The sequence below is a fragment of the Setaria viridis genome, chromosome 5 (assembly GCF_005286985.2).
Source record: "Setaria viridis chromosome 5, Setaria_viridis_v4.0, whole genome shotgun sequence".
Lineage (NCBI taxonomy): Eukaryota > Viridiplantae > Streptophyta > Magnoliopsida > Poales > Poaceae > Setaria > Setaria viridis.
In genome coordinates, this window is record NC_048267.2 from 26,506,699 (window position 1) to 26,570,377 (window position 63,679).

Consider the following 63,679-nt stretch of genomic DNA (forward strand, 5'->3'; position numbering starts at 1 on the left):
GTGCAACTTTTCATATTCACCACCCCAATCAGATTGAAGAGTAATGATTTTTCGATCGAAGAGTCTCTCAACAAGGTTCTGAAACTCTTGGAATTTTTGAAATACTTCAGATTTAAATTTTAGGAAATAAACCCAAGTAAATTTGCTAAAATCATCAATAAAGCTCACGTAGTACTTGTATCTTCCCACAGAATCAGGTGCAGGCCCCCACACATCAAAAAACACCAATTCAAGAGAACGAGTAGATATGCTAGTAGATTTTGGATAGGGCAATTGATGACTCTTAGTTTGTTGACAAGCATCACACACTGAAGCTTTATTCAAACTTTAAATAAATGGAAGTTTATAATCTCTAAGAACTCGCACAACAATGGGAATAGCGGGATGACCTAAACGACTATGTCATTGATCAAGAGATGGCTTATTGACTCCAAAGACTTGCTTGGCGGCTGTGGATGATGGAAGAGGGTACAATCCACTCTGGTAGGGCCCTCTAAGTATAATGCTCTTTGTGTCCCGATCCTTTACACAAAAGAAATTAGGATGAAATTCTAGAAAAATATTGTTATCTGAGGTAAGACGATGAATAGAAACAAGGTTCTTTGTGGTGTCAGGTACATGTAAGACATTATTTAGATGAAGATTGCAAGATGGGGTATGAATAGTAGATTGACCAATGTGGTGCGGCCATGGCGGCAGCCCGTGGAGGCAAATCCGGTGTCAAGGTGACCGGATCCGGCGCTCTCAGAGTCGGATCTGCGCATCCCTTCGGTGGGCGACGTGTGACGGTCATGGAGCCGGCGTGGTAGAGGATGGCACGGCGGTCAACGGGCGTGATGAAGGCGGTGACGGGGCTCTCCTCTCCACCTGAGATGCTGCCCCATCCCATGGCAGCGGCGACGACCGGCGATGGCACCGTAGATCCGGCTCCGCCTCGGCCGCCTCAAGAATCCCCATGAGCGGATCTATCCACCCGTGGTCGTTGGCATTCTGGAGGGTGGCGGTGGGCTACTGACGTCGGGGGTGGTGGTGTCAGCCGGATTTGGGCGCCATGGCTGTTGGTTAGCTTCAACCTGCGGCAGTGGCTCTTCCTCGCCCTTCTCCGAGCATTTCTATGACCTATGGTGGACCTCATGCTTGGGCTCGTTGTCTCCCCCCTGGCGACTGGGTCCTCGCCGGAGGTCGGCGTTCCTCCTGCCCCGGCTTCCTATCGGCGAGTAGGGGGCAATGACGGCAGCCTTTGCGTCTTCGGTGTCTCTTGGTGGTGTTAGCTCCACTATGCGGGGCAGCCCAGTAGGTTTGGCCACAAGAATGCCGCAGATTTCTTGTTGGGGTGATGATGTGGCCGTGTAGGAGCTACGGGCGAAAGCTTTACCCGATTGGTGTCGGTGTCAGCAACGACGGCGTCGATTGGGCGTTGTTTCCCTCCGTTGAGAAGTTTGTTGTGATGCTCTCTGCAATGTCAATGTTCTTCTAGGTGAAAACCTTAATCCGGCTTGCTGGATGAGCGGCGACGGCGTCTTCGACGTCGTGTCCTTCTTAGAGGCATCGCCTTGGAAGTCCTTTGGCCTCACCTTCATTTCCTAAGATGGAGTCTGTTGTGCGAGCGATAGAAAATAAGTATTCCAAGTCCAGCATCAAGTTTCTAAGCAGATGAAAGATGTGATGGCTTGGCGACGCATGAAGGCAACGCAAGGACGAGCATGGACGAAGAAGAAGAATGAAGCTTAGTCTTCTAATTATTTTCTTTGTCTTAGAGTTTTCTTTCTTATTTTTAAGCTCCTCATTGTTGAGGACTAGAGTCTAAGAACTCTTTGTAACTTTTAATGGTATATGTCCACCATGTGGCTATAGTAGGCTGATAAAACAACTCCTCCAGCTGCACACAATCTATCTCTAAGCGCACACATACTCCCTCCGTCCCAATATAAAAGACTTTCTGGGAGTGCACACAGGAACCAAGGAGTGGGGTAAAAGACCACAGCACCCCTATAATGCAATCATTGCTCAAAGGGACAAGCTGAAAGACGTGCACCACTTTTGCATTAAATAATAGTACAACCAACACTTCGGCCAGCACTAGCATTATTTAAACTTTCAACAAAATGCGCCGCATGAGGCACCAAACACACTTAGCGCCAAAAATGCAGTTAGTGATTTTTTACATAGACATGCGAAAACAAAAATTCAAAGCACGCGCCATTTCTGTAAATCTTCCTCCATGCTGAAGCCAACTACCTTATCTTGCCTGTTTCATTTCAAACATTCACCCTGTTGTTCACATGGCCAAGCTCCTAGTGGATTTGAATGCACCACCAGAGGACGGAGGGGAGAAGTTGCCAGATCTCAACAGCAGTCCTGCTGAAGCTCAAGATGATGATGATCCCTTGCAGGATGTGGGTCAAACTGGTGAACAAGCATTTTATCAAGGTTAGCAAATCCATCTCTCTCTCTCTAGCTCTCTCCCCCTCTCTCTAGCTCTCCCCCCTCTCTCTATCTATCTCCCCCTCTTTGTAGCTCTCTCTCTCTCTCCCTCTCTAGCTCTCTCCCCCCCCTCTCTCTATGCCCCTCTCTCTATGCCCCTCTCTCTCTCTCTCCTCTCTCTCTAGCTCTCTCCCCCCTCCCCTCTCTCTCTCCCTCTCTCCCCCTGGTTTAATATCATTCTTCTAAGATCAGTCTGTACTTGTTTAGTTTCTCCTAGAATAAGTGTGTACTTTCTCCTAAATCTTTTTATTGTAGCAGGTCAGAATGTTGGGCATCCATTTAATCTGAGTGATCATCAACTTGAAAGAGAACAAGGAAACCTGCTGACAGATGAGTATTTCCATTAGTAGCACAAAAATTTGCAAAACAAAAATGTCATCATCTATGTACTGACAATACATACAACCATTAACAAATTTTGGTGCAGGAAATGCTAGAGCTTCACAAGATAAACAATATGCCATACAAGATCTCATGAATGACTTTAGTGGGGGAGCAAATGCCTTACCTGGCCTCTTTGATGATGCACCAGTTCATTGTCATCCCTTTGATTTGAATCTTCCTCAACAGGGCACTGAACAAGAACACCTGCTGACAGGTGATTATTTCCAATTAGTGACTTGAGCATAGACTTATGTTTGCTGAAAAAAATCAAATTTAATGCATTTATGCACATCCTAGGCAAAATTATTAATTATGTGCAAATCCGCAGCATGTGTGATCCAAAAAAAATTAATTGCCTGCATATCCTCAGCATGTGATCCAAATAAAAAGGTCCTACAACACATTTATTAGCTCCAAGTCCAAAATGATTTGTATTGATCATTTCTATTTTTATCCAGGTGAACAAGATGCCTTGGATGATCTCATAGAGGTGTTTGGCGTGTACACTGAAACTGTAGACATCTCCTTTGATGAAGAGGAGTTGTCAGACTCAGATGGTGAAGAGGATCAGCAAACCCATGATGACGAAGAGAATGCCCAAGCACATGATGCTGATGAGGATGAGCAAGCACATGATGGTGTAGATGATGACCAAGCAAATCATGATCAAGCCCCACATAGATTGAAGAATTTAACAGATAGACAAAGACATGACATATTTCAAGATTTGCTTCGGAGCAGTAACAATGGAAAATTAAAAAGAAATAGTACAACTATTATTGCTGCAAAGTACAATGTCCGTATACGTACCATACAACGTGTATGGAAGAGAGCAAAAAAAATGTTGGGCACAGGGCATACCAGTTGATGTCAAGGGTTTGAAACCTAAGAACTGCGATCGTAAAAAAGTTCAAGTGGACGTCTCTAGAGTTCCAGATATTCCCCTAAGCAAAAGGGGTACTATAAGGTCACTTGCAAATGCTCTAGGTGTCCATAAAAGCACTCTGCATAGGGCATTCAGGCAAGGATTGCTACGACGACACTCCAACTCATTGAGGCTCTATTTGAAGGAAGCAAATAAAAAGTGGAGGCTGCAATGGTGTCTCTCTATGCTAGAACCAAGTACGCTGCCAACTAACCCCAAGTTCAGACACATGAAAAATATAATCCACACAGATGAGAAGTGGTTCAATGGGATAAGAAAGAATAAGAAGATGTACATGGCTCCAGACGAAGAAGACCCCCACAGGACAGTGCAAAACAAGAATGCCATTGAGAAAGTCATGTTTTATTCTGGAGTTACGCAGCCCAGGTTTGATGCTGAAGGTAGATGTTATTTTGATGGCAAGTTAGGTTGTTGGCCTTTTGTCCGTGAGGTACCAATCTCGGTCATGTTAATTCTTGTTTCGAGACATAAGAATGAGTACAACTATATTCTCATAACAATCTTTGTACTTTCAGGAACCGGCACAAAGAAGAAGTGGCAATAGGCCCAGGGGCACTCCTATCACGAAGACAATGAAGGTTGATAGACAAACAATGCGATCTTATATGATCACAAAACTTCTAGAAGCTATACGCATTCGTTGGCCTCGAGAAGATGCCAATGAGATAATTTGGATACAGGAGGACAATGCTCCCTCACATATCCACGCCGATGATCCTGAATTTATAGCAGTAGTTGCCCATACCGGCCTTGATATATGCATAATGAATCAACCTGCTAATTCACCTGATATGAATTGCCTAGACCTTGGTTTCTTTGCATCTCTTCAGTCATTGACGGATAGAACGACATCCAGAAACATGGATGACCTCATCACAAATGTGATCAAGGAATATGAAAACTACAACCCTGTTATTCTAAATAGGGTATTCCTGACGCTACAAGGATGCATGGTTGAGGTTATGAAAGATAATGGAGGGAATAGGTACAAGATCCCCCACATGAATAAGCCGAGGTTGGAGGCAGCAGGCATGCTTCCCAAATCTCTTAGTTGCGACAGGGAGATAGTTCAGAAGGCCATTGAGTCGTTGAACAACTAATGGAATTGTTTGTTAAGCTTTTGAGGTGTGTAGCAACAATGGGATATGGATGTTTAGCTTTTGCTTAATGTACTGCTACTGTTATGTGTGTACTTGTACATACATTTAGTATCTTGTAATCCTAGTGGAGGCGAAGGAAAGCCTTTTGTGGTGCATGTATAAAAACTAGTTTGGTTTCTCTGAATTCCTACTTAATCGTGTTCATGCATTTCCTGCCGCTAAAAACACCATCTGTTCAGCTAAGCTAAGCTCCAGGTTTGTATTTCCAATAATAGAGCTTCACATATTTTTACTAGACTGCAAAAACAATAGTCGGTTGTGCTGTTCTGGTGACAACGAGCGAATTCTGTTCCTAATGTTGAGATAGCGGAGTTGTACCAGCCTCTAAATGCATTTGTGTACATGCACTCAGCCTTGGTCATAAAACTAGAGGCAAATAATTTTCCAATCTCGGTTAAAAGAAAGACATGAGGAGTTCTACATCATGCAAATTAATTTTACTCAGCCTAGTTCATACCCAAAAGCTAACTTCGATATATTAGCAAGATGGAATCACACTGCATAACATAGTCAGTCAAACACACAAAAGCAGCAATTCATCATCATAGATACTATGCACACATGACAACTAGTACTGGGTGTAGGTAGAAATGATGGCAACCTTGATCCAGGGGATAAAGACTTTCATGTTGGCCTCTTCGATGCCGGTAAGGCATTGCTCGATGTACTGAACCATCTCTTCGGTCATTTCACCGCCGGTAACCGCGGTAGCTTTGGTTGTGCCTGCCTCCAAGGCCATCTCGCCCATTGCAGCAGATCGACGGCCAAAGGCCCCTTGACCTCGGCGGAGCACTGGACGACAGCTCTCCTCCAGGGCACTATCTTCAGCTTCTGAGTCGACAACGTACAATTGTCCATCGGGGTCCACACGCAGGCGAGAACGTCTGGCGTGCTTCGGACTCCCATCGCAGTCACAGCTCCCAAAGTTGAGACGGCAGGTGCCTTCACAGCCGCCCTCCTCCGCCACAAGGTGCTTTCCTATCTCATTGCAGCAGCAGCACCCCAACATGGGAGAGTAGCTGACATCGTCGCCGTCGTCGCCGCCCGCCTCCATGATGTGCTTCGGGCTCCCATCGCAGCCGCAGGTGCCCGTGTTGGGACCGCAACTGTCGCCGCCGCTCCCTAACTTGGGGGAGCGTGTCCCATAGTCGTCGTCGCCGCCCCCCACCTTCAGGGCGAGCTTGGAGGCCGAATCGCCATCGCGGAGCACCGGCTTGACAACGGGATTAGGGCTCCCATCGCTTTCGCTGCTGGTGGTTCTCAGCTTTGCGCCGCGCTGCTTCGACCAGGTACGGCGGTAGATCCAGGCTAGGCGGTCGGGGAGACGGCGGCGCCGCACAACGCTAGCCATGCCCGATGCTGTAAGTGTTGGGTGGCTGGGGAGATCGAAGACTGGGAGATGTAGTGGTGGTGGAGATGGGGAGACGGAGGAGATGGGGACGGGGAGAGGAGACAGGGAGGGAAGGGGCGTCGGGCCGCAGTCGTCGGCTCGCCGCCGGTCCGCCAGGGCCAGCCGTCGCCGAGGAAGGAGGGGAGGCGGCGTCAGCGGCCGGCGGCACCATGCAGATCGGCGGAGGCGGAGCTGGCTGCAAGGAGCGTGGAGCTGGATGAGGAAGGAGGATTCGTGGAGAGGAGGAAGGAGGCGCAGAAGAGCGGAGAGAGAAGGGGGTGAGCGCGTCGGCCTGCCTTGCCTCGCGCAGCTCGCGGTCGCGAGTGGAGAGCCGGGAGCCCGACGGAGACGGAGAGGTAGGAGGCGGGGAGTGGATGGCTGTGCATGCCCGTGAGAGGATAAGGCCGGAGAGTTTTCCCATCGCCTGCTTTTTTTTATTCCATGTAGTGGACGGCAGGAAATTGATTGATTGACAGCTGCTGTACTCGCCTACTACTTCATCTAGGCCACCAGAGCTAAAACGTCAAATATTTTGAAACTTCTTGTGAAGCCTCAAACGTCTTTTATATTGAGACGGAGGAAGTATATTCTTGTTACAAAATCTCATTTGTCTAACGTTCCCAACCACCGGTCCTGACTCCTGTAAGGGCAGGACTCGCCGCACTCTCCTCCTTGACTCAAAGTTCGTATTCGTTCATAGGTTGTCAGGTTTGCAACTTTCTTTTTTGATCTGTCATCCAATGGCTCACACAGATCCTTTTTCTTGTCGGATCAATGAACCGTAATGTTGAATCGCTGACAGAGCGATGCCCATGCGGAAGGGCTGCGGTTGCCCCGGCGCCATCGGTCGATCTCTCACTGTGCGTGGGCCATCCCTGACAGCACCCTCTGCCGGGTGGGAGGAGGATTAAGACCAGGGTCCCTGCAGGCCCCCGGATCACACCACCGCCCACACACCTGTCCTCCTCCATATATCCCTCTCGATCGTCGCCAAACCAAACGCGAAAGAGATATTAAATAATGATAAGCACGGGCAGCAGGCCGGTGGACGGATAAACGGCCAACAAAAATATCAAAAGAAGGAGCATTATCGAACAATGGAGAATGTGACATGAAGCGATCGTTTGCATTCCCTTTTCTGCGCAGGGTGACTGAAACTCATGTGGATTAGGCAGGGATATGCATGCATTCATTGGGCCTTTGCTGCTGTGTTATTTCTCCTGCCCGGCTAGCTTTGCTTTTCTCGTGCCCGGCTAGTGTCCAAATCACAGCTTCTTCTTTTTTTTTTCCTTTTAGCGTCGCCTGCACTCTTATATTTAGGATTGGGACGGACCTGCAGTTGCATTGCATGCAGCCCTTCTTGGTCGACGGCACGTCCATCCGTGCGTGACTGAATGCTGGCCTGTTTTTATTTTCTTGCAGGATCAGCTCGTCCGCAGCAAATCAAACTACCACGCCATATAAATCACTGTTGAGCAATGTAGCACGGGTGAGGGCCAGCAAGCCTAGCAACCTCCCACAGCCTAGCCTCCTGGAAAGTGCACGCCGACCAGGCCAACCACCGCGAAACGGATGGTGGTGATCGATGAAGCACCCGAGCGGAATGTAGTTACCGCCGTACGATGCAAGGACGAGCACGCTATTTAACTTGTTTTGTATACCGGCACGTGGGCTGTGGACCCGGTGTCGTTGGAATCGACGGAGCTCCTTTGAATCGGAGAGCAGTGTCCATGTCAAGGGCTGCGGTTGCCGCGGCGCCATCGAACGCTCTCACCCTGCATGGACCATGCTCTGCGACTGCGATCACACCACCGCCCACACACCCCTGTCCTGCTCCTCCGTCTCCCGGTCTCTTCGCCATCAACGACCTGAAAACAATAATCCAAGCACATTAAAGAAGTCAGGCGTTAGAAAGATAATCCAAGCACGAAGAAAAACTAACTTCTCTATTAATTAATACAAGTTCGGCAATCTCTACCAGGATTTCAGTTTTAAAAAAAAGTACGGAGAGAAACATGGATGCAGAGGGGACACGTTAATTGGGAGAATGACCATGGACGGAATGGGCAGATGATAGGTTGACTGGGAGGATGGCAGGGACTGCACTCGTTTACAAGCAACACAGCACACATGAAGTTTGCCCTGTAATTTCCCTGTCTCACTCTCTCCCTTTCTGGGCTAGGTGATTAGGCAGGATCCCATCTCTCATTGTCATGGATTAGGCTTGATGAGTGGGTCTTATCTAATTACACATGATGTGTGTGAGGCAGTGCATGTGAGCTGGGATTCATGAGCCATACATACGCTTGGGCTTGGATGCTTTCCCCTCCTGTGGGATTCCGTTATACTCCTACGTGATTCCAAGGAAAGAAACACTATTCCCGCCGCACTGTGCTGCGCTTGTTCCTTTCTCCAATTCGTGAGCCCATCATTCCTGCGCGCTGGAATCAGGGTGGCATACCATGCCATGCGTGTAGGCTGGGGATACAGTGCCTCTTGTACGACTACGACCTAATTCCCAGGCATGTGCTTGGGGAAGCGACCATACCTTGCTTTCTGTCTGAAACAAGCCCGGCTAGTGTCCAAATCACAGCTTTTTTTCCCCTTCCTGCATTCGCCTGCCGTTGCTTCGTGTGGACTCCAGCTGCTGTTCAGGTCAGGTGCCTTTTGGATCTGGGATCCAACTCAAGCCTAATGGAACAGTACAGAGCTACAACTTGTGTGTTCCAGTTTTGATGCCAGATATCAAGTGTTGTAAGCTTCACAGTCATATACCATTCGCCTATATATATAAAAAAAGAAAAAAAAACTAATCACGGTCAATGACAACGGATTAATATTGTAGCACATCTGAAAGGGCGACGTGTAGAGTTTTCAGGAGAAGATACCTTTGTGCCCAAGCGTTTGAACGAGATGCTAATGCTACTGCCGATAACACGGGGGACGCCGGCCGGATATCAGGAAAGGGAAAGAAAAGGGTACGTGCTCAGTTGTTGGGTGAAGTAGTACGCACTCCTGTTCATCCATATATGTATGCGTGTTTGGTCATAGCGTGAACGATGAGGCAACAAGGGGACCCGTCCTCACTACTGTTCCTCGCGTCGCTCTGCTCGGCTGGAACCCAACGGAATCGGCTCGCCGATGGTAGCCCCGGAGACCAGAAAGGGCATGATGACTCCACGTTGGAGGAACCGAAAGACGCAATAGCCCAATCAAAACCATCTGGGCATCTGGCCCTGATTCCATGAGAGTTGGCACGTTGCAGTTAGGGAGGGGCTCTACGGTTTTCGGGCACGGATTTGGGATTTGCAGTTGCATCCGGCTGGATCAATCGGTCCAGTCCAAGGAGAGAATGAGCAATGGTTTTTGCGTTGCTGCGACTGAAAGGCAGGCCGCTCGATGGTGTCACGGGCAATGCATGCAATGCAAGGAACAAGGAAGTCATGTGCGTGGAGGAGCCAGCCGGATTCGGTTACGTTTTGCCGTTGCCGGCGCCCGGTTCGGTCGACACCAGCTCGACGCGTGACTGCCCGAATGCCGGCCGGTTTCGTTCAGGAGCTCGCTCCTCCGCCGCAGGAGATCACTCGGAATACGTTACCGCCAGCGCATCACAAGGGGCACGCATTGCTTGCCCGCGCACACCACAAACTCCACGGGGCGCTCGGCCTCGGTCACGGAATACACGCCGCCAGGTCATCGGAAGCACATGTGCCTCTGGAATTGTTACCACGCTAATCACCGCTCTCGGATGCGACGATCTGTTCGTTGCAGCCTCGCTCGTAGGCCTACCTGCCTGTCAGCTCGGCACGCAAAAAAATCAACACGGTGTGCTGATGACACGAGCTGCTGCGGCTACTTGGCAGCGAAGAAGCTTCGGTGCGCACAGGCGCGTGAGTGACTAACCGGTGGACCTGACCAGCATTGTTTAGTAAGAGGAGGAGATTAAGAAAGCGATTACTGTAGCAGTGGCTCGCCTAATCATTCCCGATCGTACCGTACGCGGCCTTTCCTCCAGCCAAATCATCGTTTCGTGCAACTATTAGCAAGCACCCAACCCAAACCTCACCTGCTGTGTCCGTATATATACATAACATCTCTTCAGAGCTCAGCTCAGAGACAGAAGAGAAGAAAGCAGCGCAGAACAGCGAGAGGGGGAGAAATCGATCAGCCAAAAAGCCAAAAAGCCAACAGCAACGTCACCGAGCAGAGAGACGGAGAGCGCTTTGCCCTTTTGCCGTCTCGATTCGCATCCACCTCTGCGCCGGGCGGCAACGACGGCGAGGCGCCGCGATGGACGCCCACGTGAGGAGTTCTTCAGCTGCGGATGCCGCGGCGGCGGCGCCCAGCACCAGCGGTAGCGGCGGGACGGCGTCGTACCCCTACACCGCCGCCGGCGGCGACGGGGACGACAATGCGGGCGCCGGCGGGGCCAAGGTCTGGGTTCTCGTGCTCCTCTTCGCGCTGCTCCTGCTGCCGTTCCTGCCCTCCGCGGTGCGGCGCGGCGGCCCGACGCCCTGGGCTGGAGGCGGCGGCGGAGGAGGAGGAGGAGGAGGGGGAGGCGGGGGCCAAGGGTACCGCCGCGGCGGGATCAGCTTCAAGAGCGGCTGGGACGTCGTCAACCTCTGCCTCGTGCTCTTCGCCATCCTCTGCGGCCTCCTCGGCCGCGGCGGCGGCGGCGACGGGGAGTCCTCCTCCGGCGCGGCTTCGGCGTCGGCGGCGGCCAAGGGCGACCGGCAGGATGCGTCTCTCGCGCCGCCCGCGGGGGACGTCACGGCGGCGAGGACGGACTCGGGGGACTGGGGGGAGGGCTACGACTCCTTCTCCAGCGTCTACGCCAGCCTGCCCCGCATCAACAACCACGCGCACACGGCGGGGATCCGACGGATGAAGAGCAGCAGCTCCTACCCGGAGCTGCGCCTCGGCAGCGACGGCGTCTGGAGCCTCGCGTCGCCGGAGGCCGCCTGGCGGTCCTACGACGACGCCGACCTGTACCGGAACCGCCGCCCGGAGCGGCGGGAGCGGAGCTGGGACGTCGACCCACAGGGGAGGGCGCCGGAGGTGAAGACGATCCCCGTCGACACGTTCGTCGAGCGCGGCCGGAGGTCGCCGCCGCCTCGAGAGCCGCGGAGTCGGAGGAGGAGTGTCGAGAGGCTCCCCAAGATGCCTGAGGTGGTGGAGGAGGAGAGGCCGCAGCCAAGGGACGCGGTGGTCACGCCGGCGAGGAGCATGAGGTGGAGCGCGGAGGCGGAGGACGTCATACCGGAGCAGGAGGTGCGGGTGGCGCCACCGAGAATCAGGAGGTGGAACTCGGAGTCGTTGGATTCGTTTCTGGAACAGGAGGCGGCGGCGGCGGCGGCCCCGGCGAGGAGCAGCAGGTGGAGCGCGGAGCCGGTGGACGTGATACCGGAGCAGGAGGAGCGGGTAGAGCCGGCGAGTATCAGGAGGTGGAACTCGGAGTCGTTGGATGCGTTTCTAGAGAGGGAGGCAGCGGCGGCTCCGACGAGGAGCAGCAGGTGGAACGCGGAGGCGGTGGGCGTGATACCGGAGCAGGAGGAACGGGTGGCGCCGGCGAGGATCAGGAGGTGGAACTCCGAGTCGTTGGATGCGTTTCTAGAGAGGGAGGCGGTGGTGGCTGCGGCGAGGAGCAGCAGGTGGAGCGCGGAGGCGGTGGATGTGATACCGGAGCAGGAGGCGCCGGTGGCGCCGGCGAGGCTCAGGAGGTGGAACTCGGAGTCGCTGGACGCGATACTGGCGCAGGAGGCGGCGGCGGCTCCGGCGAGGAGCAGCAGATGGAGCTCGGAGGCGGTGGGCGTGATACCGGAACAGGAGGCTCCGGTGGCGATGGCCCCTGCTGCTCCACCACCTCCGCCACCGCCGCCGGCGCCTACCCGACGGCGACGGCGCAGCGTCGAGAAGCTGCCGAGGCCAGAGGAACTGGAGCAAGAGATAGTAGTGGAAGAGGTCAGGAACCCGATGCCGCCGCCAACGCCGGCCATGTTCCCGCCTGGAACGCCGCCCCCGCCGCCACCTCCACCGCTTCCGTCGACGGGGTCGCGCAGCAAGAAGAAGCGGGGCGGCAGTGTCGGCGGCGCCAAGGAGCTGGCGTCCGCCATTGCTCTGTTCTACCAGAAGAAGCGCAAGAGCATTACCATGAAGGCCAAGAGGCGGCCCCACCACCACCACCATTCCGACGACCACTACTCGCCGCCGTCGTCCGACGCGTCGGCGAGCCCCGACTCCAGTGTCCGCACCACCAATGCCGCGCCGCCGCCGCCGCCCCCGCCGCCTCCCCCGCCCCCGCCGTCCTCCATCTTCTCCAACCTCTTCAAGAACAAGAAGGGCGGCAGCAAGAGCCGCCGCATCCACTCCGTCGCGCCGCCGCAGCCGCCACCCCCGCCTCCACCCACTCGCCGATCCAAGAAGCCACCCCCGCCTCCGTCTCGCCCCGCTCCTCCAGCACCATCGCCGCCACCGGTCAGTGCGCGCCCGCCGCGCGCCCGCGTGCACGCGCACACGCACACGCACGCGCAGCAGCCGCCATTGTACCCCACCCCCAGGCGCGTCTACTACACCTACTACCCGCTCCCGCCGCCGTCGCCGCCGCTACCTCCACCTCCCCCGCCGCCACCACCGCTGGTATCCGAGGGCGATGGTGATACTCCTTCGGTGCCGGCCTCGCCGGCGCCATCGTACTGCGCGAGCCCCGACGTGAACACGAAGGCGGACAGGTTCATCGAGAGCTTCCGCGAGGGGCTGAAGCTGGAGAAGCTCAACTCGTACCGGGAGAAGTGGCAGAGGCACATCCAAGAGGACGCCACCGTCGAGATTGAAGAGGAGGGAGAGTTCATGGTGATCGGGTCGCTCTTCGGCAGCGACGATGAGGATGACGACGGCATCTCGTTGCCGGAGACGCCGGCGACCGCTGCTGTCGCCGTCGGCTTCTAACGACACTGACATTGAAGGGAAAATTTGAAAAGAAAAAAAAAAGGGAAATTGGTCCAGAAAATGGAGGGGGAAAAAAGGATGCCACAAAAGACCATTTCTTCTGGCTGCTAATCCCGGTTTGCCTGCAGTACAGTATTCTTTGTGAATGATTTCCTTTTTCGCTAATATTCGGTAGTTAGCGGATTGACAGTGAGATTTGTGTGAGAGAGGGAGCCATTTTTGTGCTTATTTTAAAATGGCCAAAAAGCTCTCTTTGGGTGTTGCATTAGGTGAGCCGATGTGAATTTCATGTCGATTGCACTTTGGAAAGCTTTTGGAGTTTGTAAAATACAGTATGAGAAAGTTACACATCTTTACCCTTTCCTTTCTACTTTTCGTTCCTGTATGCATTCATGTACGTGTACATGTACTCGTACGTACGGTCTGTGGATAACGTGCTGTGGTTGCTGTTGCTGATACCTGCTCTGATCCTAGTTCTTGCATTGCATTGCACGAGAGGATTGGGCAGTGGCAGCAAGCTGTCAAGCATGATGATTCCAGTGTGTGTTTGGTGCGGTATTGCATAGCTATATGGTTCGTTTGAATAATGAATGTGGTCGGTTGTATTGTATGATTAGCTTGATGGATTGGGCCTCGTGTGGTTGGGCACCACCCATCACGACAACGAAATGCCACAATGCGCATCACCAACCTGACAACCAAAAACATCTGCTACCTTTTTTTAGGAACATCTACTGCTGCTAGCAGTACGGCTGCTAATCGGAATTAACAAACAATAATGGTTATACTACTTGACAGGGAGTGTGCCTTTCAGAGTTTCAGTGAAGGGAAAAAAAAGAAGGAAAAACAAATGTGCAGTAGCTCTCAAATATCATGCGCATTAATCTAATCCCATTGCGCTGGTGGATGTGGTTTCATGGAGTTTATAGTATCATGGAAATCATGATACATTATACTAGTGCTAATGGGTTCCTAGATGAACCCCTCAATCCATCCACCTTTCAAGCATACTCTACGTGTGCATGGGGCCTCCCAAGCTCCATGATTGTGAGTGCAAGCAAGCCGCTTTCATGTCCTAATCTTGCTGTTGAGGCACTGCACTTGGACTATTCTTCTGCGTTTGAATTCCTGTTTTTTTCTATTCTAGTCCCTCAAACTTTTCCCCGAGGATCAAGTCATCCCTCAACTTTTAAATTGTCCAATCTAATCCCTCTACTTTTGTTTTTGTCAAACTTGTCCTTTGTGATGATGTAGCCCTGCGTATTGGTATTTCACAAATGTGAAAAGTGGTTTTAACCCTTGACTACTTCCCTCGTTTCATGTGATCTTTTGTGCTGGACATAGCCTGCATGGGTCCGAATGAATTGGGTGTACGTCAATGCATGCTCCCAGTGCATGATGAACGAACTAATTTTTGTAGTCTTCGTTACCATCACTTGATGACAAATCAAACCATTTCGTGGTAATGAAACGGAGCACGTACACTTCTGCTTTAGAATTAGCCACGGATCAGGATTGGGAATTAATGTTTTTCCCAACTGTGGCATACAAGCTTAGCCCTAATTATTTTGCCCACACGCACATAAATCGCCACAATTATTATATAGCACATACATGGAGAATTGGTCCGTCTACAGGCAAATCCCAAAACTGTTTGTGCAACGGTGCCAACATGGTTGCTTAAACTTCTTGATTAGAGCTACCATTTTATCACTCGGGGAGTAGTATACATGAGGGTGGGAAGGACCCAAGGGTAAAAATGACTTTTTCACTAGTCTTATGCTAGCATGGAGTACCATATTAGTATAAGGACGAGTTTGATCAAGAAACAGAAGTTGAGGGACTAAATTGGTCGATCCAAAAGTTGAGGGACAAATTTGACCCATGGGGTAAAGTTGAGGGACCAAATCGTCTATTTTGCCTTTTTCAAACACGAGGAAATACTTTAATTACTATGTGTCCATCAGACATAGATGTGTTTGTGATGTTTTTTTATGCATTGTGAAAAGGGCTTGTGCATGAATTTGAACCGAGGAATAGCTTAAGGATATTTGTTTAAGGAGAAGCCATAGTGAGGTGTCAAGCTCCACCATACAACAACTTATCAGGTGGGTGCAGATTAGTCCAACAACTTGTAAAATGATCAATCTAGTACAATAACTTGTCATGTGTATGCAGATTAGTCCAACAACTTGTAAAATGCTCAATTTAGTATAATAACTTGACAGTTGAGTGCAGATTGGTCCAAAAACTTATAAAATGCTTAATTTCGTGCAAAAACTTATAAAATGCTTAATTTCGTGCAATAACATGGCAAATTAGTACACCTACAGTCCAAAAATTACAACAACAATGTAATAAGCAAAGTAGATGGGCATGTACGTGAATTTTCTTCCAATGAATAATTCTTATTTTTTGTCAATAAAATTCATGGATCGTGACATGTCTATTGCTTCTCAACTGTGTACATAACTTATTTATTTTAAAAGTGAATAAAATTTTATAATTACACTATTGGCATTAATGAAAGACTAAAGTCCACGAGAGAGACCCTATGACATGTGCTTCTGCTCATGTATTCAACAACCATAGAGAAGCATGTATGTTTCTGCTATTTTAGCTTATTTTTACTTTCTAAACAAGTACATGTGACTTTAAAAAATATTTATGGCAAACTTCTAAAAGGTACCATTAGTATGCATTACTATATTGGTTTTTTAGCTGAACAAAAAATGCAACAGTGAGTTGAACTTATCAGTACTGAATATGAAATTAAATATTCCTAATTTAAATTAAATTATTGTATAAAAATAATTAATATGAAGTTGTAACATTAATTTTATAGATATACGGAAAGGTTCTAGTCTTGGCCAAATATGCCCCTTTGACATGAGTATCAATGATCAAATATTGCTCAATAACTTGTTCCCATGCGAATATAGGCTGGCCCAGCATTAGCAAATACGTTACTTGCTACAATATTTGTACTACGAGTGCACCAATTTACCAATTTATTGCATTAATTTGAGCTTTTTACAAGTTTTCGACCAATCTGCACCAACATGTCAAGTTATTGTACTAGATTGAATATTTTACAAGTTGTTGGACTAATCTACATACACATGATAAGTTATTGTACTAGATTGAGCATTTTACAAGTTGTTGGACCAATCTGAGCATTTTACAAGTTGTTGGACCAATCTGCACCCACCTGACAAGTTGTCGTATGATGTCGTATGATGAGTGCAATTTACTCTTTTTTTTTTTTATAAATCCTTTTCGTGACATGTTTGTGCGCAAATCTTTTCTCCACTTCTACATCACAATCTTATCTTCTTCGACTTTCAATATTTTCTTTTTCATTGGTGTAAGTTGTTCCAAGTACAAGTTCGATGCACATATACCAATAATATTCTCTAGTGCTCCATGTTTAGTTTGCATGTAATATTTCGTACCTAGAGGCCTGTGTGGAGTCTCGGACTCGAATCCAGATATGTCGCCCAAAAGTAATGCGTACATCCAATTCTGTTCTAAACTAGCTAGGGATGGTGGTACGTGCACACAATTGCAACACTGTTTTGTTCCCATGCATTTTTTTTATATTTTTACAGCCGGAACGCTATTTGAGACAACGGTAGCTTAATCAGGAGCGCATTTGACTCCCGCAGGAACAAACTGGCTAATCCAACTGACTGGTCAATGCTGAAAACCACAGGCTTGCGAGTGAAGCAGCATTCCTGCGAACTCTAGCGTCATAGGCACATTCGTTGAACACATGAAAATTCGAAGCAAGGAGAGACATAGATATAGAACGAAAATGACCTATCACTGGTTTTGATCGGCCTGCCTACAAACTCTCTGATCCTACAATGATCGGCCTTGGACCTTACTATAAATCACAAACACGCAAAACATCGATCCAGCTGAAGAACAAGAAACAGTGCATGAACAAATATCCCCATGTCATACACAGACAAATTCACCACTTCAATCGACAAAATCAATCAAAGATGTGTCATCGTTTAAGCTGAACAGTTAGTAGCTAGGCCGCTGATCCACACTCCACAGCACAACAATTCTACACAAATCTAGCTAGTTCTTCAGTGATTGCACACCGCTTCTTCCGGGTACTGTTGATGTTGATCTTCTCATGATGTCTTTCGTTTTCAGCAGAACTCATCATCTGGCCTTCTAAACTTGGCCCCAAACTGAATCCATCACACTGGCGTAGGAGATTATTGTGTGCAGATGCTCATTAGTTCATTGGTTCCAGTTGCAGGTGGTGGTGGGCAGCTGCTTGCCACGCCAATTGCATTCGCAGCTTTGGTGCCAAAGCATTGACTAGAAGTTCTAGCTCCACTGCCACGCCATACAGATGACAGATTTGCTTTCATTTTTCCACCACAATTGGAGCACCACGCTTGACTACATATATTCTGATACTTTGCATTTGAATTCTTGGTTCGGTTGCCAGGAAATAGAGTTTAATAATATGTCATATGGGATTGAAAACGGCTTGTCCATGAATTTGAACCATGTATTAATTTATGGTTTAAAATGTGGAGTGATTGGTTAAAAGTGAAGCTTCATTGATTTGTCAAGCTCATGCTTATCATTGCGTGTTCTAAGTAAAACGAATTGCCCAGCCAAGTTTTCTCGTAAATCATTTCTCCACTACAACTTGGCAATCTTGTCTTGTTGGACCAATATTTCTATATTTAGTTGTGTAACTAAGAGTAGTACTAGTTCGTTAGTTCCTAACAAATCGTAGTAATAGTCATTTCGCATTGCTCTAGCAGATCCGCGAAAAATTTAGAGTTATAGGATAAAATATAAGTGGTTTAAACATGTAGGCTTAATCTAAAGTAGCACTCCCTCCGTTCCAAATTGTACGTCGTTTTAGCTTTTCTAGGTGCATAGATATTATTATGCATCTGGTGTATGTCTAGATGCATAATAATATCTATGGAGCTAGAAAAGTTAAAACGACCTACAATTTGAAATGAATGGAGTAATAAAATTGCTCAACCAAATACGAAACCTATAGCTCCGGCTCCGGCTCCAATCATTTCTGGAGCTAGGGAACTCCAACAAGAAAAAGCCCATGGTTGAGATCTGCAAGGCAAAATTTAGACATGTGTCTGCAATGCTTGTGCATATGGGCGAAACAAACTACTTGCCAGTTCCAGCTATTAGTATCTAGCCAGAAGCTTTCGGTTTATTTATTTTTTTTCTTTTCTTTTCCTTTCTTTTTTCTCTTGCATTTACTTACGTTATTTATAATATATATAGTAATAACTAGTAGAGGCAAAGCTTCTATTTATAATATATATAGTAATAACTATAATATATATAGTAAAACAAGCTGACCAATTCAACTGGTTGGTCAATGCTGAAAGCCACAAAGGCTTGCAAGTGAAGAAGCTTTACCAGGAAGTACAAACTCCCGGGTCATGCGGTGATCGCAAAAACCTGATGAGACATAATGAAAATGACCCATCACTGGCTGCCCATGATTGAAACACAAAGCAAAACACTCTGATCCTACATGCACAAAGATAGATCACGTTCCATCTGAAGACGTGTGTCACAATTTAAGCTCAACAGTAATGGAAAAACAGTAAAACAAAGAGAGAGAAGAGAGTAGATTGTTTCCAGCAGGTTCACCGGCCTCTGATTCACACACTGTAATTTCTAAACTGCATCAAACTGACTTATGAGATCATCAGCAGATGTTCAGTTCAAGCGGATTGGTTTCAGTTGGTTGTTGTGGTGGGCAACTGTTTGCTAGCCAACCTCATGCGTTTGATGATGGAGGAATCCTTCTAGAACTACCACGAGGAAATGAACCGTTTCATGTAAAATTCATTCGAGGAGAGAAGACGGCAGCCAGAGTTTGAGGATCGTATCTCACCTGCTTTGCACACTTGCTGCATGAGACATACATGGTCGGATCTCACACTGCTGTCTTACATGTGGCTATGATAGAGTGAAAGATGGTATCTTTGGTAGGGGCCTGCTGCAATTGCAAGGCAATCTGTGTAGGATTGCAATTTGCAACGACGCAACTGTACAAGGCAATTCCTTGTGTTGCAGATCAAGTGGTGTTAGTGTTAGATCAAAAGTAAATAAAAACCTCTTGTGCAAATAAACAGAATCAAATCGGTGCATCGCATGCTTTTTGTTATTCATTTTTGTGGAAGTCGCCTGAACAACGTGCTGCCAACATTGATAAGCAAAAGTTGTGCTATGGAGACACAGATGTTTTTGGTCTCTTGTCCTCTTTTTCTCAGACGACAGTGTTGCCGACAAAGATATGATTGAGCGGTCGTTGTTTTTAACCTGTATATTACACTGTTACGTCTTTGTCAGCAACCTTGTTCTAACCCTAAGAGGAGTGGCTATGGTTTAAACTCGTTGTCATGGCCACTTTCTTATCCATGAGCTGGCCATGGCCAGATCCAAATCACACAGCCAGGGGGGCAATCAGAGGCAATAAGGATAGACAACAAGTCACCAGTTCCAGTGACTGATGCTCACCAGTGTTTTTTGTTTTTATATTATTGAGAGAGAGTGACAGATGTTGTATGGTGATTCAAGTAGGCTCCGTAGGGGTGTGCTATTAGGACTTATAGTCTACTAGGACTTGAGTATTAAATCCTACTAGGTGTGGGACTCCTACTTGCATGTATAAGGGTCTTAGAGGGGACTATATAAAAAGGGGGTGGAGTCTCTAGGAATTAATCAAGCTAAAGGCAAACATCAAGGTCTCATCCAAGGCTTGTGAGAGGCAATTAGGAACGCTCAAGAGTGATAGGCTAGATAGTTCTATAGCACTGGATTCTTATACAGGGTAAGAATCAAAGGGTCTTAGAGGGTCAAGTATGGTTGTGAGGGAGCGACAATCACTTGTACTTTTTTGGAATTGTGCTTAAAGAATTTGCGGTTGGCTTCGCCAAAATCCTATTCTCTTGTCATGGTTACCTCAACGCTGTCATCTACGGTTTTTTACGAGATTTATATACGTTGTTCTTGATACGGTGCAAACTCGTGTCGTACTCGCAATATCTTTCAAGATCCGAGGGCTGCTACGCACAACGAGGGGTAGATGCTCAGCAGTTGAATGGCGGTTAGGCCACAAGTCATCAACCCCAGTGACAGGTGTCCCAACTAGAAAATGAGTAAGATTAAAGAAGTGTATACCAATTCAGCAGCCTAACACACATGGCAAAATACAGCAGGAAAGCTTCGCTTGCAAGCATCTATCACTCCTCTGAAAAATCAAGCACAAAGCCCTTCTTTGCTTCCATTGCTTACATTACATGCCAGCTCAGTTCTGTACAATCATGCACACGCAACCCAATCAGAAACTCACTCAGGGGGGAAGAGAAACGAAGACCAGTCGAAGAAGAAAAACCAAAACCGTATATGCAATCAGAACTCAAATCTCAAAACTGTGGTATGTCATATATCACACGCTATATACATCACCGCAACACGAAAAAAAGAAGAAGCGTATCACCGTTCAGCTCAGTGTCCCAATTTGGTGCCACTGTTCTCTTGAATTAGTGGCGGGAGGTCCATATCCGCTACATCCACGTGCACCATCAGCTTGGCAATGTCGTCAACAGAGAATGGTATGCTGCAATCAGAAATACAGTCTTGATGAGGATCAATGTATCATCAGGCAACTGAGATGGGGGGTCAAGATTCAAGAAGAGAGGAAACAATACCTAAAGTCATCATCTAACAAGAACGAGTTGATGTCGTCGTGAGCGGATGGACTGCTAGAGCCCTCGACCATCTTGGTCCGCATGCTCGAGATGACCTGAGGTTCAGAGAATTCAGTCCATGAAGTAAACAAGTGGAAGACTGGAAGTTCTTGACATGAATGTGCTGGAATTAACTCACTTCTGATGGAATGCCCAGGGTTCCATACTTGTCGTCGCAATACATCGTACTGATCCGGTACAGTTGCTGCATGCTCAGCGCCTGTCGGTACCATAGAACACTCCCAACTTTGTCACTAACTTGAGAATGGTGGTATCAAGAGCATGTAGTCGTTTGCAAGATTCAGAAACTTACTGGGCAAAAGTCGTCTGTGATCTCTGAGAGACTCCTGCTGTGCTTTTCTTCGAGTATCAAGAGTGTGACTGCTTGCCTAATATGCTTCAACTCATCCCAGGCAGAGCCTGCATACTGTTTAGATTTACAGGTGAAGAAGGTTAGAAAATGCTTTCTCAAAGGTTTTTTTTTAAGCTGTCTGAAGATGTCATCACCTCTTCAGTCAGCCAAAAGCACCAATGCTCTAGCTCATCCAGCCCAGCTTTGAGATACTCTCCGTTACTGAACGAACAGCATTCACGCCGTAGCAAAAGACTACAGTTGAAAAAATCTTGCATGAGTTCATGGAGCTAGGTTTGAAAGCTGAGTGAACAATAACTAAGTGCCTACCTGTTAAACAGTTGCACATTGATGAATGAGAAAACTTGAGTGAACAGCTTGCAGATCAGGAATGGAGGCACCTGCAGTGCAACTAGGCTTCAGTGATGCGTGTTTCAAAAGACAACAGTAGCTAATACTGAATTTTTGGAACATACATAATTGGATTTCATAACATTGAGAGAATTCGTGAGGATTTTGATGATGCTCTGCCAATGTGCCATGGAAGCTTGCTGTGCCAAATCTGTTCCTTGAGAACATGATCCTCTGGGGCTGACAACAAATGTTCTTGGTGCCTACAGAAGATTTTATGTCGATGCTTTAATTTCAGCAAAAGATGGCTGAGAAATATAACATGCAGAAGAATACTACCTGAATACACAGGCTGAGAAGTGGGGACAGTTCCTTCTTCAGGTTGTGCCTGATTATTCCATAAACCTTCTCCAACAATGCTGTCAGCTGCTGCTTGAATGCAATAGCTGGATACTTGGCCTCAACTTGATAAACTTCAGCTAGCCCACCGATCAACCGTCCATCAGAAAGTGGACGGTCATGATGACTAGGATCTTCGTCTTCCTGCAGTGAGATGAGACTTTAGAATGTACAAGCGCAGTGGCAAAATCATTTGAAGCTACTGAGCAGACAGAGAAAGTTTCTGCACAATACCTGTGGTACCTTCAAGGGTGATGCTCTTCGCCTCTGACGAGCCAAAGCAGCTACCCCGTTGATTTTCAGTGTCCTTCGGAGAAGAACCAGCAGTGTGCATGAATTGGACAGCCAATACGCTAATGTGTCATTGTTGTCTCGACCCTAGCAGCGAAGAATATAAAAACTATGTTTCATTTCTTATTAACCAAAAAATTCATATAATCTGCAAGATACCTCAAGGGCAGTAGTAATCTTCTGAATAATCCGGTCAAAGACTGGGGTCCTCTCCTCTTCAAATAATCGCCAATGGACCATACATCGGTAGATGAGGTATGCTGCAATTGGCCTACCGATCGAGAAACCCAGATCTTCAGATAGACACTTGATCAGAAGCTCCTGAATGTTTTGAGATGCAACAAAAATACTCAGAACGCATCATGTCAATGGAAAACCAACAAAGCCGAGAAGTGCAGGCCAGTGTCATACTTGCTGTTGCTTCTCAGCTTCATTACCATTTGAGCTAGGTTGTTCAGCACTCTTCTCCTAGTTAGGAATCCATAATGCCAAGTCAGCAAAGTATACACAGCCAACAAAAATATTTATTGATCTAAGTGGCTGTAGGCTCATACATACATGGATATTACCCTCCCTATCCACTATGATGGGCTTCACTGCACCATTTGGTGTTTTCTCATTATCAGTAGTCTCCTGTAAACATAGATATGCACAACTATTATTAGCAGCTGCAGGCTCATACATACATGGTTTGGTGATCCTGATAGCAGGTACCTGAATATTAGGCGCTTCATGGTTTTCGGTCGATGGTGACTTGATAGTAGGAATTGACGCAACAGCCTGTCGAAGCATTTTGTTTTCTTCATCTAGATTGGAAGCCTTCTCCTCCATCCTATGTAACAACCGTGCAAAACACCAGAATTTGCATCATGAATTCACAGAAAATGCACAGTGCGCTACAAGGTGAGCATTATCTAATTCTGAACTTTCGATAAACCTTTTCAGCGAATCTTGCAACCGTTTGTTCTTAACCTCCTCGACTCCAAGCAACCTAGCCAGTTTCTCATTCCTCAATTCAGCTTCAGCAAGCACCTTCTTCGCGGCAAACGTTTCCTTCATTTCAGCTCCCAGCAAATCCTGCAAGCCACAAAGCGAAAACCGGTTGATGTTGAATGTTCAGAGATCAGATTCCACTTGAAACCATTCCACATTGCACAATCTCTGAATCGAGCTGGCGTCAATGACAGACCTTCAGGCGGTCAACTTCGGCATTCAATGAGTTAACCTTCTCGGTGTCCTCAACCATCACCACGGTCTCCTTGATCAACGGGGCCGCCTCCAATTCGGCTATCGCCTTCTTCGCCGCCTCCCTCTCATTAACGGCCCTCGTCTCCGCGTCATTGACGGCCTGCTGGAGCACGTCCACCATCTCACGCAGCCTGCACATCTCATCCAGCATCTCCCTCTCAAGATCTTCCTGCACATTGCCCAAATATCAAGCAGAGAACACAAGAAAACCATTCCACATTGCAGCATGTATAGAAGATGAGGGTCCGACCAGTCTGAGCTTCCTGAGCTCCCTGCTTGCCATGCTCTGTCTCCAAGAACGCTGGCAGATCAGGGCGGCTCTCCTCGTCATCAGATAGCTCCACACTGCCCTGTGCGCACGCCATTGCGCCTTTTTTTTTTCCTCGAGATGACAAGGAATTAGAGTCCACTACAGGAGTGTGCAGCGACATACTGATGCTACAGTTGATCACGGGATGCTACCTGGATGCGCGTGGCTGCTCTGATCTGCTTCCGGAGCGAGAGCTCGCGGCGGGCCGCCATGGCCCTGACGGCCGCCTGCACGGTGACGGCGGCGGCCCGCAGCCGCAGCCGCGACGACTCCTTCCATGACAGGTACCGGCGGCGCAGGCTCCTCTGGAGCACGAACGCCGCGAGGACGACGAGCACGGGGCGCCCCGCGGCGTCCCAGCTCGCGAGCTTGCTGTACCTCTGAACGAACGCCCCTGCACAATTCCGAAGCGGCGGCGCCTTGGATCACGATCGACCTCGCCTGATCCTTCTAGGATGGATGGGAAGGACGAGAGGAACGGGGTTGGCACTCACGGAGGAGAAGCTGCAGCCAGGCGATCAGGCGCCGCGCCGGGCTGTCCTGCGCGCGCGCCGCCCGTGCGACGGTGACCACGGCGGCGGCGGCTGGCCTCCTCTGATCTCCATCCATAGGCGGCCTTGACCTTGACGGGGCTTCTGCTGCGCCCACTGCAGGCAAACGGATGTGAAATCTTGGGATCGGATTAGAGGAGAAACAAGTTAGGATTAGACAAGTGAAGCATGATCAAGCTAGTTACCAGTTTGCTCATGAGCGGAGATCACAGCATCTTGCGGTTGGCATCTCTGCTTCCTTGCTCCCTAGCTGGCTTGGTACTTTCCCCTCTCTCGCCCTGCCTTTTCCTTCTTCTCCCTTCGGATTTTTGGCCTAACAATGACATGTCACCCTCAAAATATTAGATGGGACAATGACACTAGAGAGAAAATAAATCATAAACTAAATATCCGATGGTCATTTCATCAACAAAAATTGGTTTAATTCAGTGTTACCGACAACCAAAGCCTCAGGTCAAGAAAGGCGGATTCTGTGCATTAGTTAAACAAAAATACACTGGGCAAATTAAAGCGCCGCACAATTTGGTAGCGAAGAGGAAAAATAATAGTAGGACGAGCTGGAAAAGGTTTGTTCCGGCTGGCCAATTCCTTCTGCGCATCAATGGAGGAAAAAAAAATAATGCAATTTCGACATTTTAAACTGATGCAGCTGCAGTGGCCGGAGAGGTAGGCCTCACATCATCTGCAACAGCTGGAAGGCATCGGAATAAAATGATCTTCTTTCGTTTTACGGTTAACATGATTGTGTATCTGATGATTTGTTGCGAGATTAATTAGGACAGAGAAGCAACGTGCAGCCTACTACGCGTACACTCTGTAAAGTGGGGCCCGGGGACCAGAGGTGGGGGTGGGGTCGGAGCCAGAGAAACAGGACACGGACAGCGCAGGTTAGGTGTAGGAGAACTGATACGGGAGTGGACACTGTCCGCTGGGTCCGGGAAACGGGAAAGGCGGGAAGGTAACGGAAATAACTGGCGCCCGCGCAGTGTACGTTGGAAACGAAAATGGGCCGGGCCGAGAAGGACTGAAGGAGCCAACACTGTGCGCCTGCGTCAGGTCCACTCGTCCCACTGAGCTCCTGAGAGGCAGAGACCATCTTTTTCCGGTTGGAGTTCATGCTTCTCCATTAATCATCTTTACCATTATTAGGAATGAAGCCAAGTGCCGGCAAAAGGATGACAACAATATTTAACTAATGTTAAGTTCATTGCACATTTAGATTTAATAGATTAAAGCTGCAATTTAAATGTCATTTTGATGTAATATGTAGTAAAAATAAAAAAAGAAAAGGAAATAACACTAGTTACACAAGGATGGGTAATTTATTCTGACCACGGAAAAAAAACAACAAAACATGTTACGTCCCCAACCCAGAGATGATATAGATGGAACAAAGTTTGGATTGGTCGAGTCTATTTCCACAATGTATAGCAAGGCAAGGTAATGACAAAGTGGAATTGTATGCTACGAACAACTGAAGATCAAGGACGACGCTAGACGGTGAGACCGGAGCCCTCGAACTTGGAGCGGGTGATGTCGTCGATGCGCCGCGCCGTCTCCGGTGAGAGGTGGTTCACCCAGTCCCCCACCACGCCACGCCGGAAGAAGAAGCTGTTCTCCACCGCGCCGGTCCCCAGCTCCGTCCTGCCGCTTTTCGTCGCCTCAAGCCCGCACATGCGCTCGAAAGCGCACAGCCTGACGATGGCGTCCGCCGTGTCGTCCTCGCCGGCGACGCCGAACGGGAGCCCCACGAACTCCGCTAGCCGCCGGACGTGCGCCGCGGGGTCCCTCATCATCTCCTCGTACCGGAAGAAGAGCACCCGGTCGGGCCGCGCCAGGTGCGCGCGCCAGTACCCGAGCACGTGCTCCCAGTACGGGCCGAACGGCGACTCGCCGGCGCAGAACATGTCGGCGGCGGCCTCGGCGGAGAGGAGCCCCATCCCCTCCTTGGCCCTGAACTTGTTTATGAAGTGCCATAGAGAGACCAGGGTGTCCTTGGGGTCGCGGCACACGTACACGACCTTGCAGCCGCCGCCGGCGACGGACCCCGGCAGCGCCGCGAAGGGGACGTGCGTGGCGAAGAGCCTCGGATCCGGGAGGTCGCCGATGTCGGGGACTCTGCCGTGCGCGTAGATCTGGTACTCCAAGATCTGGACGCACTCGTGGGGCCCGAGGGAGTGGAAAGGGTGGTCGGCGGCGTCCGGAGGGTGCTCCCGCCGGCGCACGGTGGCGTAGAGGAGCGCTTTGGTCCACGTGGTGCCGGTCTTGACCAGGCTGGCGAGGACGACGTCCGTGGGCCGCGCGGCGAAGCGGGCGCCGGCGACCATGGCGCCGACCATGGGCACCTGGCTGGCGCGCCAGCCTTGGCCGTGGAGGTAGAGCCGCAGGTACGACAGGCCATCGGAGCTCGGCAGGGAGGAGACCAGGTCGGTGAAACGCTGGTAGAGTTGCTGGTTGGTTTCCTCCGCTTGCGCATCGGCTTCTTGCTGGGGAACGGTTTGCACGGAGGACGACATGGCGAGTTGGCGACGCCGCATAAACTGGTAGTCGTGGCACCTTTGATTCTTTGTATAAATATATGCAAGGGTAAGGCTAAGGAGTAAACTTTTAGAACGAATTGGCAAAACGATGACGATTCGATCGCGATCTCGAAACAATGGTAGTAGGTGGTGCCAGATGGGAAAAGATTTTTTTTTTGCAGAAACCAGAAGGGAGAAGATCTCGTACTCATCCATTCCAAATTATAAGTCATTCCAAGAATCTTGGAGAGTCAAAGTATCTCGAGTTTGACCAAATTTATATGATAATATAATAACATTTATGATGCCATCTAAGTATCATTAGATTCTTCATCAATTATATTTTCATAGTATATCTATTTGATGTCATAAATCTTTATAATTTTCTCTATAATTTTGATCAAACTTGAGATGATTTGACTCTTCAAGATTCTTGGAATGACTTATAATTTGGGATGGAGGGAGTATAACTTTTACCCAATCCTTTTATAACCAATTTGTGAAGTTCCCAGTTATGCTCGAACAAAGTGCTCCCAAAGCAAGCAACGAGACTATGAAAGCTTAAGGTGTGTTTGGTTTGCTACAGATTTGCCACCTCTTAGCCAAATCAAATTTTGGCCATCAAATTTGTGGCTCGGGATTTGCCAAACTTTGACAAGCAAAATGAACTAAGACGGCCAAAAGAGACGTGAACCAAGTAAAATGGTGGTCGAATTAGCCAATATTTGGTTTGGTTAGCTTGGTAACACTCTGGCACAAGCCGAACACACCCTTAATCACGTGCTAGAGTCAGAAGCACGGTGCGATGCAGCAATAGTCATTTTCTTTTTCGTGTCCAGAGATACACCAGCCACGCTCAAACCAGATGCTAGAGTGTGTAAAGTATGCAATTCCACTTCAAATATACCACCGAAACAAGGTTAGGCCTTGGTGAACAAATTCAAACTCCGCTCAGCTGAATAAACCACATGTGAAGTAACTCCGTAACATAAGCTAGGAGAACTATGCTCCTCGGAGGAGGGAAAGACACAAGGGGCAAGTTTTTGACGTATAGGAGAACTGGTGAAGCGTAGCAGCGTCGAATCCATCAAGCTGATTGGACACTGACTCCATCCTCAACCAATTATCAGTATCCTCCTACAAAAATTGCCCTTCTGTTTCTATAGAGGATATAGAGGTACAGGAAACGGTTGGGGGACATCGTAGAAGATGGGAAGGACCCAATCGCCCGCCTCTTTCCTGCTCCACCCCCTGGTGGGTACTTTACAGCTCACAACACGAGATAGGGATTAATTTCGGTCATCGAACAGTAATAGCATAGGAAAAATAAACGTCAAACACATAGATGGATTCTATGAACGTAAATAAACATGATGCATGACAAGATGGCGCACCAGATCAAGAGACGTGCATCAGCCGTGTTGATTCACTTATCGCCTGCTTGTTTTCCCAATAGAGCGTTTCCCAGAGAATAGATGCTTTGGTTTCAAAGTGGGAATGACACGGTCAGCCTCTCCACGGCGAGCCTGCTTGTTCCTGTTCCTCGTGGAGTCCTTTGCCTTCTTGATTGCCTTCTTCTTCTTCTGCTCGGAGTCCCTGAATCCTTCTCCAGGTGTGACCTCCTCAGGTGCCCGTGATTTCGACCTGGATCTAGACCTTGTCCGCAGTTTCTTGTTGGACTGCTGGCCATCTATCTCCGTACCATCACCATCAACGTCACCAGCGGCTCTGCTCAATGACCTTTCACGCTTGCGGCCTCTTGATCGGCTACGAGCTCGGTCTAAGGCTGCACTAGGATCCAGGCCCATAGTGGAAAGCTGCCGTCCCATTCTATCAGTTGTGAATTTCCTGTCTTTGTCAAACTTTCTAGGTACAATAGGACGGCTTTCTGCAGTTCTCTTCTTCATTCTATGTTCTTGGATGAGTAATGCCTTCTTTTTCCTAATCTGAGCCAAGATTTCACGCTGCTCATCAGTTAATTCATGGCCATCAATCTGGAAAGCATCTTGCGCCGCTTGCTCTTCAAGACGAAGCCCCTCCTCTCTTTCCAACTCTTCACACCTTTCCAGAATATCAGGATCCAGAAAATCGGCAACATTATGGCCATCCAATATCTCAGGCAGAATATGTAGTGCTTCTTAAGACTTGCAGAATAGACCCCAGCACCTCCATTCTCATTCTCAAGGTCCTTCTCCAGTTTCTTCTTTTCCTTTGCAGCAGCAGCATTTGCCCGAGCTTCCAGAACAGCTGCAGGGATGCAAACAGGCCTCTCCTTGTTGTCCCGAGGCTTTGGCATAGCAACATGAAACCTATTCAAGCACTCAACCATCTTCTTTGATTTCATCTTTACATCCACTCTCTGCTCAAGAAGCCTCTCACATGCAGCATTTTTAACAGCCATGACACCATCATGAGTTAAAGTGCTCATAGTCAACAAAACACCCTCTTCATTAGAATCTCCAGCTTGAGCAATAGTCTTCATAGCCTCTGCCTTCATCTCCATTACAAGCTTCATGTCTTCCTCAGAAAGACCTTCTAGAGGCTGCAAGTCAGTCTTATTGCACACAATGACTAGAGGCTTATTCATGAACAAGGACTTGATGCTGTGGAATAGGGCTGCCTGCTGTGCAATACTGTACCCACAAGATCCAGATATGTCTAAAAAGAACAGCACCGCAGCTCTCAACTGTGCAAGAGCAGTGATGCTGCACATTTCTATGATGTTTCTATCCTCAAAAGGTCGGTCAAGGATCCCTGGAGTATCAATCACCTGGTACCGCAGGTACTTGTAATCTGTGTGACCAACAAACAGGGATTTCGTTGTAAAAGCATAAGGCTGGACATCCACATCTGCCCTTGTAACCTTATTCATGAAAGAGCTCTTCCCCACATTTGGATAGCCACAAATCAAAATAGTCCGGGTGTTTGGGTGCCTAGCCATGTGCTGCCTGATCTGCTCCAAATATGCCAGACTAGGACTGATTCTCTTTATAACAGTACACATGCGACCTAGTGCAGCTACCTTCAGACACTTGCAACGGTATAAGGAGTCTCCGTACTTGAGCAGCCTCAAATAGTCCTTGGAGATCTTTGCTATAATGTTCCTGGCAGTGTTAATCTGGCCCAAAGCAAGTTTGTAGTGATCCTTGTTATAGAGAACGTGGAGGAGATCGCCGTAGAAATGGTGGATGTCATCTAGCCGAGGGAACTCATCGATGATGGTGGATATCTTTTCATAGAAGTTCTGCTGGGAATACCTAACCTTGCGCATATAAAACTGGCGAATGCGGGAGATAGCATATCCCTTGTGGACAACAGTTGGTGTCTGCCTCTGAGTGCGGGACAAGATAATGTCAATGAAGTCTTTCCCAGGAGGGACAACAGTGATTTTCTTGAAATTGTACTGCACCATCTTCTTGATATAAGGTTCGGCAACCTATTCCTGTAATACAAAAGATCATGAGAATCTTATACGACGTATTAGCAAGAAACAAGAAAATTCCTACAAATAAACAAAAAAGTCAATTCTGCCAGTTATTCCCCTTGAAATAATAATTAATTAATTACAGGCAGAGTCCACAAACTTGATCATATGAATTAGACAAAGGCGAAACAGTCGGTTAATTTAGTGAGACCTAAAATGGCTTTTAGCGCAAGTGCAGCACACTTCCTGCCAATGCATAGGCATAAACGATAAACCACACCATCTCCTTCCAGTGGCATGCAACAAGTCAACAACAAATTCAGAAAGCAGAAGCAAATGAAAGTAGTCATCAGGAGTAGCATCTCGCAGGGCCGTACCATACCAATCTACAAGTATACCAATCAAGCTTGTAGAAAACACTTCAGTAGGCAGCCATTGCAATTTCTCGCATCATCATAAGCTTATTTTGAAAAGTAGCATATGGCAAAGGAAAACGGCTGTTAAAAACTACGGGCTTCTTTGGATCGGATCCTGGAAAAGCTGCCTGCGCCAGGCAGCCTCTCCAGGCGTCCGATTTCCACTGCCTGCACCATGATCGACCTGCCTGGCACAGGCAGCTTCTCCAGGACTGCAAGCAAACATGCCCTAGAAAATATTAAAAAAATAAAAAAATGTGATTTTCGCTCGCCATGTCACACCTAAACACATGATTACAAATCCATAGGTACTTAAAAGTTGGCAAACTAGGTTCAAAATGCCACGGGGTGATACACGGTTGGAACAGGTAAAAGCATGCACCGACATAGGCGAAAAGTGCATCAACCCTGACCCAATGAGGAGACCATCTACACGGCATATAATTGAGACCCTTCAAGAAATGGAACGTAAATATGGTTTCATGGAAACTGCCATCTGTACTTCACCGGCGACCCAGAGGTATAATCTAAGTGCTCAGAATATTTGATTATTGCACTGTTTTCACTAAGAATAAATACATAATTAATATATTTTCGTTGAAACAAAAACAGGCTGGAGGAGAAAGCAACCGACATGAAATCAGAGAAGCCACAAAAATCACTTAATGAGCAGTGGCCAGGGGCGGATCTAGCGGTGGGGCGGGCAGGGCTTGAGCCCAGCCCACCCACACCCCCTCCCCGCTGCTCAGACAATGGAGTCCTTTCTTAAACCCCTCCATGATTTTTAGGAAGAAGGAAGAAGAGAAGGGATGGAAGGAAGATGAAGAAGAGGAAGCCCCTCCTAAGCTTACGGGCCGCATCCGCCACTGGCAGCGGCAGGTTTATTATTTGTTGACTACTCCTTTGTTCGTTCTACCTATATTCCATAAAATTATGCACTTGAATTGCTTTGGTTTGATCATGAAGTCATTTCATTTAGTCGTATATGAATTTTATGCTCCACGAAAATCAAGAGCAGTTGATCAAATCTTTATCGCAAGATCTGGGATTCTCCTGTGGCAAATCTATTGCAGCTTGCCTTATCTACAGGTGCCTTCTACACTGGAGGTCATTTGAAGCTGAAAGAACTGATGTTTTTGACCGTATTATTCAAACAATTGGCTCTTTTATTGAGGTAATGAACTGTGCTTATTTATTTGACTTTTCTCCCGTTTTCTTGGAGAAACACACTTTACAATATGTTTGCCTAGTAAATTTTGACTCGTATATTAAGATTTCATGATACAACCTGAAAGATACAAACAATGTAAATGTACCTATGGTACGGATAAAAAGTTCTGAAAACAGCAATAATATATGCACTGCTGAGGAATACACATTTAGTACCGGTTCCAAACCCATTTAGTACCGGTTGTGCAGCCGGTACTGCTATGTCGGTACTAAGGGGGGTCCTTTGGTACCAGACTAAATAACCGGTACTATAGGAATACTTTTAAGTACCGGTTAGGGTCACCAACCGGTACTAAATTGGCCTTATCCACGTCGTCTGTGGGCAAGACCAATGTAGTACTGATTGGTCTACCAACCGGACAAAGCCCAAAAAGCTGTTGCGACGCGCTGTGATCTCATGGGCAAAAGGGGCTTTCGGATGACTATGATTTAGCTTGCAGATACAGATGCAGATGCAAGCATGATAGGCCGGCGGAAGACTAAAAGTTCGTTCTTAAGTGATATTTTGTGGTATTTCCAAAGTCCCGGGACAATAACGACAAGTTGGCATATTGGCTCTCAAATTCATCCATACTACTTCTCCTGCTGAAACGAACACTGAACCCAACTGTAGCAGCTGGAATCACTCCTCAAAGGCGCAGTTCATATGCTGCATCTTTTGGGAGGATGTTCTTGGTAGAGCATTTTTCTTCACGCCGGTTTTTTACTAGGCATTCTAGTTTTATTGTCAGAAAAACGCTGAATTCACTGTTCATGGAATACAAAGGGGTTGCGAGCCTCACCACCAAGTGAACTAAGTGCTGGGCTAGGTGATCTTCGTCAAGTTGAAGCCAAGCATCCAGCCCTGCTTTTCAAGAAGGAGCTTACAGATTTACTTGAGAAGATATATAGAATGATAAGAAACAACTTGAAGAAAGAGATATCTCCTTTGCTTGGTCTTTGCATCCAGGTATATATCACTGTTGCTATACTACCTGTTATTTCTCAGGAGTAAACCTCATGTGTGTTTTTTTTTTGTCTTGGTTCTTAATTTTTCAGGCACCAAGAACATATCGGCAAGTCTAATTAAAGGATCACGTTCTCAAGCAACTGCCTTAGTTGGGCAAACTCTTACTGCCCATTGGCAGAACATTGTTAAGATATTGACAAATTACTTGAACGTTTTGAAAGACCATCATGTATGTTACCTACAAATAAGTTCACATCCTACTTTTTAAAGTAAAAATATGCATTGACTCGACTTACATTGATTTTGACAGGTCCCTTCATTCTTAATCAGCAAAGTGTTCACTCAAATCGTTTCATTTATTAACGTTGAGTTATTTAATAGGTACGATTTCATTTGTTGCTCTACCTGTGGTACATTAGGTTCTCTTTCCATTTGGGCTTTAACAAACTCTTTGCATTGTAGCCTGCTTCTTCGACGGGAGTGCTGTTCTTTTAGCAATGGAGAATATGTGAAAGCTGGGCTGGCAGGATTAGAACAGTGGTGCCTTTATTCAACCGAAGAGGTAAGAATAGTCTCTTTTCTTTTATTTTGGACAATATTTCATTTATATGTTAATACCATGTGGCACAAACAGTATGCAGGTTCTTCTTGGGAAGAATTAAAACATATTAGGCAGGCTGTTGGACTCCTCTTATGTATTCTATGCAGATTGGATGTTTTATTTGCAACTGCCTGAGACAAAATCAGATATTCTAACATTTTATATTATAGGTATTTTATCAAAAGCCGAAGAAAACTTCGAATGAAATTACCAACGATTTTTGCCCTGTAAGTGATCTGTATATATACCTAGTCAACTCTTGCTAACAGCAGCATTTGTTGGTTATGACTTATGGCTTGTTACCCGTTTTGCCAACTTCAGGTCCTTAGCATAAAACAGCTATATCGAATCAGTACAATGTATTGGGATGATAAGTATGGTACCACCACCGTTTAGTCAGATGTAAGCTAGCTTCTTGTACTTGATTGAGTTTTCAGTTTTCTCAAGTTTCCTGTGTTATTGTTTTAAGATATGGTGATATTTAGTTTCTGATGATGAAACAAAATTGTAGGTCGTCTCAAGGATGAGAGAACTGATGGCTGAAGATTCCAAGAATGCAGTGAGCAGTTTTTTCCTGTTGGATGACGATTCCAGGTTGTTTTTTCCGGATCCAAAATCTAGTAGCCTTAGCGGAAAGCTGTTATCTTACAGCGTACTCCTCGTTGCAGCATTCCATTTTCGGTGGACGACATCTCGAAATCGATTACAGAAATCAAGGTGACTGATGTCGATATGCCACCTCTTATACTGGAGAACTCCGGGTTTGCCTTCCTGCACCAAAGAGAGGAGTAGCCGGGTGGCCCTCTCAGCTGCAAGTAGATTTTACATTGCTTCCTACGCTCAACATGTGCATCTCATGTACATACTCATGCTCCGTGGTCATGTGTTATATATTTTTTTTTTCATCTACACCATATCTTCAGGTCAACCAGAACTTAATCAGATGTGGGCACAGCTAATCAGCCCGCGGTTCGTTGGGAACGGGATCAGCGACTTTCCTTTTACGAAAAGGTTTTGTTTCCACAACTTTCCATTTTTAGAAAGTTAAAAACTTATGTGCATTATACATAATATTTTCTAGCAAAGTTATGGTATTAACTTTTTCAATATATTTTCGATACATAATTTTTGCACACAAATCTATAATGATAACTTTTTCAAGCATAACAGTTTTTGAAATGCAACTTGTGTAACCTTTTTGCGAACAAAATTATCATGATAACTTCTTCAACTATGTTTGATAGCATAACTTTTGCTTAACAACTTATACTCACAGGTTTTTGCTGTTCAGAAAAAATATCTTCGAAAACATACACAACTTATTTAGCACCACTTTTACGCACAACTTTTTTCTGACAAACTTCTTAAACATATAAATTTGGTTATAGTATATGGAAAAGAAAGAAAATAAAAAGGAAATGGAAACAAGAACGGGAGATGAGACGGTGTGGAAGGGAAAGGGTAAAAAAGATTGGGGAGGACAGCTAGCTGGATGATCACTGCCTGTGTGGTCAATCACGTGTGTGCTGGTGGCCAATCATGTCGTGCGCGCAGAACAAGAGCACGCGAAAAATCATTATTCATTCACCATATAGATTTCCATATGGGCCGCCCGGCCCTAGCCCGGCCCTAGCACGAAAAGGCCCGGCACGAAATGGCCCGACACGAAATGGCCTGACCCCTCTGTCGTGCCGTGCCGTGCCGTGCCGTTGTGCCCAACAGGCAGCCCAGGCCCGGCACTACGGCCTTTTTTTAGGGCCGGGCCGGCACGGTGGCACGGTAGGCACTAACGTGCTAGTGCCGGGCCAGGCACTAAGGTCTCATGACCACTCATACTTATTAACACAACATACACAACACAAGTCATTGATCTATAGCTTTTAACTTCAACAGAATAAAATGATCTTATCAGTTTAACTTCACAAATCACAATTCACAAATCAACACATCACAGATCAACATCACAGAGAGACAAGAGATTATAAATTTTAAGTTTGAGCTGGTGCAATGACTGCCTCATTAAAAACCTATCCAGGTAAAACTCACACCTCGTGAGAAAAAACCCTGGATAGGAAAAAAGAGTACAGCCCAGCTCAATCAAATAATAGTTCTAAAACTTAAGTTATTACAGGCCAGTGTTACACTTCTGAATTCTCATCGACATCTAGGTACAAATTAGCAAAACTCTCCTCAAGTTATTCATCCTCTATTAAGTTCTGAAGTCTTGCTTCTGCAGCCTCCCAATCCTTGACACAAGAAAGCATCTCGACCGTCTCCGGTTTCAATCAACGCCGCCTCTCCTCAATGATCCTGCCAGTAGTGCTGAAAACAGATTCAGATGAAACTGTGGAAACAGGAACAGAAAGAACATCTCTAGCTAAGATGGACAGAACAGGATAAGTTCTTTTATGCTCATGCCACCAAGATAAGATGCTGAAGTTATCATCAAAATGGGTGACAGTGTCACTGTCCAAGTAGGTAGAGAGTTCATTGCCCATAGCCATACCACTGGCAGTTACAGAAGTGCTTGCTGCTTGCAGCAAAGCACTTGCAGATGACCTTCTAGACAAAGCAAGAGGCAAAGAGGGAGGAGGGGTGGAGAAAGAAGTACCAGGGAGATCATTAATTCCAAAGGCAGATACACCACAATCTGAACCAGTGGAAAAAATGTCATCCCAAGCACTAGTTTTCTTACCAGAAGTGGATGGAGGTGGAGGAGTTTGCAATTTTACTGCACCAAACTTGTCATCATACAGTTTAAATGCAGTAGACAGTTCAGCTCTAACATCAGTGAAGTAAGCAGAATAATCAGTACCAGTAAGACCAGATAACAACCTGAGCACATTTTGAAAACTTTTCAATTTAGCTCTAGGGTCCAATATGAATGCAACAGAATAAAGCATAGGAATGTCTCTCCAGTACTTAAGATAGTAATCTTTCATAGGAACAACAACATGCCTAAGCAATTCATCATTTTCATAATGTCTAAGATGCTTAGCAATCAAAATGAGCTGATGCAACATAAGTGGAGAGGTAGGATAATAAACACCAGATAGTGCAACAGTACAATTATAAAAGAGTTCAAAGAAGGATAACATACTCTGTGCAACAGTCCAATGATCCTCTGTCAACAGTAAAGGATCTCTTTCACCCCTAGGATAGTTAGTCTCAATGAAAACATTAAATGTCTGTCTGTAAGGGAGCAAATGCTTGAGCATGAGATAAGTGGAGTTCCACCTTACCTCCATGTCCAAACCAAACTTTCTAGGACGAACATTCACAGCTAGACAAAATCTCTTAAATGCAGCAATGCGCTGGTTAGAAGCATTGATGAAAGATATTGCAGATCTAAATGCATCTAGATATCTAGGCTCAATCAGACTAATGGCAGATTTAACCATGAGATTGATGATATGACAAGCACAACGCTGATGTAAGAACAATGTTCCAACATAAGCAGCTAATTTAGGACTAAGTTTCTCCATAGCAGTAGTATTAGCAGAGGCATTATCCAAAGTAACAGAAAACACCTTTGAAATCAAACCATACTCCTCTAGCACACTAGTCACACGGTCAGAAATGTTCTGGCCAGAGTGAGATTCATCAATAAGCCTTAAACCAATTAACCTCTTCTCTAATTGCCAATCAGCATTAACATAATGAGCAACCACACTAAGGTAATCTTCCTTAGCATTACCAGACCAGATATCAGAAGTGATAGACACAGATGAAACGGCAACAAATGATTCAATAAGCTTAGCACGGCAATCAGTAAAGTACTTGCACATATCTCTAGTGGTTGATTGCGTAGAAACAGCAGAAAACCTAGGATTATGAGCAAGTTTAATATACTCTTCAAAAGCAGGAGATGCACCGAAACACAGAGGAAGATCTAGTCTAGCAATCAAACGACATAATTGAGTACGAGCTACCTCAGCAGAGTAATCCCATTGACGGACAGAACCGTCAGGGTTGAAATGGATCAGAGACTGGGAATTACGAACCTTAGCCCTCCTGTTTGGGCATTTCTCAACATGCCTGTTGAGATGGCCAGTGCCAATGGAAGATCTTGCAGCATATATAATGCCACAATGATTACACTTGGCAGAGACCCTTACCTTCTTCCCATTGATGTCCTGGAAGATCTTTTCAAAGTCCTTCCAGCACTCAGAGGTGGTGGAACGGGACCTCTTGGTGCCACTGCTCACCATGTCTGGATCAGCATCAGGTGCTTCTTGACCAGCAGGTGGTGCTTCAGTCGCAGCTATGTCGATTGGATCGACAGCGCTACGACCGAAGAGCTCGTCCCGCTCTGCCTCCATGTCACTCTCATCATCACCTCGCTGGCCCATCATCCGAAGCTCGTCGTTGATGGTGTGCTCCTGGAAATCGTCGCCGCCGTCCATCGCCAACGCTCTGGTCCCTCAACGGATCAACCTCGAACACAAAACAAGAACGAGTCAGGAGAGGTCGAGAGGAACACCAACAAATTAGTAGAAGAACACCAGCAGACAACAACGCAACGGCTTACCAACGAATCCGGAGCACCAGAGCGCGCGGCGATGGTCAACGGACAACGGATCTGGAGCACAGAGCCAGGGAGGAGTGAGAGGAGGCAACAGGACAGTGGATAGAGGAGTGGGCGAGAGCGAGAGGTGGGGGAAGAAGACAACAACGCAACGGCTTACCAACGAATCCGGATCACCAGAGCGCACGGCTAGGTGAACTAACAACGGATCTGAACACCGGAGCCAGGGAGGAGCGAGAGGAGGTGGGGGTTGGGGGAAGAACACCAACGAATCAGTAGAAGAACACCAACAGACAACGGTCGGGAGGCGAGGGGGGCTAGCGGCGCCGGTAGGCGGCCGACGCCGGCCTTCGGTTGCCGGAGAGGGAGGAGGCGAGAGGAGGAGGGGGTTGGGGGAGGAAGAAGATGAAACAAGAACGAATCAGTAGAACACCAACAGACAACACCACAACGGTCGGGAGGCGAGGGGGGCCAGCGGTCGCCGGCGAGGGAGGAGACGAGAGAGCGGAGGCGGAGAGGAGGAGAGCCAGAGGCGGCGACCGGCGAGCCGGCGAGGCGTGCGGGAGGCGGAGAGCCAGAGGAGAGCGAGAGCGGAGAGGACGAGGAGAGCTAGATCCAGATCTGAGAGACCAGAGCGAGAGAGCGGCGGGCGGAGAGGAAGAAATGAGCTAGGGTTTGCGGGGCGAGTGGGCGACCGGCGCGTCGGGGCTTATATACCCCCTCCCCAACGGCTCGATCCAGCGGTCGGGAGGTGACGGGACGAGGGAGATCAACGATCGGGAGGCGAGGGGCGCGGGGGTGTCGGGCCGATATCGGGCCGGCCCAAAAATCGTGTCGGGCCGTGCTGGCCCAGCGTGCCGGGAATGCGGCCCAGGCCCGGCACTATCGTCGTGCTAGGTCGGCCCGAGCACTATTCCCCTCGTGCCGGGCCCGTGTTCGTGCCGGGTTTTTTCGTGCCGGGCCTCGGGCCGCCCAGTGGGCCTGGCCCATTTGGAAAACTTTGTTCATCACGTAGAAACGATATGCAAGCGAGAGCAAAATGGCAACCGACGTTAAACGCACGATTCCCCATGCCCGTTTGTATGATGCTCGCAAACAATTAATGCCGATGGTGGCTGTTGATCTTGAAAATGGTTCTGGTTCGGCCTCCCCGCTAGTTAGGGCGTAACCCATATGAACAACTTTCAGATTTCTACGAAGGATTCCAATCTCGAATTGAATTTCATTGAAATCAACAAATTGGTAATCATATGAAACCAAATAATTTTGTACTAGTACGTAATTTCCCTGGTCATCGAGCAACAAAAGGTGCTCCGAGATTCGTAAACTTTTCTTTCCTCAAAAGCCAATCAAATTCTTTGTACAATGAAAGCATCGAATAGTGGTAGCTGCATGTAGCACTGGAACTGCTACTTTCATGCTGGTGTCGAATAAGCAGTGGCGGACCCTTGTTCATTCTCTCTCATTTGTTATCTTCGTTTTTATCTGTTTGACAGTGAGTCTTCTCTCGTTGCAATTGCTGGCAGCACCGATATAGCCTACCGCCGCGGGCAACCGCACATCTCACGGACTAAGACGGCCTCTCTCTAAAAAAAAAGAGGTTTAGGGTTTGATCTTATGTTTCTTTGCTTCCACCAAACCCCGACCGAGGTGAAATACACACATCCTCCACCTGGTGAAGATCCGAATTCCAGAACATCATAGTGCATTTCGATACGGAGGTCACACCAGAAACTTTGCTGTCACTGTAATTTTTTCAACTATAATCTGCTTTGCAATTTACAATATGGTGACGAACCATATCAATGACGACACAATGACCAACTCACAGCAGTGGAAAACCTTTTCCAGACGCTGAAGGCTCGCGAGCTTTTCCAATAGCAGCTCGGAGACCTGACCAGGGGCATCCGACCCCTTCACTACTATAAAATATATGAATTGACGACCCTTCCCCCAGAAAAAAGGGAGAAGATTGAAGAAAGAACCAATCAATCAAACGAAAGCCTAACAAAAAGCAACAAATACATCTAACAAATACCCTGACCAGAGAGCAAAAGGCATGAGTGTATGTATGTACATGAGTTATGCACAGGTTGGGTGGAGAGCAAAAGCAAGAGGCTTGCCGCTTGCAGCTGGAAGGACCACCAGGTTAGTCCTTTCTTTGGTGTAGGAATGTAAACCCTGAGTTCTCCCGGATCAAAGGTGGCATATCAACATCTGTTACCTCGATTTCTGTCATCGATTTCGAGATGTCATCCACGGAAAATGGAATGCTGTGATTAAGGAGTACACCGTTAGATGGCAGGTTTCAAGTAAATGTAGTAAACTAGATATTGGCATAGGAATAAGGAAAATAACCTGGAATCATCGTCCAACAAGAAAGAACTGCTCACAGCATTATTAGAATCTTCGGTCATCATTACTCTCATACTTGAGATGACCTACAATCATTTTGTTTCGTCATCAGAAACAAAATAGCACCGTATACATAAGGAATTTGAGCTGGGTAACAACTAAGTCAAGTACAAGAAGCTTACATCTGAGGAAACGGTGTGAGTACCGTACTTATCATCCCAATACATTGTACTGATTCGATATAGCTGTTGTATGCTAAGGACCTGAAATTGGCAAAACAGGTAACAAGACATAAGTCACAATTCATTCATAACCAACAAATGCTGCTGAGTACCAAGAGTTAACTAAGTTTACAGATCACTTACAGGGCACAAATCGTTGGTGATTTCTTTCAACGTTTTCTTTGGCTTTTGATGGATTACCTATAATGTAAAATGTTAGAATATCTGATTTTGACTCAAAGAGTTGCAAATAAAACATCCAATCTGCATAGAATACATACGAGGAATCCAACAGCCTGCCTAATATGTTTTAATTCCTCCCAAGAAGAACCTGCATACTGTTTGTGCAACATGACATTAGCATATAAACTAAATATTGTCCAAAATAAAAGAAGAGAGATTATTCTTACCTCTTCAGTCGCATAAATGCACCACTGTTCTAATTCTGCCAACCCAGCTTTCACATATTCTCCATTGCTAAATGAACAGCACTCCCGTCGAAGAAGCAAACTACAATACAAGGAGTTTCTTAAAAACCCAAATGGAAAGAGAACCTAATGTACCACAGGTAGAGCAACTATTGAAATCATACCTATTAAACAACTGAACGTTAATAAATGAAAAGATTTGAGTGAACACTTTGCTGATTAAGAATGAAGGTACCTGTCAATATCAATGTAAGTCGGGTTAATGCATATTTGTACTTTAAAAAGTAGGATAAGAACTTAGTTTTAGGTACATACATAATTGGCTTTCAAAATGTTCAAATAATTTGTCAATATCTTCACAATGCTCTGCCAATGGGCAATCAGAGTTTGCTGAGCCAAGGCATTTGCTTGAGAACGTGATCCTTTAATTAGACTTGCGCGAGATGTTCTTGGTGCCTGAAAAATTAAGAACCAAGAAAAAAAATAAACCATGAGGTTTACTACTCAAATAACAGATAGTATAGCAACAGTGATTGATACCTGGATGCAAAGGCCAAGCAGAGGAGATATCTCCTTCTTCAAGTTGTCTCTTATCATTCCATAGATCTTCTCTAGGAAAGCTGTAAGCTGCTGCTTGAAAAGCAGGGCAGGATACTTGGCTTCAACTTGACGAAGATCGCCTAGGCCTCCAATCAAGCGACTTCCCAGAAAAGCACGCCCAGCGCTTTGAGGTGAGGCTCGCATCCCCTTTTTATTTCAGAAACAGTGAATTCAGCGTTTTTCTCACTACAAAACTAGAATGCCAAGTAAATAATACTAGGGTGAAGAAAAATTGATTACCGAAAACACCCTCCCAAAAGAAGCAGCAGATGATCTGCGCCTTTGAGGAGTGAGTCCAGCTGCTCCAGTTGTTTTCAGTGTTCGTTGCAGCAGCAGCAGTAGTGTAGATGAATTTGACAGCCAATATGCCAACTTGTCATTATTATCCTGGGACTTTGTTAAGACACAATTTGAACTTAGGTGTATAGCAATACCACAAATATCAACAAAAGCAGAATAAACTTTTTGTCCATATGTACTGGCAATATCCACAATTCTTTTAATGCGCACTGTAGCAACAATTACATTGTTTCTATCTTTCCAGTTATACCACGGAAAGCATAATATGCCAGTTTGTAGTCAGAATATACTAGGCAAGCAAATTGTAAAGTGCAGTTCTCCAAGGAAACGGGAGTAAAGTCAAACAAACAAGCACAGTTTTTATTACCTCAATAGCAGAGCCAATTGTTTGAATAATACGGTCGAAAACACCAGTTCTTTCAACTTCAAATGATCTCCAGTGTAGAAGACACCTGTAGATAAGGCAAGCTGCAATAGGTTTGCCACTGGAGAATCCCAGATCTTGTGATACACACTTGATCAACAGGTCTTGATTTTCCTGGATCACAAAATTCATATATGATGAAATGAAATCATAACTGATATAACTTCAGGATCAAACCAAAGCTGGTGCATTATTTTAAGGAGTAAAGGTAGAATGAACAAAGGAGTAGTCAACAAAATGCAAACCTGCTGCTTCTCGTTAAGTGATTTTTGTGGCTTCTCTTCAGCTTCAAGCTCCTTGGGGTTTAGTGAGATAGGGGTGACATCCTATGTAAAGATTTCAAGATATAAGAAAGGTCATCACCTAATATCAGTTACTCCAGAATTGTATGTCAAGTGTTTTTTACGCTATTCTTTTCACTTACTGGCGATGACTTCATTTCTCCATTTAGAGCATTTCCATTTTCCGGAGTTTTCAGCTAACAAATTGCATTAGATTAAAATATTAGGTCATCACAAGGAGAGTAAGTATGAATGTACAGAATACCTGCAGTGTGTGGGAACCTAGCATACCTGGAAAGGAGATTTAGGATATGCAGCTAATGATTTTGCCGTAGGAGAAATTGCAACAGCCTGTTGGCGGAGCACTTTGTTCTCAGATTCCATGTTGGTCGCTTTCTCTTCCAGCCTGTTTTTATTTTAACGAAAACAAATTACGTATTTATCCTTAACAAAAAACAGTGCGATGAATCAAAATATTAGATAGGTGAGAGTGAAAGTGAGACTAATTAATGAATATTCTAAAACTTTATTTAGACTATACCTCTGGACAGTGTCCTGAAGTTGCTCAATCTTTTTCTCTGCGCCCTCAAACTTCTTAATTAGTTCTTCATTTCTCCGTTCAGATTCAGCTTGTTCTCTTTTTGCAGCTTCTGTTGCTTGCCTTTCATTTTGCAGCAAAGCCTGCAATAATTAAAAACAATCAGTATAACTTCAACTAGATCATGCAACGAGCACATGCTTTAAGATTCCAAGCATAAAGCATCCTTTAGTTCAATCATATCTTATCTAAACATTTCACAAACTGTGAAACAGAAATGATTAACAACATTTTATACTTTTATTCATATGATGAGCAGCAAGTGAGATCCAAAGGAATGCAGAGGTCACTGTAGTTGCCAATGAAAAATGTCCCAATGAAAGATCAGCTGCCACCATACCTTTAGCTGTTCAACTTCAGCTGTCAGTGAGTTAATCTTTTCAGTGTCTTCGACTATGACAGGAGTCTCTTTAATTACTGGAGGTGCTTCTTCAATTGCCTTTCTAGCAGCTTCTCTTTCCTTAACAACCATGGCCTTCGCTTCTTCAACTTGAAGCTGCATGTCATGCAATGTCTCTTGCAGCTTAGTAATTTCCTGGGCTTTTGCTTCCTCAAGGTCAGTCTGCAAATTAAGAACTTTAGAAGTTTAGAACAGGCCCACAATTACCAAATTTCAAGCAGTGTCATGATAAGAAGCGAAATAAAAAAGTGCAGGTACACTACCCTTAATCGCTTCTCCAATCCTAAGCGCCAGGTTAGCTCTTCAACACGCTTCTCAAGTTTATCCTTGGCCTCTTTAAGGGCCCCTGTTTCTCTCGAGGCCTGCAGATGGTTCATGGTATACAGAGCTGATGTTTGTGCCATAGTATAGAAAATTGGAGGAATGCAGAGGGCAAAAGATATAAATATACCATCTTGAGCTTTCTGAGCTCTCTTCTCGCAAGTCTTTGCCTCCAGGCACACTGGTAAGTAAGAGCTGCACCTTGCAGATTCTTGTAATGTGAGTAGTCTCTGTGGCAGCGCCATCGAGCCTGTATTCAAAATATCATGTCAATTAAATGATCATTAAACGAAAAGAAATGAGGAACACTGAAGAAGGAAGCAGTCGTGTAAAAATTCTGAAATTTGAATAACAACTTAAATGAAAATATCGTACTTGGATGTGGATAGCTGCTTTTGTTTCCTTTCTGAATCTGAATTCTTTGCGAGCAGACATTGCCCTTAAGCCTGTCTGCAGTGTGATTGCAGCTGCTTGCAGGTGTAAATAAGACTCTCGTGCTCTGTGGCGACGCATATTCTTTTGTATTTTCACTGCTGCTGCTTCCCGCCTCATGCACTCATACAGCTTACGAGCCAAGGTTCCTGAATTCCACGAGGAAAAAAGATAGGTGTATTAAGTCGGTAGAATGTCATAGAAACCCACATGCATTCAACATTTATAATATACTTGAGAAGAGAAAATAGACATCATCATTGCTTCTGTCTAACACTTAACATTAAGCAAAAGAGGAATGGGTACCTCTGACAAAAGATTGTAGCTGTGTTGCTGATTTCTTAAGCTTGAAAAACTGTTTCTTTGCAATATATGTGCATATTTGTCTCTGTATGATCCTTGCTGCTCTTCCTAATACTTCAGCTCTACGTGCATCCAAATCAGCCATCTGTCCAGCTCTCAGAAACACCTTTGTTTTTCCAATCTGGAAAAAATAGCAAGAGACCAGCTAAGAACTATGAATCAAGGATAGTGACAATGAAAAGTACAAATATGAGGTGCATAATTCGTATGTTTCGCATATAGAATAATGCAAGCCTGAAATCTAGAGCACAGGCATTTGCCTGAAAAGCAAATCTACTTCTAAAAGACAGAAGCAGCTATCAAGTCTCAAGGATTTCTTTTCTTTGTTGTCAAAGGTACAAGAAAAGGTTTGCATGGATAGGACAGCAAAGATCAAATTAAGAAACATATTGGTATTTGACTATTTTAGGATGACATGAAAAATTGTAAGAGTAAAGAGTCAGTTAAGAAAAATTCTAGTTCAGATCACTAAAATCCTATGTTTGTTGTAATTAGATGCCTCTCTTAGGTTCCAATGCTATATGAAACAACATGAGAAAGTTCAGCAGTGATGAGATCATAGTAGCATTTCCATGTGTTACCTGGTAGTTCTCCAGACCCATTTTTTCCAAAATCTTCTGGCAAGCAATCTTATCATCATTGCTAAGCACACCCATACAAAGGAAGAATAAAAGGCAAATGAATAGATTGAATTTCAAAAATAAATGCTGGAAAAATGGGCAGAAAACTCCATTTTGCTTTCTTTGTGGATTTCCTACCTCCCTTCTAAAACTTCAGGAGCAAGGACGCCAAAACGATTGACAAATTCATAAAATGTTTTTCTTGTAGGGTATCCGGCACAGCTGATCCTGATAGCTTCAAGAACACCCTGTGATACGTCTTAATTAGTTCAACTGATGCTAACAACAATTAATCTAACAGAGTTTGAGAATCTTACTCCACATCGTAGTTGCTGTATAACATTTGTATTCTCGAAAATGGCTGGCTTGAGGAGATTATTTGGCTTCACACATCTAATATAGTGGGGTTCAGTAGAGCTCAAAGTTTCCATGAGAGATTGAAGTTGCAGCTAAAAATTGTAAAACAAGAATTGTCAGTTATCAACAACAAGTAGAGAGAATGTTAAGGAGAATCAACAAACTTGCTTTCCCATTATGATGTACCAGAACATAATAACTAAAATTTGTATTGGTTACATGCTTACTGAAGGTAAAATCAAGAAAAAGAAATTCAAAACGAATGAAGTAATCATTATAGTGATAAAGACATGCTAAAGTTTATCACCACACTACTATATATCACTAAGTAGCACAAGGAGAAACCATGTACATCACTGCCATTCACCATTTGGGAGGAAGCACAACTTTCCAAAAAAGGCACAGATATATGCATACCAAAAGGAGCATAAAGACACATGCATTAAGTTGGACCCTGGTGCATTCGTATACTAAAAGGGCTTTGTCAATATATATCTTTTTATTCGCATATCAGGCACGATGTGACAAGGTAAAACTGTATGCACTTCAAACATTCTTTTCATATAGACCACACTTGTGCAATATACCATGGCACGGATAAGGTTTAAAATGAGTTGCATTAGATCTGACAAAGTGGGGACCTATTGCCAAGTCATATTGGTGTCAGCCACATCGGAGAATGTTAGAAAAAACAAAGATAGAGTTTGTAATTGAAAGAGAAGGTTAGTGCAGAGTCTTTAAGTTACTGACAGTGTTTAGTGATGAGTTGGCCAGGTACAGATTTTTCCGTTAAAGGGATTGGAATGAAGGAAAGAAGAATTAGCCTATTTTCTAATCCCAAAATACATTATAACTTCTCAAACCAATGCCCAAACTTTCAGATCAGGCAGCAATGCAGGAGGAACCCAACCATCCTATATAAGCCCAGACAGTATGGTCTTTTGAGCACTCAGGCTTGAAATGCAGATCAGCATCCAGCCCAGTTAGCTTTACATGCTGATCAGGTGTGATGTACTGCTTTACACTACTACATTATGGGTAAACAACACCAAAAGCAGGCTGAAACCACAACGAAAAAAAGAAATTGCATTTGATTTAGGCCCAGATGAAGTAGCAAATAAAAGCACGCCTGGGATTTGGTCAGCTCTAGCTAACATTGGCATATTGAATAATCTGCCATAAAATGTCATCAGGTGCCATGCTAGGAATGTCAAAAGTGCCTCAACTGTTTATGTATTGGGGAACGTTGACTAGGTAAATATGACATAGATCAAAGCCTAATAAAGAGCTCCAGGCATGGATTGAAGTGACAACATGGATAGCATCTTTCAACAGTGGCACCAAATGTTCACCGAAGGAGAAAAAAATGCAGTGGGGTGCATATAGCTACTCTGACTGGACTGATGCTTCCAAAAATACAGATAAGGTGGAAATGACAGCTACGAAAGACCTATTTTATTGATATATGACGACAAAATAAAGTAAGATGTTTGAATAAGCTACAAAATAAAACAGAATTTCACACCTTGAAACGTGATCCAATGGATGAAAATTTTGAAGACTTTGCAGTCTCCTGAGGGAGTGGAGGGAATAAACCAGCTACAAACGGGCATGAAGAAGCATTCAGCAGATCCTGATGTTCAGCCACTACATAATCTTTGTTCTTGTCTAAGAATTGATCAGCTTGGTATGTCACCTGTGTATCGCACCAAAAAAAACTTCGAATTGGTAACATACTCACATTTTTTGTACAAGAATATACATATCATTTTATGACTTACATCGCCAGCATAATGGACAACTGTAAAATCAGTGCGTGAAAGCTTTGGTTTGGCAAACCGCTTGTTATTCTTAAATGTTGTATATAACTTCTGCGCAAATGTCTCATGTGTTGATCTAGGAAACATGCTGCACAGAAATTTTTACGGGAAGTAGTCAATTTACAAGCGGTCAGATAACAGAGAATTCAAATAGCTAACAACAACTAGTTGCCGTAGTAATTGAAGGATTCTGTGTTGCTTGCAAGTGAAAATGCCCAAAACATACCATGCTTCATCCAGAAGTGCAATCAATCCACCTTTCTGAAAACATGAGAATACAGGTTACGAGTGTCATACACGGTTCTAAAACAAAATTTGAAAGTAACAATATTTTATTTCAGAGTTACCATTAGACCATTACCAGATATCAAAATTTGTTTCATCAAACTCTAGCTCATCTTAATAATAGAAGTATCATAAATGAGTTTCTAGTCTGTAGATTCCAAGTCTTGCATTTTTAGTATATATGCTCTCTAAGAGGTTACATTATGGCACTCGTGCATTTTGTGTGCCAAGTAATAGTATGCATGTACCTTCTCTATCAAGTCTAGGACATCTTGATTATCAACAAACTCGATGTAACTCCAGTTTATCGCTTCTCTGGTATACTCTTCTTGTTCCATTTTGAACACATGCTGCATGACAAATGCCACGTGTTTATTTAAGGTAAGAATCTCAAGAATAAAGTGGTATCATAGAGAGTGAAAATTCAGGACATACCTGGTTAAAATGTTGTTGCAGCTTTTCATTTGTATAATTGATACATAGCTGTTCAAAACTGTTCAGAGCAATTCAACAGCTCTGTTTAGCACATTCTATTATGTTGTTTTCTTTAATCTAGTTCACGAGTTACAAAACACTAACCTGTTAACTTTGAAGCTCTCAAAACCATAGATATCAAGAACACCAATCAATTGTTTTGAGTTAGGGTCCTGTCCAATTGAGACATTAATTTTTTCCACAATCCTGTGCGCAAGACCACAGTAATAGCGGATGTCAGGATATGAACACTGAAATCTAATTGTGAGTTTCTGACAGGTGACAAAGGATCATACCAATCGAACAAGCGGGAGTATACTGTTTTAGCTAATGCATCTCTGCTAGCAATTGCAGAAGCAGGATCAAGTGTTCTAGTAATAATTTCTTCGGGCGTGACTATTACTCGTGTTATCAGAGTCTTTTCCAGATTCTTGGAATCGCATCTGCCAGAAAATTTAGTGCTTAGCATTTTTGTGGTCACACTGAAGATATAGGAAAATTAAGCACCCTGCATAAGGAGAAACATGCACTCACTTCAAAAGTTCTGCTGCAGTATTAAGGTGGAACCTGGATTTATCATCCTTGATTACAGATGAATCAATTTCCGTTCCCTTGGCAAAATCTATATTTCCAAGATGAAGTACAGCTGCTACAACCCTGAATATAGCTTCCTGTAAAATAAATGATTAATCATGGTTGTCGTTAATCCTTAAACTAACATTCTAGTAACTTCAGAATAACAAGAGACGCACCTGCTCTTCCTCATTGATTCCAACTATGTCCATGGCCCTTCTTGTTGCTAAATACTCTTCGGCGTCATTAATTCCGTCCACCTCGATACAGCTAGACTGGTTGAGGTAATGGAAGGATCTAGGATCAGATAGCTTATACCTCTGAATGTCCTGCAGGTTACAAAGATCCAACCGTAAGGAATAATCCTTTTCAACCATGTTGAGTTATATGCCCAAAATATCAATTATCAAGAACCACACAGTAATAGCAAGTCAATCTGAAAACGTACCTCAGGTGGTGCAGCACAAAGGAAGTAAAAGCAATGATAATTTCTTTCCGGGGTATTAATTTGGCACACACGTGATCTTTCCAGCAAGTAAGTTCTGATGGCGGCTCCTGAGATCCGTCCAGTCTTGTCAAATTGGATCTCAACAAACTTGCCAAAGCGACTTTACCCGAAATTGAAAACATATGTGAACATCAAACAACCATTTGATAATATCCAAAAAGAAATAGAGAGAGAAACCAATCAAAGACTTACCTTGAGTTGTTGTTTCGCACAGTTTTTGCATTACCAAAAGCTTCAAGAACTGGATTGGACTGAAATTGTGTATGGTATGACAATAAGACAAACAGCCAACAGCCCAACACATATCATATGTTTTGATTTAGAAGATACATATAGCAAGCAGATAAATAAATAAATAAAGGTTGAATGGCCTTGCCTCTAGGACTTGTTGTTCTACTGTACGTCCTTCTACTCCAGATCGCCCACCTAAGTGTGCTAGATATCTCATAAGCATCTTCGTTGTCTCAGTCTTGCCAGCACCACTTTCACCACTGACCAATATAGAGTTGCTTTTCCCTTCATTTATCATTGCCCTGGTTTCGCACATCGGTAGGTTGCATAAGAGTAATGCAGTCATGTAAATCAGTCCATGAATGCCATATTGCCATATATATAAATATTTACACAACAATAATTCACCTGTAAGCAACATCCGCAATAGCAAAGACATGGGGACTCAATTCCCCAAAATCTGCACCCTTGTATTGCTCCATCATGTGGGTATCATAAAGATGTGGCAATCTTTGAAATGGATTTACAGCAATCAAAATGCTGCCAGTGTAAGTCTGAGAGTGCAAAAGGAATTGTTATCATGAGCTACTTATGCAATTTATTTGGCAAGATTTTAGGCAAAAAATGGTAGGGAGCTCACATATATTTCATTCAGTTCATAACGGGTAGCAAGATTCTGAAGAACACCAGGTTCATGTAAGTACGACAGTCTTGTCATATCATCAACTCCTCCAGGTGGAGCTTCCATGTCCTTAGGAAAAACTTTTGATCTGTCCGTGGTAACCTGTGCAAAAGCATTACTTGCTATGAAATTCAGGATCCATTTTCTGTCCAAAAGATACATCCTATATCCTGAGTCCAGAAGAATACTGGACAGAACTGTAAAACTTCCTTTTTAGAATAGTACCAATAGTCCTAAGGAAATGCCAAGTAGAAAAATACCAACATAATTTGAATTCATCATAGCAAAAGGATGGTGTAGATCTTATGCTGAAAGCATGAGAAGAAACTGCAAATTGTACCTTTTTCCCATTCGATGTCTGCACATGTACTTCATTGTTTTTTATGCTAACAACCTCCCCGTCTATCCAAGCTAGAGTTGGGTCTTCTACCCAAACATGAGAACCAACGATGATGTTAACTGGAGTTCCCTGTGAGACAAATAGTGAAATAATCAAAGAGATGTCAAGAAAACAGAGTTAAGGAGTAACCTTGTGGCTAAAGCATGACTCTCGCTTCCTTGCTCTCATGTCACTATGTCAGTGAATGCAACACATCTTGTTGAATTGTTATAGATGTTGTGCATGAAAGGAGTATGCAATGCTGTGATTTAAATGATGAAAGCAACAGTATTCTGACGGCACAATGAGTTAGGCTCTGGACCTGGTGAGTGTATTACATCCATCACCAGGCGTCAAAGCCCAGAGGCTAGGATTTTGGACCAAAGGTGAAACCGACTTTGTTTGTAAGCATCATTCAGAGGGGAATAGAGAAAGATGACGGAGAATCCAGCTTGCAGGGTAACGAAATTACAATAACGTAAGCAAAGGAATAGGCAAGCGACAACCCCTGGCATCTGGCAAACAACCAGAACAGACTTACTACCAACAAAGGTTGTGCTACGCCTAACAAAATAAACTGTGCATGAAAAAAATTTGCTTTCTTTATACCGGAAAAGATTGAGGACACTAGTCACTAGATGTTTTCTTTTACAGTAGTAAAAAAATATGTGGTTCCTTTTTTGACAATTGATTAAATTTTGAAATATTCATGGCACATAAATTTTGTGTAATACTATTCATGAAACTACCAATTCTAATTTAATCCTTAGACTGGCTCATCAAACATCCATGTTTTCTCAAACGCTAGTTAGATCTTTATTACGGAACAATGGAGTTCAAATCCTTAGTCACCTACTTGATATAAAAGGTACCTCATACAGAACCGACAAGAAACCATCAATGACCTATGGAAAAGTGTGGTTCCATTTCCAGCGCAAACATCTTGGCTAGTAAACTTGAAGAAGACCCATGTAAGGTTTGTTTAGCAGTAAGCCATCAAACAGAGGGAAAAATCTGAATATCATCTTCCTAATATATCATATTCTGCAACCAGCCTACCAACTACATTACTGCTATATAAACTTAGTTGCAATAAGAGCTACAAATTCTGTCATCAGCGTAGTTTCCACATTTCAGGAGACAGGAATGATGCTTTCACCTAAGGGTGAAGTAAGAATAGCAATACTGCTGCATGAATGTGGTACAAGCAATTCATTAACCAACCGTGCTATCTATCCAAATTCCACATGAGAATAAAAACGGTCATCTAAAAGCGGCACGCACAGCAAGTTAGCAAACTCCAAAAATAGCAGCGAAGCTCGCTCCAAAGCTGTAACTACTCTACTGAGAACAGCAGCATGCTGTGTAAAAGACCTTATAAGGCTAGGGTTGGTGATTTTATTATTGACTAAGACTTCCAAATGCGCAAGCAACCCAGGCATCTCAATTAAACCATCATAACCAATCCAGACCCGCCAATTCCCGCGAAACATGATCCGATCCGCCGCCACCCGGAGCGAAACGCGCCCAGTACACAAGCTAGAAGCAGTAGTTGGGAAAGCAAAGGGCTAAATAAGCAAAGGATCCGGAACAGTACCATGGGCGGATCAGGCTCGGATCAGATGGGACCACGGATCCGTCGGCTCGAGCTGAGGGGACCCCGCCGCCGGCGAGGTCAGTGGCCGGCGAGGCGGCGAATTGGACTGCCTCTGCTCCGTTCCCCCACCAACCCCCCACGCTACTGCTTGCTGTTGCTCGTAGCGGTCCTTCTTCTTCTCTTTTTTTTCTTCTCTTCCGTGAGGTTGCTTCACGATTGATTCCTCCGCACGTGGTGGTTGCCGCCGGCGATGCTGGCACGGCGGTTCCGTGCGTGCGCGGCGACGGCGAGTCGGGGAGGGGACTAGGGGAGGGCCGGAGGGGAGGGGAGGGGAGGGGAGACGGCGGAGGGCAGAAATGGTAATTACGTGCTGCTTAGTTTTCTTGCGGTTTGAAAGAATCGAGGAATTCTGTCTGGTCCTGGAATGCGCTGTTTCCGGACGGCAAAAGGCAATTATAAATAGCTGCACTTTTTGCTTCAAGGACCTATACTTCTGATAATTTACATATAGTCCCTTTTACGATTTTCGTGAGTTGAAATACTCCATTCTTTTTGTTTTCCGTTATTCACCATTTTCTGCTTTTGTAGATACGTAGAGGGCGCAGCATCCATACTCAGCCGGCATCGTTACCCCCTCAGTACGCAGGAAATTAAATCCCTGGAAAATGTATCAGCTAGCAACGACAGGAAATTAACCGCCGGCGAGAGTCGAAACGTTTTTTCCCTCGTCATGTCCCCTCTATCTAGCGCTCCCTCCCATCCAGTTTCGTCCGCTTCCCTTCCAGCCACAGCTCCGTGCACTTTTCATCCAATGGCTAGCACTTCAGCCGGTAAAGGAACCAACGACGAGGGCAAAGGCAGCGGCAGCGATTATGAATGGTAACGGGTACAAATTACTCACGTGTTCACCGGCAAAAAACCTGTAGGGCGAGGATACGGGTTCTATTTTGTGCCCACGAGCAAGTATGTAGGTTTAAGTTTGTACCCGTGCGTATAAAAATATCTTACCCGTACCCGCAAACCTGCGAACCCGCTACATAGTGCCTGACATGTGGACCCCTATACAACTATATAAGCGATTTCTAAGGTTCCTCCTTCATTCCTCCCACTCTCCTAGCCGCCACTCGCCACCTCCTTGAGACCCTGAGTCCCAACTCCCCAGTCCTCCTGCGAGGCCGCTCTGCCAACCGTCCTCGCTCCTCGCCGCCCGCTTCACCGCTCGACGCTCGGTTCCCCCATCGCCGCCCCAAGCCACAGCACTACTCGTGGGTTGCCTGGTTGCCTGGTGGGTACGGGTGTGCCCGCGGGTAGATGTGCCCGTGGGTGACGGGCGCAGGTACAACTTCTTGCTCGTGATGGGCGGCGAGCGTGGGCACGGGTACATGGTTTGTCTCGCAGGCGAGGGTCTGTAAACCCTCCCACGGGCAATGTGCCCGTTGCCATCCATAGTGGCGACGATCTGGTTCAGTTTGTCGATTGAAGTGAATTTTGTTTGGCGTAATTAGGAAAAAAATTAGCACCCGGTTGGAGATTTTTTGATTGTGTATTTAACGTGGAAGTTTGTTTCACGAGTGATAGATTTGCTCAAGAAGTTTGTTTAGCGCGGCCGTCGGGGTAGATGTCGGTAACGAAGCGACGCTCGCTGCATGGAGCCATGCATGCAGCTGCACCGTGGCCTAACAGACCAATATGTTCGGTGCAAAATTAACGCAAGTAGAATGTGCCGTCTCCTATCTTGGTCCCTAGAGCACCCCTCTGTATGTCTAAGAAAATAAAATTGAGGGAGTACATATAAATTGGCAGTTTTCAGAGAGATCATATTCGGACTTATCAAACATCCAATGCAATCTTTAGTATGAATGATATTGCATACAAAGAAGGGGTAAAATGGAAATAGAACACAGTAGCATTACTCTATAGCTTGATACACCCACTCCTACTCCATATCTATGAAACGATTTTCAGTATTTAATATTTATTAAGTTTAGAGAGTTCTGGTTGCAGTTTTGTGATCAGGCACTGGAACGTGGCACAAAATATTTTTGCCAATTTTTGCCAAGCCAAAGTCCACCAAAATCAAGGCATGCCAAAATTAGGGTACAAAGTTCAAGTATTCACTTGGTTATGCACCAAAGTATGGCAACCAGTACCTTTTTCTATTATGAGCTTCAAGAAGTTTCTAGAAACATGCTATGATTTTAGTTATAAATATTGGCATGCCAAGGAGTGAAGCAATTGATAGCCAAATTTTGTAGGCACGTCATGATTTTAGCTGGGCAAAAATTGGTAGCGATTGCCCGTGAGGACGGCGGCCTTTCGGTCACCAGACGCTGCCGTTCCGGCTGCGTGCTGCGCTGGTCTTTTTCCCTCGCAGCGGTGACGAAACTGCCCCTCTGGCCTATTTGTGTGGCACAGAATACGCTGTCGCTGGGGAGTCGCACCGCCCTTGGACAAGCTGGAGAGGGCTTGGAGCTGCTTTTGAGGCCAGGATGTCGCGGCCGTCGCGGTGACGACTGCTTCTAGCTGGCTGTGGGGTCCACGCCACCTAGGGCCCGCCACCGCCCATCCTCCGTGCACAAAGATCATGTGATCAAAAGTGCACCGGGTGACTGACCGGGACGAGAAAATATACCTTTGGCCTGCGTTGCAATAGAACGTCGTTCGGGTAGTTTTGCACTCGACGGTTGGAAGCAAATTAAGCGAGAAGGCCTAATTTTTGGTCGGTGACTCGGTGTTACATTTGCGAAGCAGACCTCAGGATTCAGATTGTGGTGTCGATTTGGTGGCTTCTTCGTACGTTATCATTGTCACAAGTTAAGATTTCAGGTATTCTCCGTATAAACTCTTTACTGTAGTAGCGCAGGTATATTTGTCTCCAAAATAGGTTTTTGAATTTCTTCGATATCTACAAATTAATAGTAGTAACTTATGGTCAAAATAAATTAGTGTATCAGTAACCTATCAACTATCAATATGACACTCTTTGTTTACCTCAATTCTATTTCTTACACCTACAATTTATTTACCTCAATTTTATTGTAACGACTAAATATTAAAAATACATTTACTCTATTTTTTCCCATACCTAATATTGATCAAGATATTTATCTAATACGAATCATATATAACAAGCAAGCTATCCATCAAATTCTAACTCAAAAACATGTATAAATAAAAAATCCTCTCCATTCTCCCTCATTCAAAAAACTCATTTTTCTCTATCTCTAAAGCATAAAACAAAGCATGATAACAATAAATGAAGGGAGCATGAAGTAGCTAACCTTTGCAACACTTTGGATGAGCGAAATCCCCACGAAAATAAGGAAAATAAATTGAGCAGCACTTCCCTAAGCTTGCTTGCTCGCCATGGAGAAGGAACCCGAGCTCTCAATCTTAAGCTTGCTTGCTCGCCATGGAGAAGGAACCCGAGCTCTCAATCTGATAAGTGGCTCGGGCTCAGGGAGGAAGAAGGAGATTTTTATAAGGTGGGCGTTTAGTCCCAGTTGGAAAAATCAACCAGAGCTATCCCGGTTTGCTCCACCAAATTCCCTGGTCCATCATAGCCATTACAACCGGGACTAAAGGGGAGCTTTAATCCCGGTTGATATTACCAACTGTGACTAAAGCTCCCATCGGATGTGGCTATCGGTGGTGACCGTTTGACTCGGGACTAGATATCCTTTAGTCCCGGATCCAAAAACGACCCAGACATACGTACTTTCTCTACTTAGTGATCTAGTGATGTCACATCCCCATGTTAAATAATCCAAATTGCAGTCAAGAAACTTTCGAAGTCTTCCCGCTTTGTTTTTGCCTCCAGTGATCTTTATCACACTTCATACATATTGCATTAGGTTGATGGGCCAGCGCAGAATGCCATAGACACCCAACAATCCTCATACTATAACCATCGAGCAACCTCAAAAGTTGGATATTCCACACTGTCCAACCTCCAAAGCTCACTCCAAACCGCATCTAATTCATAGAAAATTAGTGGTTGCCCTGCTAGCTACATCGCCAACTGTAGCGTAGGAACCTCAACCCCCAACATCTTCTCGGAAGAACGATGACACTATCCATATTGTTCGCTGCAAGGCTAATGACTCGGAACCAAAACTCTTGACGAGGATGACCAAGCTCGCATACATTTGCTAATAATAGGAAGGACCTCAGACTTCCCATGTATGAGAGAAAATTTATTAGAACTCACCAAAAATTATCCAAAAGAATCTGACCACGATGCTGTCTCGTGAGACCAACGACTGTAAAGGCCTCCACGAATAGGAAGATTATTGCCGGTTATAGGACCATCGATCACTACAACAATCAACATCAATGGAGGGCGTCAACTCGTATCTTCAAATATATCTCCTCTTAGAGGAAAACTTGGAGATTTATTTAGACTAAACCTAAAATCACTAGAAGAACGGTCCCTCTTACCACCAGCAAGGATGCTGTTTAGTCTTTACACTACTTCATACCACCTTTTAGTAGCAAACATAATGCGAAATTAGTGTCGGAGTAAAGATGGCAGCTATGCATGTATTTTGAGATAAAAAAGGTTAGAGCAACCATAATGTAATCACATTTGGTTTGACATGTGGGCCTAATTCCATTGCAGCTTGTTTGGCGCTAAGTGAGAATTCAGAAGCTAAACTATGGTGCAAGTACAACAAATGCTTAAAACTATAGTGTCATGTGGCAATATGAACACATGGTGTATTACGTAGTACAAAAAATGATATCATTAAGCGTTTGCAGTACATTTGATACTGGGGTAATTATTATTAACTTTTAGTTTCGTATATCGTATAATTATTGGAGGAGCACTAAATTTTTATTCTTCCAAATAGAAAAGAAATGTACTTCTATGGTTATCTTCGTCTCTTCTTGTGAACTACTCCCTCGGTCCTAAATTAGGATTCGTTTTGGCTTTTATAGGTATACAATTTTTATTATGCATCTAGATGTATATTATATCTAAGTATATAGTAAAAATTATGCATCTAAAAAGCCAAAACGAATAGTAATTTGAAACAGAGGAAGTATCTCGATTCCTGAAGGTGCCACCGCGCTCTGTTTCCTCCGTTTCAATCGGGTCAGGATAAAAAATGGAGAGGTCGGTTTGGGTGGTCGGCACGTGGGACTTGATAATTAGCTTCCTTATTAGACTCACGCTTAGGAGATCAAGCTAATATAATAGGTTGATTGGTCCAAACCAAAACAAAGCTAATAGGTTGATAACTCAAGATCTTCTATGCCTCGACCAAATGGTAGAACGTAAGAAACCGGTAGGTGCCTATCTATCTACTACTCCTTTCATTCCAAATTGAAGGTCGTTTTAGCTTTTTGAGATTTATAAATATTATTATGCATCTAGACATACAATATATCTAGATGCATAATAATATCTATGAACCTAAAAAAGTCAAAACAACCTATAATTTGGAACGGATGGAGTAACATTATTGGTTCCTGTAGGCGAATATGATAAAAACCTACTGTTTGTTTCATTATTCTCTGCTGATATTTTAGCTAGGTGTTGGAGACTCAAATAGATGTGATTTCATCCCTTATTCCAGCATGAAAACTCATATAGTGCAGCCAATACTATTGGAATCGTGTTCTCCTATGTGCAGCAAGTTTGAACCAAATGCTAAAACTTATTACCACAATCTGCCACACTTTTTTAGCCATGATTAGACAGTGTTTCGCACGGGTTACATGTCGTAAATATTATGTACACGTGTGACGTGTTAAGGTAGAACAGTTTATGATTTTACTTTCGTGTAAAATTTAATAGGTCACTTGCACTAAAATAGTCATGTTTCTTATCACAGATCAGAGGCAAAATTGTCTGACCACATAACCTCTTCGCAAAATTCTCTCGAGAAAAAAGATTGCCTAATTGGAGGACCTATAGGTAGCCCATAGGCCAGACAAATTGGGCCCCAAAATTATCGTCACCATGCCTCCAAACCAGTCCAATAATCAAGTAAGGCCTGCGAAACTCGGTGTACTAGGCCCAAGATCAACTTCCGTTTCACCAGCCCGCTACATGCCTGCCAGCGGCCCACACTAGGCACTTCCATCACGCGATTCCTCCACACGCCTGACGCCACCACGCCGCGCGCTGGCGCCGCCATTTCGTCGAACACCTGGTTGGCGGCCGTCCTGCACTCCTGCGTAGCACCACCGCTCCCGCGTCGGCGGCTCGGCGCGGCCGCACGATGCCGCCGCTGGCGATCGGGAGGGCCAGGACCGAGGCAGAACGAAGTCATCATGTAGAATCCGAGGGACGACGAGGCCAGGGAAGAGGTCAGCGCGTCAATGGGGCACAAGCGGCGGCGCCGCGGCGGGCGAGCGAGATCGTTTGGGCATTTCCGTGGAACCATCCCGGCGTGTCATGGCATCCTCCCTTATAAATCAGCAAGCTGCCGTAACCGTTTCCGGGCCGTCCTGACTCCTGAGTCCTGACCCGCCCCCTCCTATAAATTCTGGAACCATCTCCCCGCCGGCAGCAACCGCTTCCTGGGCACGACACCGAAGGAGGCGAAAAATTCGAAATCCTGAAGGGCTTGGCCAGTTGGCCCTGAGGAGAGGATGGAGGAGGGAGGAGAGTTCACCTTCCCCACGGCGACTCCGGAGCCACGCACCTCCCCCCTACGCGCTGCGGCGCCGTCGTTGGGGGACGTCCCCGACAACATCCTCGTCCGCGTCTCCGCCTTCCTCCGCTGCCGCGCCGACCGCGTCCACATGGCCTGCGTTAACAAGCTGTGGAGCAGAGCCGTGCGGGGCGTGGGCCGCCCGCCGCCGCCGGTGCTGCCCCCACTGCCCGCCCTGCCGCCCCAGCTCCCGTGGCTCATCTTTCCCAACACCGAGACGCCCACCTTTTACAGCCCGATCACCCGCCGCTACCACCGCCTCTGCCGGCTCCCGCCCGACGTCCGCCGCGCGCGCTTCTGCGGCTCGGCCGTCGGCGGCTGGCTCGTCCTCGCGCTCGACTCGTGCCACGGGTACGCGCTCTACAACCTCAACTCCGGCCAGCGCATCCCGCTCCCGGCGAGCTTCACGACTCCGGGGGACAAGGACGTCCCGCTGGTCGTGCACGCCGCCACGTTCTCCGCCCCGCCGTCGGGGCCCAACCAGTACATGGTCGCCGCCATCGTGCTCATCGCCAACCGCTCCACCGCCGCGTTCTGGAGCGAGGGCAGCGAGAGCTGGTTCTCTCCCTCCACGGGGGCTCTGCTCGAGGCGACGGCGCAGGATGTCATCTACTACGGAGACGCCTTCTTCTTCGTCACGTCCCGCGAGGACGTCGTCTCGTTCCAGCCGGTGTTCTTGGGCTGGAACAACAACGTCGGCCTGACCCGCGTGGACTACGACATGCAGCAGCGGGGGGACCTCGACGACGACGTCGGCGTCCACGAAGGGATGGGCGTGGGCGTGATGAGGCGCTACCTCGTGGAGTCCCGGGGGCGCCTGCTCATGGTCGTGAGGTACTTCTACAACCAGAGCGGGAGCACGGAGCAGATCCGGGTCTTCCAGTTCCAAGTCATGCCTCCGGAGGCGGCGGCCGACGACCAACGGCCTCGCGCGGCCTGGGAGAACCTCGGCAATCAGCTGGATGGCCGGATGCTGTTCCTGGGGCGGGGCTGCTCCAGGTCCTTGGAGGTCGCTGACTACAATGGGATCCAGGGAGAATTCGAGGAGTCCACGATCTACTTCATCGACGAACGCATGGCCTCCGAGCGACTGCCAGGGGGCAGGAGTCTGTACTCCTTCACCGACATGGGCAGGTACGACATGGAGGAGATTGCCACCGCGCCATGGCCTGAGGGTCTCTACCCGTCCACGTCCGACAACGCTCCCCCAACCTGGTGGCTCCATTGACCTGATGATTATGGCATCAATCGTGGCTACGATCTTCCCTTAACGACTTGTGCATACTATGCTGCCGTACTTCTGAGTCTGTAGTGTCTTCTCGTTCTGAGTCTGCCGAGTGGTGCTGAGACATTTGGTATGGTTAATTGTGGTATGTGGGATGCTAACCGCAGATGTATGAGAGAAGGATACCAACTCTTAGTTTTCTGATGAGGTCGAGATTTTGCAAGTATTTGCATCTGAAGAACCCCCACACTGTTCTAAACTTCTAATATTCTTGGCATGTTACCATGATCTTTGGCATCACCTTGTCATTGCCTCATGTTCTCATATTTGTTCAGGTTGCTTGCTGCTTTAGCGTACATTGATTGTGAACCTATCATCAGTAGTACAGTCAATTGTTTTCGCAGTATTAATCACGACTGGAAAATCACCATTTGATTTCTGACACTCTGCACATGTTGCGCCAAGTTCTTGCTCGTTGCCAGCTTACTGTCAGATATCATGCTTTCATCGTTCATCATGTCGGTTCTGTATACTCTGTTCATGGCAGGTATTGCAGCTCAAAAATCTGAGTTCAGTTCGTGACATCCTGCGCATATATGCTACCGCAACTACATGATTTGACACTTTGATCTCCTTAATTAATCAAATCTCAATGTTTCGAGTTTTTTTAGTATTAATATTGCATCCTGGTTTTTTCATATGTACGAACAGATTAGTCAGTGCAGTTATTTGTGAATGTAAGCCTGCCACACTGCTCTGTTGAGCTTATTCTGTCGACCGTAACACTTCACAACCGGAGCAGTGTGGATTGGTCGTGAGGCGAGTTATGTATTGCAGGTTTTGGCTATCTTGGCTCCTAATAGGTTTAAAGGATCCAAGCCTTCAGACTTCAGAGTTTTTTTGGGGGTGTTCAGACTTCAGAGTTTAGAGTAGTATGTGCATATGTTTCCAGCCAGTTGTTCATGGGTTTGCCGTTCACGGATTGCATTTTTCTTTTGGACTCGGGTTGCACAATTTTAATACGTCTTTCTTCCATCGAAGTGGTGTAGTCTTTCCAATGTTAGTAATTTCATGAGAACGGAAAACTTACTTTAATTTTCACTTGGTACCCACCTACGAGTACCCACGATCACGGCTTGAAACTCCAAAAACCAATGGGAGCCTTGCAGACTTGCAGGGGCACACTGGCATGTCAGGCCATTCTCCTCCTTCGACAGGGTTATGTTTAGGCCTTGTTTAGTTGCCCTGAATTTGGGTGTCCAAAATTACTCTTGTAGCACTGTAGCACACTGTAGCGTTTCGTTTGTATTTGTAAATTATTGTCCAAATATTGACTAATTAGGCTCAAAAAATTCATCTCGCAAAGTACAACAAAACTGTGCAATTAGTTTTTGATTTCGTCTACATTTAGTACTCCATGCATGTACCGCAAGTTTGATGTGACGGGGAATCTTCTTTTTGCATAGTATCAAAATTAGGAGTTTGGATGGAACTAAACAAGCCTTAGTTCCCTCCAAACTCCCAACTTTGACACTATGCAAAAAGAAGATTCCCCATCACATCAAATTTGCGGTACATGCATGGAGTACTAAATGTAGATGAAATTAAAAACTAATTGCACAGTTTTGTTGTACTTTGCGAGACGAATCTTTTGAGCCTAATTAGTCAATATTTGGACAATAATTCACAAATACAAACGAATCGCTACAGTTGCGCATTTATGGCAAAATGCCAATTTTGCTACTCTCAAATTGGGAACTAAACAAGGGCTAGTATCGCCACCCGTGTCCACATCTGGTGGTTCAAATCCTCCCACGTGGCACCACGGCACCCGAGCCGACGACAACATTTCGCCTCGGAGCGCTCGCGCCCGCGCCTCCGGTCCTCGTTCGCAGGTGATCGGGAAGCCCAGGATCGCCGCAGAATAACCACGCCCTCATTTCGAAGCGGAGGGCCGGCGAGGCCAAGGGCCTAGCGCGCGCCCGCGGCATTGCAGTGGTGTGCCCGTGCGACAGCGAGCGAGAGTGCTTGAGCCTTGCGGCGTTTCCTTCGTGCTCGTGGCCCGGACCGTCGCGGCGTGATCGGACAAGGATGGACGAACGAGGGATCACCGCGACGGCGTCTGTGCAACCGCGCACTTGTGTCTCCCCTCCCGCCGCAGCACCCGTGGCTCGTCTTCCCCAACACCGCCTCCCGCCCGACGTCCGCCGCGCGCGTGCTGCTGCGGCTCCGGCGACCGAGCGCGGCTGGCTCGTCCTCGCGCCCCACGCGCATGCGCACGCGCTCCACAACCTCGACTCCGACCAGCGCGTCCCGCTCCCGACTCCAACCTCGGCCCCTGTTCGACATGCGCGCCGACGCTCTCTCCTCCGTACCGTACCCTGCTACATGGTCGCCGCCATCGTCCTCGTCGCCGACAACTCCACCGCCGCGTTCTGGAGCGCTAGGCAGCGACAGCTGGATCTCGCCAGGGACCACATGCTCGCCGTGCGGCCGCAGAACGCCACCTTATACGGGGGCGGCGGCTTCTTCGTCGCGACCGACGTACGAGGGGGCCATCACGTTCTGGCCGTTGCATGACCGCAGCGCCAGGACTGCGGCGGCGACGACGGCAACTTCGAATTCGTGCGCGGCCACCGCAATATGAAAGCGTAATTGCTATGCATGCACCGAGATGATCCGGGTCTTCCGGTTCCGTGTCACGGCGCTGTGGAACGGCGTCAAGCCGCCTCGCGCGACCTCAGAGAACCTCGGCCTGGACGGCCTCCGGGTCGCTACCCTGACTCGCTTCGCCGCGTGGACGCGCCGTCCGTTTCGTCCATCTAGTTTTGCCGCCGGAGTCGCGGCCGCGGTGCCCCGTAGCCAAACCGACCCCATCCTGGTCCGACAACGCTCCCCCAACCTGGTGCTGGTCAGCTGGTGTCTCCCTCACCTTTTTTTTGTTTTGAGAACAGCCGGTTTTCATTCATTAATCATGAGAGGGAATACAATCAGCATCTAGGATACCCTGTAGACCTGGTGGAGTTATAAGCCACTCCTCCACCGGCCTGTTACAGGACATAAATTTAGCACACTCATGAGCTAATCTACTACAAGTTCTATTAGTAAAAACTAGCTTGAAATCTAGAAAACTCCGGCTCTGATCATCCATCTGTTGCAGTAAAGGATCGATTTCAGACCTCGGTGTGGGCGCTTCTCCCAGAGATTAAGGCCTGTTTTGATTACTCTGGCTTATTTTTAGCACCTATCACATCGAATGTTTAGATACTAATTAGAAGTATTAAACATAG

At 46.1% G+C, this 63,679-nt stretch overlaps 5 protein-coding genes and 2 pseudogenes across 7 annotated transcripts; 3 read left to right on the forward strand and 4 right to left on the reverse strand.

Annotated features, from left to right (window-relative positions):
- The first annotated feature begins 10,458 nt into the window (after positions 1-10,458).
- Positions 10,459-13,672, forward strand: LOC117854475 (uncharacterized). The gene has a single exon (XM_034736679.2). The coding sequence runs from the start codon at positions 10,655-10,657 to the stop codon at positions 13,307-13,309; it is 2,655 nt and encodes an 884-aa protein (XP_034592570.1). The 5' UTR covers positions 10,459-10,654; the 3' UTR covers positions 13,310-13,672.
- Positions 13,673-20,583: 6,911 nt separating this feature from the next.
- Positions 20,584-24,986, reverse strand: LOC117858305 (myosin-17). 2 transcript variants are annotated; one of them, XM_034741352.2, is made up of 19 exons: positions 24,769-24,986; positions 24,527-24,679; positions 24,185-24,426; positions 23,973-24,092; positions 23,664-23,891; positions 23,412-23,551; positions 23,189-23,306; positions 23,033-23,107; positions 22,886-22,942; positions 22,634-22,795; positions 22,418-22,561; positions 22,124-22,327; positions 21,910-22,047; positions 21,764-21,834; positions 21,589-21,688; positions 21,395-21,508; positions 21,221-21,301; positions 21,043-21,137; positions 20,584-20,951 (listed from the first exon to the last, which is right to left on the reverse strand). In XM_034741352.2, exons 2-19 carry the CDS (start codon positions 24,639-24,641, stop codon positions 20,840-20,842), a joined length of 2,316 nt encoding a protein of 771 aa, XP_034597243.1. In that variant the 5' UTR covers positions 24,642-24,679; positions 24,769-24,986; the 3' UTR covers positions 20,584-20,839. The 2 variants fall into 2 exon arrangements, with proteins under 2 accessions (XP_034597243.1, XP_034597244.1); XM_034741353.2 differs by lacking the exon at positions 24,769-24,986 and having other exon boundaries at positions 24,527-24,687.
- A 900-nt stretch (positions 24,987-25,886) lies between these two features.
- Positions 25,887-27,166, reverse strand: LOC117858307 (cytosolic sulfotransferase 14). The gene has a single exon (XM_034741354.2). The coding sequence runs from the start codon at positions 27,118-27,120 to the stop codon at positions 26,077-26,079; it is 1,044 nt and encodes a 347-aa protein (XP_034597245.1). The 5' UTR covers positions 27,121-27,166; the 3' UTR covers positions 25,887-26,076.
- Positions 27,167-28,436: 1,270 nt separating this feature from the next.
- On the reverse strand, positions 28,437-30,697 carry LOC117858306 (nucleolar GTP-binding protein 1-like; annotated as a pseudogene).
- Positions 30,698-31,927: 1,230 nt separating this feature from the next.
- Positions 31,928-34,514, forward strand: LOC117856436 (myosin-17-like; annotated as a pseudogene).
- Positions 34,515-39,985: 5,471 nt separating this feature from the next.
- On the reverse strand, positions 39,986-52,873 carry LOC117858304 (myosin-17). Of its 2 annotated transcripts, none has more exons than XM_034741351.2 (39): positions 52,500-52,873; positions 50,864-50,992; positions 50,482-50,625; positions 50,250-50,395; positions 49,987-50,143; positions 49,803-49,861; positions 49,551-49,710; positions 49,282-49,431; positions 49,064-49,200; positions 48,826-48,972; positions 48,635-48,736; positions 48,491-48,548; positions 48,304-48,405; positions 47,997-48,031; positions 47,732-47,858; positions 47,476-47,646; positions 45,911-46,042; positions 45,732-45,841; positions 45,555-45,615; positions 44,917-45,094; positions 44,554-44,759; positions 44,309-44,428; positions 44,121-44,219; positions 43,798-44,019; positions 43,401-43,540; positions 43,151-43,265; positions 43,003-43,056; positions 42,824-42,904; positions 42,522-42,692; positions 42,095-42,241; positions 41,795-42,001; positions 41,570-41,710; positions 41,419-41,489; positions 41,237-41,336; positions 41,108-41,164; positions 40,971-41,027; positions 40,788-40,868; positions 40,609-40,691; positions 39,986-40,523 (listed from the first exon to the last, which is right to left on the reverse strand). In XM_034741351.2, the coding sequence occupies exons 1-39, from the start codon at positions 52,500-52,502 to the stop codon at positions 40,400-40,402; spliced, it is 4,584 nt and encodes a 1,527-aa protein (XP_034597242.1). In that variant the 5' UTR covers positions 52,503-52,873; the 3' UTR covers positions 39,986-40,399. The 2 variants fall into 2 exon arrangements, with proteins under 2 accessions (XP_034597242.1, XP_034597241.1); XM_034741350.2 differs by having other exon boundaries at positions 42,095-42,247; positions 52,500-52,871.
- A 6,229-nt stretch (positions 52,874-59,102) lies between these two features.
- Positions 59,103-60,626, forward strand: LOC117856434 (uncharacterized). The gene has a single exon (XM_034738803.2). The coding sequence runs from the start codon at positions 59,103-59,105 to the stop codon at positions 60,390-60,392; it is 1,290 nt and encodes a 429-aa protein (XP_034594694.1). The 3' UTR covers positions 60,393-60,626.
- Positions 60,627-63,679: the final 3,053 nt, after the last annotated feature.

Coding starts and splice junctions, on each gene's coding strand:
- LOC117854475 (XM_034736679.2), top strand. CDS start 10,655: ATGGACGCCCACGTGAGGAGTTCTTCAGCTGCGGATGCCGCGGCGGCG.
- LOC117858305 (XM_034741352.2), bottom strand. CDS start 24,641: ATGGATGGAGATCAGAGGAGGCCAGCCGCCGCCGCCGTGGTCACCGTC. Junction 21,689..21,763: donor AATGTGCAACTGTTTAACAG/GTAGGCACTTAG, acceptor TTTCAACTGTAG/TCTTTTGCTACGGCGTGAAT. Junction 21,138..21,220: donor CCCTGGGCATTCCATCAGAA/GTGAGTTAATTC, acceptor TCTGAACCTCAG/GTCATCTCGAGCATGCGGAC.
- LOC117858307 (XM_034741354.2), bottom strand. CDS start 27,120: ATGCGGCGTCGCCAACTCGCCATGTCGTCCTCCGTGCAAACCGTTCCC.
- LOC117858304 (XM_034741350.2), bottom strand. Junction 49,711..49,802: donor GTGCGAAACAACAACTCAAG/GTAAGTCTTTGA, acceptor TTTCGGGTAAAG/TCGCTTTGGCAAGTTTGTTG. Junction 41,490..41,569: donor ACATTTTGAAAGCCAATTAT/GTATGTACCTAA, acceptor TGATATTGACAG/GTACCTTCATTCTTAATCAG.
- LOC117856434 (XM_034738803.2), top strand. CDS start 59,103: ATGGAGGAGGGAGGAGAGTTCACCTTCCCCACGGCGACTCCGGAGCCA.